Source organism: Dasypus novemcinctus, chromosome 24 (genome assembly GCF_030445035.2).
Source record: "Dasypus novemcinctus isolate mDasNov1 chromosome 24, mDasNov1.1.hap2, whole genome shotgun sequence".
Lineage (NCBI taxonomy): Eukaryota > Metazoa > Chordata > Mammalia > Cingulata > Dasypodidae > Dasypus > Dasypus novemcinctus.
In genome coordinates, this window is record NC_080696.1 from 32,622,096 (window position 1) to 32,694,184 (window position 72,089).

General features: G+C 40.9%; 1 long non-coding RNA gene and 1 pseudogene across 1 annotated transcript; both read right to left on the reverse strand.

The window, feature by feature from the left end:
* Window positions 1-23,315: 23,315 nt before the first annotated feature.
* LOC111765492 (U4 spliceosomal RNA) lies at window positions 23,316-23,465 on the reverse strand (annotated as a pseudogene).
* Window positions 23,466-32,385: 8,920 nt separating this feature from the next.
* LOC101422747 (uncharacterized) lies at window positions 32,386-35,720 on the reverse strand. The gene is made up of 2 exons (XR_009183310.1): window positions 35,566-35,720; window positions 32,386-32,630 (listed from the first exon to the last, which is right to left on the reverse strand). It is a non-coding gene; the product is annotated as an uncharacterized lncRNA (long non-coding RNA).
* Window positions 35,721-72,089: the final 36,369 nt, after the last annotated feature.

The window sequence follows — 72,089 nt, forward strand, 5'->3', positions numbered from 1 at the left end:
TATCTTCAGCTTTCTAACAGAAGTATACACATAGACATGCCTTCCTGAACCTTAAATTTGTCCTTCTTCCCACTTCAGAGACTTAGCACTTGTTAATTGTTCTCCCTGTAAAGTTCTTCGTTCAGATCTTCCTATCGCTGGCTCCTCCTCATCATTTGGTCTCATCTCAGATGTCACCTCCCTAGAGAAAATTTTCCTAGTTATCCTAGATAACAGTACTGACAACCCTAGGGACTTTATCATAATAAGTTATTTTGTGACCTTCACATATTTATCTTTTCTTTTCAAAATTATTTTACATGTTTAATCTTTGTCTCTCCCATTTGTATATCAGAAACTTAGCTGTCGCCTCAGTACCTATAATATTAATTAGTGTATTAATTAGGATATTAACTCAGCTATTTTTAACAGCTCTTCCCCCAAGCAATGATAATTTCAAAAGACAGACATTGATTCTGTCATGTAAAATCTGGATAAGCCACTAATCACCAGGGAACAAGCTTCCTTCTGTCTTGGTGTTCTGCCATCCTCAACAAACAGTTTCATAGGATGATCCAAGACAGCTGCTCCAGCTCTTACCATCAAGTCCCCATTCCAGCCATCAGGAAATGTGGAAAGGAGGAAACGAAGTACACACCCTTTCTTAACAGCACCATTCAGAAGCTTTACATACCACTTCCACTCCATTCCATTGGCCAAAGTTCATTCAGATGGTCACACTTAGCTATATGGTGAGCTGGAAATATTTTCTTTATCCTAGACAGCCGTAGCCAATTAAAATTCAGGCATCGTCTTACTAAGAAGAGGAGGACAAGTACTATGGAAGAGCTAGCAATCTCTGGCATACTTGGCAATTGCAGGTGCTTAATAAATATTTGTAGGCCGAATAAATAACTTAAACATTGAGTAAGGTTAGAGAAGTGATCTAATGAGAAGGCAAGCCAAGTCTTTTAAGAGCACAGGGAGGGAAAGATTCTTGTGGACTGTGCGCCTTCCACCAAGCTTCTGAAGAAACTGGATAAGGGTTGGACTTTGGATAGAACTTGAAAAAGACAATATGAAGGAAGAGAAAGTAGAGAATTCACATTTATTAAACACTTTCTACATACTAGGCTTGGAGAAAATGTTGAGGGTTCATAGATTTGAATTTGAGTCTTGGCCCTACCACCAGCTACTATTTGACCTTAAGTAGGTTAAACTTTCTCAGCCTCCTATGATAAAATATGAATCATAACTTTATCTAATTTAATTTAATAAATGGTCTGACACATAGTAGGTGTTGAATATTATTAACTATTATTGTTATTTGTCATTGTCATTATTATTGTCAAAATTATATTTACCATTAATATTTTTCTCAGAAAAATACTAGGAAGTAAAAATCATAAAACCCAATTCACATATGAGAAAATTATGACTCAGTCAGAGGAAGTGAACTGTGCAAGGACTTTCTAAGTGGAGAGAAGAGTGACGAATAGAAAGTAAATTTCTACGGAAGAAGATCAGTAAATATCTGTGACTATAATTGTTTGAGGCAGAAAGGGAAGCATAGAGGGAACTGAGGCAGACACCAAATCAAATGGGCTCTTGAATGCCATGGTCAGGACTTTGGAATTCATCCAATGTGGAATAGCAATGGGGAATAGGAAGATCTTTTAGAAAGGACTGTGGTGTCCTGGTTCAATTTTTTATATAGAAGATCACTTCTGCAATCCATATTGAAGATGAATTGCCAGGACAGAGTCAAAGGAGGCTGTTTTAAAGCCGTAGGAGAAAGTCCAAGGCCTGCATTGTAGTTGAGATAGTATCAGCATAAAGGGCATGAGAGAACAAAAACATCATGAAGCCTGGAATCCTCAAAGAAGAACCCTCCCCTCCAAGTTGTGGAACAGCCATAGCCCCAGCTAACAAACCCTGATGACTCTCTGCTAGGTTCAGTAGCAAGTACTTCACATGAATTGTCTCATTTCATCCTCACAACAAGATAGAGTTTTTTTCCCATTGTACTGCCAAGAAGACTAATGTTCAGAAGGATAAACATTTTGCCATATGGCAAAATGGGGAGTCCAGAATTTGAGCTCAGGTCTGCCTGGCTCCCAAATATGGAGCACCTAACCACCACCTTGTCTCCTATTGTTTCTTCAGGCTCAGGATAGCAGAGGTCTCAGCTAAATGAGAAGGCCAGTTGGAAGGAAGCCCCTAGTGATCATTGCTTAGAGGAATTTGAAGAGTCTCTGCAGAAAGAAGGCAAGGGTGATTTCAGAGAAATACTTGTTTATGATGTAAATGTTTTCATAACAGCTTTATTAAAGTATAATTTACATACCATAAATCCACTCATTGTTTACAATGCAATGATTTTTGGTCAATTTGCAGAGTTGTACAACCATCATCATATCCAATTTTAGGATATTTCCATCACCTCTAAAAGACCCTCTTGTCTATTTACAGTCACTGTGCATTCCCACACCCAATCCTAATGGAACTAATATTTATAATACCATCAATTATGCATTGGTCATCTTCTGTGGCTAATCCTCACAGGGATACATATGACAAAGGAGGAAATTGTGGCTCACAGAGATGAAGTGATTGACCTCAGGGTCACAAAGTGAGTAGGTACCAGAGTCAAAATTCAGTCCAAGGACTGTCTCCAAAGGGGCCCAGGCTACAGAGACGGTAACTGGGAAAATGTGTTTTTAAGATATGGGAGATGTAAGGATTTTAAAGCTGAGAGGAAATGCATAATATAATCAGAGATATTGAAAACACAAAAGAGAAAACTGCAAGAAAAGAAGAAGGGGATGGAGTCAAAGAATTAAAAGGAAACACTGGATTTCAGCAGAGGGTGATCCTCTCTTTGGAAAGAAAGAAGATGTATGGAATGATTGTATCGCATTGTCCTTAAAACCCCAAACTTTTATGCCAACCAGACTTGAATTTGAATCCTGCCTCTGCTGCCTGCTGCCTGTGTTTTGTTTCTTTTGTTTTGGCTTGGTTTGGTTTGGTGAATCTTGGGGATGTCTCCCACCATAAAACTAAAAAAGTTCAGATACTTGTTTTCCTGCCTCCCTTGCAGCTCAGATGTCAGCGCGTGGCCTAGGCTCTACCAGTCTGATACCCCTGTCTCTTTCTTTGAATCTGGTGCTTGTAATTCCAGGAACAGGGACCTACAGTGACATTCAGTGCCCAGGGACAATAGGGGAACAGGGCAAGTGGTGATGAATTTCAGGACCCAGTATCCGTGATGGAGGAGGATCAAGCAATGGAGTTCGTTTTAGTTCAATGTATTTGTTTTAAGGTAAGGGAGAAGGGCTCAAGGAGGTGGCTGACAGGGCCAGTGGGGAGCAGAGGCTGCCATCATGGCAGAGGGCACAGGGGAAGAGGACAGAAAATAGGGAATGAAGTGAGCTCTGGCTGGACAGCCAACTGGGCCCCTTGATACTGCATGATATCTCCTGGGACCCACCAAGATCAGAACAGACTGTAGACTCAGCCTTTGTAATGTACCTACGCAGGTACAGCCTGATCAGGCAAGTTCTCTAAGACGGGGCCTTCCCACCCTCTCAAATCTGTGCAGTTGCATTTTCAAGTTCTTGAAGGGCCACCCACTCCCTGCAGCCTGAATCCCACGTTGGGGGAACTACCAGTTCTCAGGTTCCCTCACAGCCCCCACGCAGGCCAGGTCTGCTTAGTTTACCTCATTGATGCCTCCCACTAACATATGAGGTTAATATCATCAGAAGGTAAAAGAAATGAGAACCATAAAATCATAACATTTTATGTCTATTCATTCATGCCCAGCCATGGAGGCCTTTGTGCTTCTTTCAGGGCCATGGCAAGAGTGACTACTTCCATAATGTTTGCCTTCCACAGACATCCTCATTCCAGGTCCTGCCACCTTGGGGTGCTTCATAAAACACCCTTCAAACCAAACCCTTTTCTGCTCTCCCAGTTGTGGGAAGATTCAACACACCCAAATACCGGGCCATCCCTCTCTCTGACCTGGAAGGAGAATCCTCATCCTATTCCTCCTGAGAAAATCCCATCTAAATTGCTCTCCATGTGCCTAGACCTCCCTCCCTAAGTTCAGGGGCTGTAGGAGGTTGTCTTCAGACCAACTCCAGAAACACATTTTCCATTCCTCCCCATAGAAAAAGGAGGCCAGGATTCAGAACACAAAGTTCTGGTTTCCTTTCCAATAACAGGGCAGAAAAACATATTTTTACTCTTTTTGCTGATGCCTGCTCAAATAAAATAGAAACATTCCCTCAAAGTCATAGTGGTCATTTGCTACATCTTAGGACACTCAGCCTCAGAGTCCTTTTCTATCTGGGAGCAAGTCTCCATTCTTGGATCTTGGTGAAAAGGAGGGTTGATCCTCTATTACAGAAAGAACTAAAGGTAAATATTCCCTTGCACCACTTTGGCAGTTAGCAAACAAGTTCATAACCCAGCTCAGCCAATTGGATGCTCCCACAAAGGACTTTGATCTTAAAGGAATAAATCCAAACCACAGGAATGGTGGAGAAAATGCTCATTTGATGGCAGAAACAATGGCAAGATTCCAGTGTGATGCTGGTGTCCAGACCCAGGGTGGCAGCGCTGATGGTGAGGTCCTGCCATGTTATTTCTGCTGCCCAGTCTCCCTGGGTTCTTCCAACCCCAACTGTCCAGACTTCCAGTCAATTCTGTGTGCTACAGGTTATCCTTCCATGTGTAAGGTGGTCTCTGAACTCTAATGATTACATCCAAAAAATAAATGTGTGGTTCATCATCAAATATGTTGAGGGAATCTTGCTATATTCATTAAGGAACCCTTGTGAGATCGGTACCAGAATGTGGGACAATCTAACCTGAGAGAGAGATAAAAGGATCAAAAGCAAAACTCAAAGGAGACCTGGAGTAAGAGAAAAGAGTTAGGAAGAGACTAAAGAAGGATTGAGCTGAGACCACAATCCTGAAAAAAGTGAGGAAAAGTGAGGTTTGCACAAAGACATTTGCAGAGGAAGGTTCAAGGCACCTTTCATGGCTTACTTGGTCTGAAAAGTGAAGAGAACAGCATCCAAAGTCTTTAGTCTCAGACAGTGGTAGAACATAAGGAAGTAATGCTCTTGGCATTTGAATATTCATATAGGTAGCAAAAATATATTTAGCTCTTATTGCATACCAAGAACCAAAGATAAAATAGGATCAAAACAGACAAGGACCCTGCTCTCATAAAACCCAAAATCTCTTAAGCAGACAGACAAGAAACAAATAAATGAACAAAATAATTACTGATCTTTTATTAGTCCTAAGAAAGAAATTAGTAGAGTGATATGAAAGACCTACTTAGATTAGATAATCAAGGATTACATTTAAATTAAGTCCTGGAGGATAGAACAAAAACAACCAAGCAAAGATCAAGGAAAGAACCTGCTTAGGCAGAGGAAACACCATGTAGCAAGACCCCAGGCAGGAAAGAGCTTGTTGAGTTCAAGGAACAGAAAAGAAGCCAGGGTGACCTTAGTATAATGTAAAAAGAGAAACCTGGAAAAAGAAGCAAGATCAAGTCATGCAGAGTCTTACCAGCCATGGTAAGGAGTCTAGATTTTATTCTTAGTATAACAAGAAGCCATTGTAAGGTGTTAGACCAGAGACAGGATATAATTTTCCTTTTAGCTGCTATGTAGAAAATTAATTAGAAAATGTAAACAAGAAACCAGTTAGGAGACTATTCTAGAAGCTCAGATGAGAGATGACAGTGACTTAAACTAGATGCAAAGAAGTCGATGGTTTTGAGAGGTTTTGTGAAGGTAGAGCTGCAGGACTTGCTGATAGATTGAATGGACAAGTGAAGCAAAGTGAGCGAACCAGGATGACTTCCAGGTTTGCAGCAACTGGATGTATGGGGTTACCATTTACTGAGCAGTGAAAGAATAGGGTAGTAACAAGGCTTAATTGAGTGAGGCAGATAACTAGGTGCACCTGGAAGACTGAAATAGATAGTCAGGAATGATTTAATAAAACTGTGGTATCCAATGATGTTGAGATCCGAGGTTTTAAGGGGGTGTCAGACTGTAGAAATTGGTTCCAGGATTCCAGATGTGTTTGAGGATCCAGCTTTGAAAGGTACATACTTGGGTTTCACACAGCACTTAATCTCAGTTTTGCATAGTATATAGAATACTTCATTGTCTTTACAATTTTTTCTGCATCTGCCGGACTTTGCCCAACATTTCTGGACTGAAAGTAAAAGATTAAGAGGGAGTAAGGTCAGTTTTGAAATAAGCAAAGCTCTGGGAAAGGAAGAGGCCAAAGCCCAGTGAAAAAGAGAGTGGTGAGGGAAATAAGATCTATGGGGGAAGCATCTCCCAGGTTTAGGGGGGATTATAGACCACCATCCTTTCTCTTTCCCCTTGTTTTCCCAGTCATAACCCCAAAGTCCTCCCCACTCTGGACTTTGGGAAGATCCCCTTCCCTGGCCAGGTCCCTTGAAGGGGGCATGAAAGGACCCCTACACTCCAGCGTTTCATCTCCCCCATATTATAAGGTACCCATATTTCTGTATCCATTAGCTACTTTTTCCCTTTTGGTATCCCCTCCTACCCCATTTGATATCAATGAAAGGAGATTAGAATCTGAAATATACCCATTGGGACATCTACAAGTCTTCTAGGATATCAGTAAAACTACCCCCAAAAAAGTCACATTTCTTCTCCACAACACCCTGGGATCTTTCACTGGTCTGAACTATCCAAGCTAATTAGGAATAACTACTCTTAGGGACCGACAACTTAAGGTACTCAGATCTTAATTTGAGGCTACATGAGACAGTGGAGTCAGAAATTCGGGAAACAGTTAGAGGCAACAATAGATTAAAATTCAAATCCCCCAAGGAATGTTTTTGGCAAACTTCCCATTTTCCTTCCAGTCCAAGCTGTCAGACAACCCAGAGTTCCCTGAACATTCATCAGGTTCCTAACTCGCTTCCTATTGGGAGAGTTCCTGATTACCTGAAGTGACCTGGGCCAGGAGCAGGGAAGCAGTCAAAACTAGCAGAAGTAGCTTCATGAATAATGTGCTCAGAGACAGGAGACTTCTGGACTGGCAAGACAGGCAAAGGTCTCCAACCTGGGCCATCCAGACTCTGGTATTTATTGCATCAAGGGTTGTGGTAGAGCCATGATCAGTGAACTAGAAAGGGAACAGTTGTTTGAGGGCAGGCAGGCAAGTATTCTACCACAATGACTTAATGGCTGACAGATACACCACCCTCTCCTGCACTTACAGAGGAGGCTGGGGAAGGGGAAATGAAGATTAATGAGAGAAGACAAAGCTTGCTTTTAAAGAATGTTTTAATACAACTGGACAACCAAGAGGGTGAAAATGTATTATTATTAATCCATTTCTGGTTAATGAAAAAAATAGAGAGACACCAAGTAAGACAGAAAAGGAGTGATTCTTCTTTTTCCCTTGGGTCTTTCCAGCAATAAGGAACTAAGCCACTCTTAGGATAGCCTGCATGTTGATGGGTCTTTGTAAAGAAACGAAGAGAGAAGTGATTCTTTGTCAGGATACTTGGATAACTCCATGACCATCACCCCTGGAAACTAGAAAGTCAGCATTCATGAGGTGGGAAAAGCAAGAAAGCTACAGCCCTTACTTTTTTTTATTTAAGATTTATTTTTTATTTATTCCCCCTGCCCCCAGTTGTCTGCTCTCTGTGTCCATTCACTGTGTGTTCTTCTGTGACTGCTTCCATGTTGGGGGCAGTAAAAATGAGCACACACCGAATTTAGCAGAGCCAGCAGCACGGCCGCCGGAGCGGAGCCAACTTTCCTATTTGAGTAAGCTATAATTAGTTCACCACAACATGGCGGGTCCCACATCATGGCAGAACTCAAATCTGCCCTGTTACTTCCTCATTCTTCTTCCCCCTCAGTTCTTTGTTCTCTGTCTTCCCGCCACTGCCCAGGCTGATAAGATAGTGCGCAGGCGCAAGGCACGAAACTAAGGTCTGCCTCCCACCCCGGCGACAGCAACAACCAATCCTTAGCCTCTACTACCTCACTCCCTGCTCCTCCCCCACCCGAGGGTATATATACTTTGCCCCCTTTAATAAAGTTGCAGCTTGATCAGAACCCTGTCTTGCTGGCGTTCTTTGTGTCTCTTGTCCCACCATTCTTTCTCGGCAGGTTTCGAGCCCTCGTTGCCGTCCCGCGGGCCGGGGCACTTCCATCTTTATCAGCAGCACCGGGAATCTGCGTTTCTTTTTGACACATCATCTTGCTGTGTCAGCTCTCCATGTGTGCGGCGCCATTCTTGGGCAGGCTGCACTTTCTTTCGCACTGGGCTGCTCTCCTTAGGGGGCGCACTCCTTGCGCGTGGGACTCCCCTATGCGGGGGACACCCCTGCATGGCAGGGCACTCCTTGCATGCATCAGCACTGTGCATGGGCCAGCTCCACATGGATAGTAACAAGGAGAATACCTCCCAGATGACAAAAGAAAAGCCATTTCTTACTGTTATGGTATCTCTCATAAGGTATGGTAGATTGCATTGTTGACCCCTATTCTTCACCTCTTCCTGAATCCACCCATTTGCCCATGCCTTATCCTAGGAGGAATGTTCTCTCTCCCCTGTCCCTTCAATTCTGTCTCGGCCATGTGTCTTGCTTTGGCAAATTATAATGGACAGAAGTGACAGTTTGCCAGATCTGAGCTTAGACCTTGAGAGATGATGCATGTTTTCACTTGACCTTTTTTTTATCTCTGCCATCACAAGAAGAACTTGCCCCAGCTAGCCCACTGGTCTCAATAAGATGAGAGATAAATGGAGCTGAGCCACCCCAGATGACCCATAGGCTCCAGCCACTATAATTTCAAGCTAAGAAATCCAACCCCATCTACATCAGCCAAACCCTAGCTTACCTGCTGACATGAGAGCAATAATAAAGTATTGCTGTTTTAAGCCACTGAGTTTTGAGATGGAATTTTAACAGCTAATGAATACATAGGGCCAGCAGATAGGTCAGAAAAGGGCCAAGTGCTTTTTAGCACAATAATGACAAGGTCTATCATTTCAAAATGGGAAGAAACAAAGGCATACTAACAGGAGGAATATCTCATTTTGGATATGGAATAAGACTGTTGTCTCCAAGAAAAATTAATGCTCTTCTCCAAGTGTCCTCAACTTTCTCTGTAAAGACCCAGATAGTAAGTATTTTAGGGTTTGCAAGCGATACAGTCTCTATCACAAGTACTCAGCTCTGCCACTGTAGCACAACAGTAGCCATAGATGATATGCAACAAATGGGTATGACTGTGTCCCAATAAAATTTCATTTGTAGACACTGAAAATCTCAATTTCATATAGGTTTCACATATCACTAAATACTATTTAATTTTTTAATTTTTCCAACTATTTAAAATTTTTAAATAAACCTTAAAAAATAAAATAAAATTGTAAAAGCAATTCTTAGCTTATGAGCCATCAAACCAGGTAGTTGCAGGGAAATGGATGTGGCTCAAGTGATAGAGCTTCTGCCTACCACATGGGACGACCTGGTTTCAATCCCTGGGGCCTCCTGGTGAAAAAGAAGAGAAAGCATGCCTGCATAGCAAGCCAGTGCCCGCACAAGTGCCCACACAGTGAGCCAGTGCCCATGCTAATGAGTCACACAGCAAGATGCAACAAAAGAGAGACAAGGGGAGAGTCAAGGTGAAGTGCAGCAGAAACCAGGAACTAAGGTGGCACAATTGACAGGGAACCTCTCCACATCAGGAGTCTCCAGGATTGAATCCTGATGAATCCTAGAGGAGAGAAAATGAGAAAAGAAGACAACACAGACAGCAAAAAAAACAGCAGGGCAGGAGGAGGGGAAAGGGGGAAAATAAATAACTAAATCTTTTTTTTAAAAAAAACAGGTAGTTGCGGTAGATGGGACAAATATTAGAAATTTGAATAATGCCAAATATAGAGGAATACTCATGTACTGCTGGTGGGAGTATAGATCAGAGGCAGATTGACTGTGAAGGCCATAAAGTTTTGGGGCCCTCACTTGCTTGGGCCCCTGGGTGCTGGGAATTCTAGAATGTTCTTGGTAAAGAGGGGAACCCACATTGTAATCAGGAAGCATTAGCAAGTAAGCACTTCAGCTAAATTATCTAAAGAGATCTCAGAAGAAGGGTAACTGGTTTCCAGGTCCCTAGTAATCTACTGTGATTTCTTATCTCATTCTAAGTAACTACTCACTTTTGTTTATATTTTCTGATTTGTCATTTTTTTGCTTTTCTTAAAGAGGATTCCAAAATTATAAGTGTCAGATTCCGTAAAACCTGGATCTTCCTCTGGGATGGAGGTAGGCATCTAGTAGCACTTAGTCCAATCAAGTATAACATTTTCCTCTGACACACAAATTCCACTCTTGGGTACATATCACAAAGAAATCCCCAAGTATGCCATGGGGCAATATTTACAGGATGCCTATTAAAGCACTGTTAATGATGACATGGAGTTGAAGATAACCTGGAATCCATCACTGGGAGACCTGAAAGGTAAAATGTAGTGGATACATACCATGGAGTATTACGTAGTAATCACAAGCAAGAGAATTAGGTGTTCACAAAGGAACATAGATGGGTATTAAAAACTAGTTGGGAAGCAGACATGGCTCAATCAGTTGGGCTCCCATCTACCATATGGGAGGCCCTGGGTTCGTGTCCTGGGGCCTCCTTGTGAAGGCAGGCTCGCCCGCAGAAGCTGCAGCATGCCACCCAGCCTGCAAGCACTATGGAGAGCTGACTCAACAAGATAATGCAACAAAAAAAGGGAGACAAGCAAAAACACAGAAGAGCATGCAACAAATGGACACAGAGAGCATACAACAAGCAAGCCACAAGGGGGGAGGAGAAATTAAATAATTTTTAAAAATTTTTAATTAAAACACTAGTGATGCAGGACAGACTTCTGGGGAAGATGACAAAGTAGGGGGCTCCAGAGCTCAATCCTTCAACTTGAAACAACTATTAAACGGGCAGGAACTGTTGGAAACAACTATTTTGACACTCCAGAGGCCCGAGAACACTGTGCAGCATCCAGGGAAAAGCAGAAGGAAGAGGCTGATAAATCACCATAAAAAACTAACTGTAGGGAAGCGGATTTGCCTCAATGGATAGAGCATCCACCTACCACATGGGAGGTCCAAGGTTCAAACCCAGGGCCTCCTGATTCGTGTGATGAAGCTGGCCCATGAGCAGTGCTGATGTGCGCAAGGAGTGCTGTGCCATACAGGGGTATCCCCTGCATAGGGGAGCACCATGCACAAGGAGCCCGCCCTGTAGAGAGCCTCCCCATGCGAAAAAAGTGCAGCCTGCCCAGGAGTGGCGCTGCACACACGGAGAATTGAAGCAGCAAGATGACGCAACAAAAAGAAGCACAGATTCCCGGTGTCACTGACAAGAATACAAGCGGACACAGAGGAACACACAGCAAATGGACACAGAGAGCAGACAACTGGGGGGGGAGGAGAGAAATAAATAAAAAATAAAACTTAAAAAAAAAAAACTAACTGTAAATTGCTGTCTCCCCACAGTGACTACTGGTGCCCATCCCTCATTCTAGCAGCAGCCCACTGCAGAGTCCAATCCCTGGCTAGCAGCTGGTATCAGAAAGGGAAACAGAAGTACTCTTCCTCAAGAATGGGGATGTGGGGCGGCAGACTTGGCCCAGTGGTTAGGGCATCCGTCTACCACATGGGAGGTCCAGGGAACCCCGGACCTCCTTGACCCATGTGGAGCTGGCCCATGCACAGTGCTGATGCACGCAAGGAGTGCCCTGCCACACAGGGGTGTCCCCTGCGTAGGGGAGCCCCACACGCAAGAAGTGCACCCTGTAAGGAGAGCCACCCAGCGTGAAAGAAAGTGCAGCCTGCCCAGGAATGGTGCCGCACACATTGAGAGCTGACACAAGATGATGCAACAAAAAGAAACACAGATTCCCATGCTGCTGACAACAACAGAAGCAGACAAAGAAGAAACAGCAAATAGACACAGAGAACAGGCAACTGGGGTGGGGGGGGAGGGGAAATAAATAAATAAATAAATAAATAAATCTTTAAAAAAAAAAAAAAGAATGGGGATGTGTATAGCCAATCACAGATCACAGCTTTTGATTAGTTAATTCAGATAATGGGTCCCGGCTTTGAGGGCAGCTATTATTTCAACCGACCCCAGACAAAGGAGGTAGTAGTCATTGTTTCGATGTTTCCCAGAGAGAGGACAGAGATGGTAGAGATTTAAAGACACATGGCTTCCTCAGGACTGTGGGAAAAAGTTAGCTGAAGGACTACATTTGCTGTGCAGGCCAGGAACACTTAGCTTGGGGAGCCAATCAGAGAAGTTTTTGGTGCCTTCCTGACACCCTCTACAGAGTACTTTGAAGCTGGTCTGTGCCCCCTTTGTGGGTCCTTGGCCCTGTTTTTGGCTGGGAAAGAGTGAATTGGGAAAGTCCTCCCTGGGGTGACCCTCCTCCCAGAATTTGCCCTCCAGGCAAAAGCAGAAGGAGACAATGAAAGAAGTGTAAAAAACTATAGAGGTGGACAGTCTGGGACAAAGGCCTACTGGCTTCATACACCTGGGAGAAGGAGGGTTGTCCCCTAGGAAACAGAGGGGACAACCAAATTCCTGTAAACAGGGGAACTCCAAGACAACTAACAAGCAAAAGCTCAGGGCAACACAGAGGCCCAGAAAGACATGGAAAAACCTGCACAGTGCATTCACCTTAGGCAGACCTTCCTGATAGGAGAGCTGAAGATCAAGAAAATCTCTCTTATCACCAGCTGTTTACAAAACTAAGAAACAGACATCCCAAGGAGTAAATCCCAAAGTTAACATTTTAAAATACTAAAATGTGCAGTGTGCATGCAAACAAGGATAGTCCCATCCATCTGCCCAATGGAATCTATGCCCTCTCTCAATTAGAGGTGAAATGGGCATCACCATTCCTGAATCCTCAGGACCGGGGAATGAACAATGTACTAAAGTAGACTTACAGTTATTCTACAGTAGACTTGTTGTTTTTCTATCAATGGAAGAAGTTATATCATTGATGTGGAGGCACTGAACACCAGAGGTTCTGAGGGGAGTGAGAGGGGAAAAACAGGTGTAATATGGGGGCATTTTGGGGACATTGGAATTGCCCTGAAGGGTGCTGCAATGACAGATATAGGCCATTATATATTTCCATTATTTACAAAAATGTTTGGGAAAGAGTTTAAACTATAATGTAAACTATAGTCCACACTTAGTGGCAATCCTCCAATATGTGTTCATCAATTCTAAAAAATGTACCACACTAATGAAGATGTTGTTAATGTGAGAAAGTGTGGCAGGGTAGAGAGTGTGAATATGGGAATTCCCTACATTTTTTACGTAACATTTGTATAATCTAAGTACCTTTTTAAAAATAAAATTTTTTCTAAATTTTTAAAAATAAAGTGTTCAATGTTCAATTGTACAAGGCAAACAAAGGTACAGGAACTGGCAGCCCATACAAAGAAAGAGGATAAGAACGCAGAAACTGTCAACAAAAAAGATGAGAATTCGGCCATACCGAACAAAGCCTTTTTAAAATGATCTTAAAAATGCTTGGATTGGAGTGGACTTACTGGTATTCTACTATAGAACTGTTGTGACTCTAGCAATGGAAGAAATTGTATCATTGATATGGAGATGATGGCCACAGGAGTTGCTGAGGGTAGGAAGAAGGAGGAAGAGGTGTGATATGCGGCATTTTCGGGACTTGGAGTTGTCCTGAATGATATTGCAGGGACAGATGCAGGACATTGTATATCCTGCCGTAACCCACTGGATGGACGGGGGGAGAGTGTGAACTACAATGTGGTGTGGCAGTGCTCCAGGGTGTATTCACCAAATGCAATTAATGTGCCTTATTGATGAAAGTGGATGTTGGTATAGAAGGAGTGGGGGAAGTGGGAAGTGGAGTATAAGGGAACCTCTTATGTTTTTTAATGTAACATTTTGTGTGATCTATTTATATTTTTTTAAAAGACAATAAAAATAAAAAGTTTAAGCAGTATAAGTCAAAGACAAATATAGGTACACCCCAGAAAATTTTCAAAACACTAAGGAAAAGAGAAAAATCCAAATGCTTCAAGAGATAAGAAATAGTTTACCAATAAAGGAACTGGCTTTTTATTAATGCTTAAGAGGATGAAGGAAAGTACAGAGAAAGAACTACATGATATAAGGAAAACAATGAATGAACAATATAAGTCAAAGTAAAGAGTTAGAAATTTTAAAAAGGAACCAAACAGAACTACTGGAGTTGAAGACCACAATAACTGAAATGCCCAGGAGGGTTTAAAGAGCAGATTGGAGCTGGTAGAAGAAAAGAATTAACTTGAAGACAAGACACTTTAAATGAGTCAGGCTGGTTGGCAGAAAGAAAAAATAAATATTAAAAGTGAAAGTAGGGAAGCAGACTTGGCTGCCCAAGAATGGTGCCGCACACATGGAGAGCTGACACAAGATGACCCAACAGAAAGAAACACAGATTCTCATGCCGCTGACAACAGAAGCGGACAAAGAACACGCAGCAAAATAGGCACAAAGAACCGACAACTGGGGTGGGGAGTAGGGGGAAGAGGAGAGAAATAAATAAATCTTTAAAAAAAAAAATCAAGTCTGAAATTTTAGAAATATTGAGTCTCAAGTCTAAAACCCAGAGCACTCACTCATAATTCCAGTTCAAGGACAGATCCCGTCTTTGTCTCTGGAATATATACAACGTAACTCTAAGTTCTGGTGAAAGACGATAAAGAAGAACCCAGGTTTTTATCAGAGCATGTTTCCAAGTTTATCCTTCTTCCTTTCTATGCCTCCCCGGATCTCTTCATTGGCTTCTTATCTACACTGTTGCCTAATCTTTTCAAAAGCTGTTCCTTCCCTCCATACTTCATTTCATTTTTCTTCTTTCCCAGGAACCAATTGCTATACTCACCACGTCAGATCATGTTTTCATCCCTCCTAGAATGTCCTGTTCTTACCTCTCCCCCATCCAAAACTTTCTAAGCCATTTTAAGTTTCCTGTGGCTAAAGTACTAAGGTGCAGAGGAGGGGCAATGAAAGAAATGTTTAAGACAGTTCCTGTCCTTAAAATACTTAGACAGCATCATAGGACCACGGAAAACAAAAACATTTTTAAATGAAATCCATGTCCTTTTAAAAAAACACTCTATAAATGTTTCCTGAATAAATCAAATCTTGATTAAGCATGTACTCTGCTGAGCACCAGGAATACAGAGCAGTATACAATAATGTCACCTAGTTGCTAACTCTATTAGGTTAAACTAGGTTAAGTTAAAGTAACAAAAAAAATCTTGTTGGTTTATAAAAGCAAAGGTTTATTTCTCACTCATGCTACATATCCATAGCAAGTTGGCTGGGAACACCACTCCATGTCTTCACATTCTGCACTCTGTATTAGGCTGGGCTACAGCCGGCCCCTGGGGTAAGAAAGGATGGCGATATAACCTTCAGGTAAGTCAGCTGCATTCACCCAACAGCAATTCTCCTGAGAAAGGTACAGCTGTGAGGCCTAGCAGTGAGATACACAGCAGCTGGGGATGGCCCACAAAGGGGTCTGGTCAAGGCATTAACAGCATCTACTGATGCTGAACAAGTGGGCTCATTGCCAGATGTGCACAGACACCAATTCTGAGATACTGGGGTTTCAAAGAGAGAAAGAACTTTATTACAAGGCAACCAAGTAAGGAGACTAGAGCAAACTCAGGTCTGTCTCCCTGAGTCTAAAGAGTTTAGAGTTTTTATGGGATTTAAACAAAGAAAAGTGAAGATAGTGGCATTGGCAGATATTAATTGGTTATATATCAGTTATGGTTAATAGGGAGTGTGCAAGTGTGGGCCTGAGAAGCCCTTGAAAACTGACAAAATCCAGCTGGAATAAGTACAAAGTAGCTGTAAAAGGAAGCTTTAAATCAGGGCAAGCATTTGGTTACAGGTTACAAAAAATGTTGTAAATCACTTAGTTAACAAAGATAACAAGTAAAGAAATAGAAATAAGCTAAACAAAAGGGCCATAAGCATTTGGTTACAGCAGTGTTGTAAATCCTTCAGTTAACATAAGATAACAAGTAAAAGGATGGAAATAGGCTAATCAAATTGACTATAAGTAAGGGGAAAGGAAGGGACCTGGCTACAAAAATGTTATAAATCCCCTAGTAAATATAAATTAAAATAATTAGTAAATTCATTGTAGTCAGCAGTTATAATATCTGCACAAACCAGTTTTTCCTGCTCACAGTTTCACCACTATCTTTGATAATGTTGCTAATGATAATAATAGTATGTATTGGGGGGAAATTGTGTTAGTTACAGAAAGCAATGCAGGTAAAATACTTGGCACAGTGTCTGATACATAGAATGCACCCAACAAATTTTAGTGTTGTTGCTGATGATAAGATAAGCATTATCTTCATTATCCTCTTTAGTGTCATCTGGATCTTGAGCTTCACCTCCAAATCTTCATTTCACCATAGTTTCATTGTCCTCTTTGGGCCCAAAATTCAAATATGTTCCATAATAAGACAGACCATTCTCAACCCACCACTTAGTAAAGGCCTAACTCATCCAAAGCTCATTCCAACTTGAATTCCTGCAATAAACTATAAAGGTACCATCCTGTAAAACTGGCAACACCTCTAGCCTGGGATTGGTCATGGGCTCTGCTGTCAACCTTAAGAGAGTGGAGCTCTACCCCAATAACTAAATCCCTCTACTTCATCAGATAAACCTCACTTTTGAAACTATGTATGCTCTTATTAAACTTATTTTTCCTAGTCCTCTCCCTTAACTGTTCACCTCTCTCACCATGACTAACACAATGCTGAATCAATCCTCAACGCTCAGTATAAGCAATAATAGATCTTAACAATCAAACAAGTATTGAATGTCCCTTGCTCACTTATGCTTGTGTTAAGCACTGAGTTAAAGGTAGGAGTGGAGATGGGGTCTGGGCAAGATATCTGAAAATGATAGAGAGGTTTTGAAAATTTTAAATGATTTTATGCCCTTCAGAAGTGCCTTTAAGTTTTTCTCCATTCTTATGAAAATCAGAATGGGAACTCTCAAATGACATAGGGATTCAGCACATATTCACTTACCTCTCTCTCCTCCTTGAGGCAAAGTATGTTTCCTGTCCATGGATTTTTTTTAAATTTTTTTATTCATTTTGTGAAAATATTACATTCAAAAAATATGAGGTCCTATTCAACCCCACCACCCCCACCCCACCACTCACCCCCCAGCAACACTTTCCCATCATCATGACTTATCCAGTGTATTTGGTAAGTGTATCTCTGGGCATCGCTGCACCTCATGGTCAATGGTCCACATCATAGCCCATACTCTCCCACGTTCCATCCAGTGGGCCCTGGGAGGATCTACAATGTCCGGTAATTGTCCCTGAAGCACCACCCAGGACAACTCCAAGTCCCAAAAACGCCTCCACATCTCATCTCTTCCTCCCATTCCCCGCACCCAGCAGCCACCATGGCCACTTTTCCCACACCAATGCCATATTTTCTCTGTGGACCTTGGATTGGTTGTGTCCATTGCACATCTATGTCAAGAGGAGGCTTAGATTCCACATGGATACTGGATGCAATCCTCCTGCTTTCAGTTGTAGGCACTCTAGGCTCCATGGTATGGTGGTTGACATTCTTCAACTCCATGTTAGCTGAGTGGGATAAGTCCAATAAATCAGAGTGTAGGAGTTGAAGTCTGTTGAGGCTCAGGGCCTGGCTAGCATACTATCAGTCTAGCGATTCAAATCCCCTAGATATATCTTAAACCCCAGCACCAACTACAATTCCAATAAAGTAGCATGAAAGCCTTGTGAAAAGAGATCCCATCTGTGTCCAGCTCCATCATGCAGAAACACCAGCTCCAAAGAAGGGCCAACTGACATGGTTATGAACTCCATCTGCCATGACCATAGAACCTGTGGGTCTCTTTAGCCTTTAAAAGGACCAACATCTGGGGTTGTATCTACTTTATCTGTCTCTGAGACTCTGCTCAGGTGTGCATAAGGGTAATCCTTCTGACATCCTCCAGACTCTTTTTTAGAGACTCATAGCCATATAAACTCATTTGTCCTTTCCATTTCCCCCTTGATTTAGGTCAAACAGCATTTTTAACTCCTGTTATTATATGTAGACAGGGATATTCTGCTGGTCTGCATTGAACCTTTAATTCAAGGTCATTTTCTAGTTGTATCATCAGTTGGTACTTGGTAGTGATCCCTCGGTGCCAGGGAGGCTCATCCCCGGGTGTCATGTCCCACGCTGGGGGGAAGGCATTGCATTTACATGCTGAGTTTGGCTTCAAGACTGGCCACATTTGAGTAACATGAAGGCTGTCAGGAGGAAACTCCTAGGCACAGTGCTGCTCTAGGCCTTGTTATTATTTGAGGCATATAGGCTCACAAGCATAGTCATTAGTATCAGGGGCTCACTGTTGGACCCTCATTCCGTCCATGGATTTTTAATTTCACCATGTGACATATTTTTGGCCAATGGAACACATGTAGAAGTGAAGTGTGTCCTTTTTTGAGCCAAGACCTTGAGCATTATGTCTTCCCATTTGCACTCTTGCACTCCTGTGATCCACCATGAGAAAAACCTACCCTGGATACCTGGATCCTACCCACAAGCTGCACCCAGATGACCTGCAAGTTTCAACAGAGCCATCCCAGCCAATCTTACAAAAACTAAAAGCTTATTATTGTAATTCACTGAGTTTTGGAATGTTTTTTATTGCAGTAAAAGTTGACTAGCTCTCTAAATGATGTGTTTCAGTTCTCCAATTAGAGATCTGTCCTTAAAGAAAAGACCTTGTAATTATATAAAGGATTAGTGAACATCTATACATGTATATCTTTTAGGTTAAAATGTATTATTATTATTACATGATTTAATCAACATTATTATCTAACCAAACAGGTTCAAGTCCTGATCATGCTATATAAAACTTCTAACACAGTAACTGGTGGGGTCTCTCCACATCCCACCCTGCCATTTCCATTACCTCATGATCCCAGTCAATCAGCTAGACATTCTAGAAAGGGACATTTCAGCAGAAAAAGAATTCATTAAGTTTAAAGATCCGGGGCCCTGACAGGACTCAAGCATAAAGAATTTCTGATCATTCAAAACTCCAATGTCTTCCACTATATTCCATGGTGAAGGGCAGTGGTAGAACCAGAAAGGAAGCAAAAAGACATCCTAACCCTGTCCTTCAGGACTGGTAATAGGAGGTACATGAAAGAACCCCAGGATTTCAGGAGATATATGGACAAAGAAAGGCTTGTCTCTCCTTTCCTAGAAAGTGCTGACTGTGGCCAGATCTAGGTCCCCTCATTCCATCGTGGAACCGGAACAGGAGAGTGGAGTAATGGCTGCATAAGGTGCATCTAAGACAGACCTGAAACTGCCACTCAGCATAACACAGGGGCAGAAGTACTTTTCTCATAGCCAGGAATATTCACAGAGTTAACTAAGAAGGGACTAAATTTGGCAGAGCCTGTAGTTTATACATTGACCAAAACAAAAACATAAGTGAGAATAAAGGATAAAGGACAGTTAGAAAGATCAGTGTCCCATACACATTAACATAGCAAACTGTAAGCCTTGAAGAGCTTAGAAACAATTCCCAGGGGCAGGAGACCCTTATTTCATGGAGATCAAGACTTACATGGCCCGTTGGGAATGAAAATTCGTAAGAGATACTGATAGTGCTATAAAAATTTTTTACAAACAAGGCTAAACTTCCTGCACACCTGGATGAACACTTAGGGATACAACTTCTCACGGGGATGGGAAAATGGAAAGGGTATGGAGGGGGAAGGCAGAGAGGACTCCATAGCTGGTAATGAACCAAAGACTCAGACTCACAATGAAGTCCCGAGGCACAAATCCAGAGCTGGATGAGCAAGTGGATCTGAAGGAGTCTTAGTGCTGAATCCCAGTCTCTGGGATTTAAGTTGGTGAGAACTTTCCTTTCTCTGCTGATTATAGACTCAAGGCCTGGGTATGGCAAAGCCTTCAACTGAGGGTAGCAGAAGGATACAAGGCCAGGAAATATCTGACATAACCTCCTTCTGAGTGAACATAAACAAGAACAGGATAATACTTTTTAAAAGAAAGGTCAGGAATAAGAAAAAAAACTTGCTAATTAAAAATATGAAGATGAAATAGATGAAATTTCTAAAAATTAGAATTTAAAGATAAAGACATTAAAAAACAGTAGAAAAATAAAAGAAAATTAGAGAATCAGTCAGTGCTCCCAATATTTGAAAATAAGAATTATAGAAATAGAGAACAAGAAAAACAAAGGGCAAAAAATCATAAAAGCAAAAGTGCCCTAAAACTGAAAGACATGAGTTTCCAGATTGACAGGACCCACAGAGTAGTTCAAAATTGGTTAAAATAACCTTACATGAAATTGAAGAACATCATCATGACATTTCAGACCCTAGAGACAAAAAGAAAACCTTAAAAGCTTTTGGAGAAAATTAACAGGACATACACAAAGAGACAGCAGTCAGAATAGCTTCATGTTTCTCCACATCAATAATGGAAGTAGAAATACAATGCTTTTGAAACACTGAGGGACAATCATTTCCAATATGGAATCAAATAACCAATCAAACTACTAACCAAGCGTGAGGTGAGTACATTTTCAGGAAGCTACCAAGAAGTGCTCCACCAAAATTAAGAAGTAAACCAAGAAAGAAAACCAATATTCCAGAAAATAGGACATACATCTCAAGAGAAAAATCAAAGAGAATCCCCAGGATGATGTAAATGGAGATTCAGGAGAACCAAAGGTCACCAGGTGTGGAAGCAACCTATTTAGAGTTACCTGGTTCAATGCCCAGGGGAAGAGGTCTTCAAAAAGATGCAACTAGGGGAGCGGATATGGCTCAAGCACTTGAGAATCCACCTCCCACATGGGAGGTCCCAGATTCTGTCCCTGGCACCTCCTTAAAACAAAAACAAACAACAAGCAAACAAATGAAAAAACCAACTCAAGGGAGCTGATGCAGCTCAATGATTTGAGCACCAGCCTCCTACATACAAAGTCCTAGGTTCAATCCCCAGTTCCAGTATCTCAAAAAATAAAAAAGAAGATTCAACTGAAAAGATGGCAAATGATTCTGAACATATTCAGAGGAGAGGAAAGACAGCTAAATCCTTATCTTCCACAACAGGAGTTAAGGGATAATGCATAACTCTGAAAAGTTAAGAAGGAGCAATAAAAGCATATTAATTATAGAGATGGAAGTAAAATCCAAAGAAACAATCAAAACACAGAAGAGTGGCTTACTTTGGAGAACAAGAAATGAAAAAAGGGGCGGAGATAAGTCTTGTATTTTGTTATAGTCTCTTAGTCAATTTATGGCTTCGATAAAAAATTTAAATTAAATATAAAAACTGAAAATAATAGAGAGAGAGGGAAACAATGAAGTAAGAATTAGGTCTGGGGTGAAGCACAGTTTCCTGCTTAAGGCTTCAGCTCCTATAACAATACAGAAGACAAGACCACATTGCAACATCACCCCCTCCCCAGCTTTTCATTTCAGAGATTCAAATAAATACACTAATCATTTCCATTCTATTAGAATGGGCCAGGAGGCAAGGAGCTATTTGCAAGCCTATTTTCTACCCTCTCCTTTGAGTTATGCAGACCAGTATTTAATCTCAGCAGTTGTGGCTCATGTTAGTTATGCAGATGGCATCAGATAAATCATTTCACTAGTTTAAGCCTCAATTTCTCCACCCATAAAATGAAATTGACAACAAAATTCACCTTTCAGATTGGTTGAAAAGAGTAGATGAGATAGGGAAATGGACTTTGGCCCAGTGTTTAGGGCGTCCGTCTACCATATGGGAGGTCCGCGGTTCAAACCCCAGGCCTCCTTGACCCGTGTGGAGCTGGCCCATGCGCAGTGCTGATGCGCGCAAGGAGTGCCGTGCCACGCAAGGGTGTCCCCCGCGTGGGGGAGCCCCACGCGCAAGGAGTGCGCCCGTGAGGAAAAGCCGCCCAGCGTGAAAAGAAAGAGCAGCCTGCCCAGGAATGGCGCCGCCCACACTTCCCGTGCCGCTGACAACAACAGAAGCGGACAAAGAAACAAGACACAGCAAATAGACACTAAGAACAGACAACCAGGGGAGGGGGGGAAATTAAATAAATAAATAAATCTTTTAAAAAAAAAAAAAGAGTAGATGAGATAAAGTAAACAGGTCCATTTCCTCTCCAGTATACATTTCCTTACCCACACCCTTTGTGCTTGAGTTTGATTAACTAGAATAAGAGACAAGCCCAGGGGACAGCCAAAGGTATTTTAATAAACCTCATGAATCCCCTGAAGACACTCACGGCAAATTATCTTCATTTTTGTGGCCTCAGTTTTCAAAGCATTAAATTGATATCACGAATATATATTTTTCTTTGACTGGTACTTGGGGTCCACACAGCACATTTTCCCACTAATGCAGAAAACATAGATCTTTTCTTTCTTGGCACATTTATTCTGGCAGTTGCCTTGAAGATTCCAGCATTTTTCACTGCTATCTGCTACAAAGGAAAAAAAATGAGCTGATATAAGACCTGAGGAAAAATAGGTCCTGGATTTTTAAAAACTAACAGAGAGTGAGGCAGAGAAAGGGACCCATTGAAGAAGGAGGAACTGTTTCTTTCTTTAGGATAGTGATATCGTCTCACAACCTCCCGGAACATCTTACTCCACTCTCAGCCCCTCATGGATGTTCCCTCAAATAATCTCAGGGGGCATCGCGGTTAAAAGCATGGATTGGTGGAACCCATAGGCCTAGATTTGAAACCTGTCTGCACCACAAGCCAACCGGAAGACCAAAACAATCTACTTCTCTTCTCAGTGTGTCAATTTCCTCTTTTTAAAAAGAGAAGAGATAGCACCTACCTCAGGGAATTGTTGTGGGGATTAAATTAAGTAAGGTATGCAAACTAGCATTAAATAAATTCAAATATGAGGTGATAGGACCTAGGAAAGAGCTAAACAATTTTTATAATCACTTCTAAGTAAAGAGGACACTAGAAAGCACAAACAAATATTCAACAGACAACAGCATAAGAAAAAAGGATTGAAAAAGAGTAATAAAAGGACTTCTTTAATCAGAAAGGAAGGAATGAAAATAAATCATTAGAAAGTTACAAATATTGATAATAGGAAAAGGACATCCATAGGAGCCACTAAAGCAGAAAACTAAAATAAAAGAACATAATAAAAACAAACTTTGTTCAATTAATATTCCTGAGGTATTGAGAAAAGTTTTCAATTAGCAATAATTGTGCCTCAGATAAACCTCATTGGCTATAATACTGCCACTGCACAAAGCTTAATATTCCTGAAATACAGAAGGATTTGAAAACACATACTGATAAAGTATGTGGCATGCCTGAAAATATTGACCCAAAACAAGACACAGTCTAGTAAAATTACTGGACATTAAAAAGAAAAAAAAATGCTTTGGCCTTGTAGATAAAAAATTTTAAAAAATAACAGATGACATAAGAGAAAGAAAATTAGGCTAAGATTTTTGACAACAATGCTTTATGACAGAAAAAAACAGTGTAACATATTCAACATACTCAAAGGAAAAAAGTAAACAATATTATATACAGCAAAACTGACTTCCAAATACAAAGGGCAAAAACATATTGTTATCAACATACTAAAACTCAGCAACTGTGGTACCTATGAACCCTTCCTAAGGAATCTATGAGGGAAAAACTTCAGACATGCAATGACATGGAACTAGTAATAAACATTAAATATAGGAAAACCAAGATAAGTGAGGTTAAAAAGAAAGAAAGTGTAGTATGTAATGGTTGTGTGATTTGACAATATAAATACTGTACACTGGGAAACGGACTTGGCCCAATGGATAGGGCATCCACCTACCACATGGGAGGTCCACAGTTCAAACCCCAGGCCTCCTTGACCCCTGTAGAGCTGGCCCATGTGCAGTGCTGATGGACGCAAGGAGTGCCGTGCCACGCAGGGGTGTCCCCCACGTAGGGGAACCCCACGCGCAAGGAGTGTGCCACGTAAGGAGAGCCACCCAGCACGAAAGAAAGTGCAACCTGCCCAAGAATGGCACCGCACACATGGAGAGCTGACCCAACAAGATGACGCAACAAAAAGAAACACAGATTCCCAGTGCCGCTGATAAGGATGGAAGTGGTCACAGGAGAACACACAACGAATGGACACAGAGAGCAGACAACTGGCGGAGGGGGGGTGAGGGGAGAGAAATAAATAAAAGATAAAAAAATAGATACTGTACACTATAAAAATGGGGGTGGAATTATGAGAACATATGCAGAAATTTTAACTATTTTTAGTAATCATGTTATGAGGATAATATTAGTGTTATACTGAGTCTATTGAATATGAAACATGGAAAAAACCAAATGAGTAATTGTAATCCCTTGTGAACTTGAGAACCAGAATTCTCAGTGTAGAAGCAAAACATATTAATGTGATATAGAAGAAGTGAAACAGAAACCCTGAGTTCTGGATCTGAATTAGAAGCATTAGTATGTATGCAGATAAGTAAGTGGGTAGATTTCATTTTATTATACCTCTGGTCACTGAAAATGCCTAGAAACATGGATCAAACAGCAGAAATTAGTATTCCTAGCCTACATACTATAGTCTTAATACATCATTTCTTGCTTAGATTAAAGAAACTAGGGCTTCTTAGAGATATGGCTGATTCCAGTTTTAGGCAGGAAATGTTCAAATGAGCCTGGACAATTAAGTAATGACATATGAGCTTTCATCCAAATCTAGCTGCCATCATGGGAAGGAAAAATGTGGTGAAAGGAGAAATGCTATAAGACCAAACATTTACCCAAAGCAGAAAGAATTAATCTGACTGATTCAAACCAGAAAAAACAAATATAATTAACTGCTGTGCATACAGCTCTGTGCCCTTTTCAACCCCTAATTTTCCTATCAGCAGAATGGAAGTTCCTGGGAAATTTCAGATGAGTTACAGAAAAGAAAAAAGCTTCATTTGTTGCACACCAAAATTTCAACTTGTCCAATGTAGACCCTACAACCTAATAAGCTATTTCAAATTGAGAAAAAAGTAAATCGAAACTCAGAGAAGTCAAGTTTTTTGCTGGGGAGGTCACTGAACTAGTAAATGGTGTGGCAGATCCTAACCCAGGAATTGGGGCTCTCCCCTTTTCCCAGGTGAGTGGTGTTTCACTTGGTAGCCAGGTTCCCATGCCCTGAGCCAGATCCACTCTTCACACCCTACCCCTTTGCTGAAGAGCTTTGGTTTACCTGCAATGACCTGAGGTAAGAACACCAAAGCAGCCAAAGTTAGCAAATAAAGCTTCATCACTTCAGGAAATCCAAGGAGTAGTCTCGGGCTGGCGAGGTGACAAATAGGATAGAGCTCTGGACACTTTGGCTCCCTCTAATCAACTGGGGCACACACTTAACCACTTACTTGTTCCCCCAGCTGCCCACAGGTACAGCGTGCTCTGGAAGAGCCTGCCTCCCCTCACACTCATCAAGCACCATCCAGCACCCCCGAGCCCACAGTGTGGAGCGTCACGCTCCTGAGCTAACATGTCTCCTTTGTCCATCTTTGCATTTTAGGGACCAGCAGGGAGAAGTCATACAATAGATAAAAGGTTTTTTTAATTAATTAGTAGTTCTAATCAATATAGCAAAAAGTTAAGAGTATAGTCTCTGGAGCCAAATCCAGAGCTCTAGGTCAACTCTTCTGTTTTTATTGTGATTACAGATATATAATGTAATATTTGCCATTTTAACCATTTCTAAGGGAACAATTTTAAGACTACTGTGAATAACGCTTCTAAGAACATGATGTACTGGTGTCTGAGTCACTGCTATCTAGGAGTTCAATTGGTGGATCATATGTTAATTCTATGTTTAAATTTTGAGAAACCACCAACTTGTTTTTTCATAGCAGCTGCTCCATTTTACGTTCCCTCCAGCAATACATGAGAGTTCCAATTTCTCCACATCCTCCTTACTACTTGTCATTTTCCATTCTTTTAGTAATAGCCATCCTAGTGGTTATGAAGTGATATAAACTGTGGTTTTTATTTGCATTTCCCTAATGACTAATGATGTCAAGCATCTTTTTTTTTTTATGTGCGTATGGTCATATTTTTGTATCTTCCTTGGAGAAATGTCCATTCAAGACTTTTGCCTATTTTTTAAATTTGATTTTTGTCTTTTTGTTCTTAAGTTGTAGGTGTTCATTATATATTTTGGGTATCAAACCCTTATCATGGGAAGCGGACTTGGCCAAATGGATAGGGCGTCTGCCTACCACATGGAAGGTCCACTGTTCAAACCCTGGGCCTCATTGACCCGTGTGATGCTGGCCCATGTGCAGTGCTGATGCGCACAAGGAGTGCTGTGCACGCAGGAGTGTCCCCCGCTTGGGGGAGCCCCATATGCAAGGAGTGCACCCCATAAGGAGAGCCACCCATCGCGAAAGAAAGTACAGCCTGACCAAGAATGGCGCCGCACCCACAAAAAGCTGACGCAGCAAGGTGACGCAACAAAAAGAAACACAGATTTCCGGTGCCGATGATAAGGATAGAAGCAGTCACAGAAGAACACACAACGAATGGACACAGAAAGTAGACAACACAACGGGGCGGGGGGGGGGAAGGGGAGAGAAATAAATGAAAAAATAAATCTTTTAAAAAAAAACCCTTATCAGATTTATAGTTTCCAAATCGTTCTCCCTTGCTGTAAATTGTCATTTCCCTTTCTTGTTAATGTCCTTTGATGCACAAGAGTTCTTAATTATGATGAAGTCCAATTTATGTATTTTTTTCTTTTTTTGTTCATGCTTTGATGTTATAGCTAAGAATCCATCTTCTTCAGGATTTTCCCCTATGTTTTCTTCTAAGAGTTTTATGGTTTTAGCTTTTATATTTAGATCATTGACCCATTTTGAGTTAATTTTTGTATATGGTGTAAGGTAGGGGTACAGTTTCATGATTTCGCATGTGTATATCCAGTGTTCCCCGAACCATTTATTGAAGAGTCTGTTCTTTCTCTTCTTCCCCTATTGAATGGACTTGGCACGCTTGTCAAAAATCTATTGGTTGGAGATGTGAAGGGAAATTTTAAATAAATATATATACATCAGCCCTTGTTATAACCAACTTAAAACCTTCCACGATTCCACATCAAACAGAAAAATCCAAAATCTTTACTCTGACCTACAAAGCCCTACCTTATCTGATCTAGAAATCCACCACTATCATGGTTTCAATTTAAGTTAATAAGCAAACTCCTTTTTTCAAATGCAGTTTTCCACTTTGAGGGCCAAGGAGTGGAGCAGAGCAGACCTTCCTTCAGACTTTAAGGATAATGTGTCCATGGGGTTATTTTCTATCTACAGAAGTCTCCACTGTCAAAATGCTCAGTCCCTTGAAGGCTTTTGGCACTGAGGGTGAGAGAGAACAGAGCCAAACATACTCAGCTTCTAGGTTTGGCTGAGCCACACACTTTCTGTGTGATCTTGGGAGAGTCACTGCTCCTCTGCTCCTCTCTGTGCCTCACTTTCATCAGTATTAGAGCACAAAGGCTGTAGGAATCAGCCCAATCCTTGCATACTATGATTCTCCAGATGCTGAAAGGGCACAAATAATGGAAGGCTGCAGCTTTTGGGTTCTCACCACCAACACAGACCAACCAATCATGTTTACACCTGAGGATTCTCAGGGCTACCCTCAGCAGGTCCTAAGTCTCTTGACATACATGGGTCATTGGCCTCTTCCCTTGATACCAATATCCAGTATGCTATATGGCCCTGGCAAACAGCAATCCCTCATTGGGCCTGCTTCCAGGATAGTCAGAGCACTGAGATTTTTTTTCTGGGTATTAAAGTTTTAATATCCTCCCAGAACCCTGGAATGCATCTTACCACACCAGGGTGTTTGGGGAATAGCATCCATGGGATACTGATAATGAAGTAAGGCCTGTTTCACATGTGCATCTATGAGCACACATCAGATGTCACCGTCTAGCCATGGTGTGCCACAGGACCAAACCTCATCAGGAATCAAAAATTAAAATAAAATAAAATAAACTGAGATAGCATTCTTCACCTATCTAACTGGAAAGAACCTATTTTTAATGATTATCACAGTATTTTGTAGAATCAAGAAAATACCATTCCCAAACTTTGCTTACAAAGATGTAAAATGGTACAAATTTTTGAAAGGAATTTGGCTTCATCAAAAGCCTTAACATATACATACCCAGCAGTCCAGAAATTCTGTTTCTACACATGTATGGTGGCCACCTGCTTTCTTGCCAGCCCAGCATTCATTCTGCCCTTTTCTAGTGGCAATCCTTTGATTTCCTTTAGGGAACTATCCCTTCCTCGCTCTTAGCTCATGGGGTTCAGGGGAGGCTAGTCCCAGCTTCCTGACTTCAGGAGTGGTCATGCACACCAGTGGATGTAAGTGAGACCCTTCAGAGCCTAGGTTCCCCCATTCCACCATGGAACCAGAACAGGAGAGCAGGGTAATGGCTGCATGATGTGTGTCTATGAGAGGCCTGAAACCGCCACTCAACATAACACAGGGGCAGATGTACTTTTCTCATGACCAGGAGTCACAGGAGTTAGGCAAGGGGGGCTAGATTTGGCAGAGAGCTATAGTTTATTAAAAAAAAAAAAAAAAAAAAAAAAAAAGAGGTCTCATACAGGGCCAAAATCAAAGCTCAGGTGGGCCTAATAGAATGTTTCAGGGTTCATGTTTCAGTTGTTCTCTCATACACATTAACATGGCAAATTTTAAACCTTGAGGAGTTTAGACACAATTCCCAGAGGTAGGAGACCCTGATTTTATGAATATCAAGTCTCCATGGCCTGGACAAATGAAAGTTCATAAAAGATTCTGATTTTGTTATAGAAAAACAAGGTTAAACTTCCTGCACACCTGGATAGCAATTAGGGGCACGACTCTCCTGGGGATGGGAAAGGGGTGGGTACTGGGCAGGGAGAGCGTATGGACGGGAAGGCAGAGAGGACTCAATAGCTGATAATAAACCACAGACTCAGACTCACAGTGAATACCTGAGGCACAAATCCAGAGCCGGATGAGCAAGTGGGTCTTGAGGAGTCTTGGTGCTGGATCCCAGTCTCTGGGGCTAAAGCTGGTGAGAACTTTTATTTTTCTGGCTAACAATGGACTCAGGACTTGGGGTAGGGCTAAGCCTTCAGCTGAGGGTAGCAGAGGGATGTGAGGCTAGGCAATGCCTGACAGTAGCCTCTTTCTGAGGGAATATAAGTCATTTAAAAATGCATACCTGATGGACCTGTGAAGTGTCAGAAGTGCAGAACTGTAAAAAGGAAAGAGAATGCTAGGTATGAGTAGCATTTTGCAGTAAGGGTGACAACAGAGAGATTAAATATGGTAGCTTGTATCCATACTAGTTCATTCCTGAAACAATAGTAAATGGATTTTATTTGATGCATTAAGTGACAAGGACCAAAGGAAGCAGTCAAATAAACAATAGCAATACATTCTGCAAACTGAATAACAGAAGAATAAGTGTTTCTCCAGAGATCTCAGAAAAATCCAAAGCCAGCAGCTGAGAAATGAATGGATCTGTATCACCAAATTCCCAAAAGGCACAGGCTTGATGATGATGAGCTATTGCTGAGACAAGGGTAAATCAGGCCTTAAATGCAAGGATTAGTTGAAAATCTGTACACCCCAGATTTCTACTCCCATGTAACATTGGCTCTCCCTCTCCTACCCCAGCAGAAAACTGGAGATTTACTGTCTGAGAAGGCTAATAAAAAAGAGCCTCTGGGAGGGAGGACAGAGGGCATGAGACCAGTTGAGGGCAAGGGTATCTTATTGAACATAGGGGAATTAAGTGAAGTTTTATTATTTAATGTTAAGATTCAGTCTTCTTTCCCATCTCAGCTTTGAAGACTCTACATACTCTGAATAAGATTGTGGAGGATTCTTCCTTGGGTTCTGATGAGTCAAAGAGGAAAAACCTAAAGACACAGGCACTCTGTGTTGTCAGATGAAATAATACAGGCAGTGGTAACCCACTCCAATATATATGCATACAGCCAAGGACCACTAAGCAGATGAGGAAAACTTTTAACATAAAAGAAAGCAAAAAGAGCAAAGGGAAATAAGTAACTAAGAAGAAACGGATTTGCAGGAGGTAATATCATCCAAATCTTCAAAATAAGTAAAGAGTTACTGTACATGAAACAAGAACAGGATTAAATTAAATGTATAAAAATCACTAGTCTTAAACTCAGAAATTAGAAAAGAGCCTTGGAAATTAAAAATATGAAGATGAAATTGATAAAATTTCTAGAAATTAGAATAAAACAATAAAAAGTTAGAACTGTACCAAAAATAAAAAATTCAAGAATCAGTCAGAGAGTCCAACATTTGAAAAATAAGAATTCCTGAAATAGAGAACAGGGGAAAACAAAGGGCAGAAAACCATCAAATAAGTAAGTCAAGTTAAAGTGTCCTAGATTTGAAGTATGTAAGTGTCCAGATTGACAGGGCATATTGAATGCTGTCCAAAACTGATTAAAATAATCCCACGTGAAACTGAAGCACATCAACATGACATTTCAGGCAGCGGACTTGGCCCAGTGGTTAGGGCGTCCGTCTACCACATGGGAGGTCCGGGGTTCAAACCCCGGGCCTCCTTGACCCGTGTGGAGCTGGCCCATGCGCAGCGCTGATGCGCACAAGGAGTGCCGTGCCACACAGGGGTGTCCCCGTGTAGGGGAGCCCCACGCACAAGGAGTGCGTCCCGTAAGGAGAGCCGCCCAGCGCGAAAGAAAGTGCAGCCTGACCAAGAATGGTGCCACACACACAGAGAGCTGACACAACAAGATGATGCCACAAAAAGAAACACAGATTCCCGTGCCGCTGACAACAACAGAAGCGGACAAAGAAGAAGATGCAGCAAATAGACACAGAGAATAGACACCTGGGGTGGGAGGGGGGAGAGAAATAAATAAATAAATAAATAAATAAATCTTTAAAAAAAAACCAAACAAAAAACATGACATTTCGGAACCCTAGAGACAAAGAGAAAAATCTCAAAAGCTTTCAGGGAAGATTAACCTGACACATACAAAGAGACAAGATAAGAATGGCTTCAGATTTCTCCACACCAGCACTGGAAACAGAAATACAATGGTGTAATATTTTTGAAACACTGAGGCAAAATCATTTCCAATATGAAATCATATAACCAACCAAACTACTAACCAAGTGTTTTCAAGAAGCTGCCAGGAAGGGTGCTGCCAAAACAACCATATTTCAGAAAACAGGGCATTCATCTAAAGAGAAAAATCAAAGAGAATCCCCAGGATGTGAATGGAGATTCAGGGAAGCCGAAGTCATCAGGGCAGAGTTACCTGGCCCCTTGCCCAGGGAGAGAGGTCTTCAAGATGATACAGTTGAAAAGATGCCTAATGATTCTGAACATATTCAAAGGAGAGGGAAGACAGTTAAATCCTTATCTTCCACAACAGTAGTTAAGGGATAATGTGTAAAACTGAAAAGTTAAGAAGAAGCAATAAATGCATATTAATTATTGAAATAACCAAAACAGAGAAAAGTGGCAGCAAGAAATGAAACAAGGGAGGGAGATTACTCTTGTCTTTTGTTACAGTCTCTTTGCCAAATTTGATTCTTAACTATGTGGATGTATGGCTTTGATAAAAATTTAAACTAAATATAAAAAATGAAAATAATGGATATATAGAGAGAAACAATGAGGTAAGAATTAGGCCTGGGGTGAAGCAGTTTCCTGCTTAAGGCTTCAGCTCCTATAACAATACAAAAAACAGAACCCCACTGAAACATCCCCTCCCCAGCATTTCATTTCTACAATTCAAATAAATACACTAACCATTTCCACTCTATTAGAATGGGCCAGGAGGCAAGGAGCTATTTGCAAGCCTGTATTTTCTACCTCTCCTTTGAGTCAGGCAGACCAGTATTTACTCTCTGCACCTCCTCGAGTTAGTTATTCAGATGGCATCAGATAAATCACTTCACTAGTCAAAGCCTCAATTTCTCCACCCATAAAATGAAAGTGATAACAAAACCCACCCTTCAGATTGGTTGAAAAGAGTAGATGAGATAAAGTAAACAGGACCATTTCCTCTCTGCGCACACTTCCTTATCTACACCCCTTCTGCTGGAGTTTGATTTGGTAGAATAAGAGGCAAGCACAAAGGACAGCCACAAGTATTTTAATAAAGCTCAGGAATCCACTGGGGTCAGACTCAGGGCAGGGTTAGCTTCATTTTTTGTGACCTGAGACATCAAAGTGCTAAAATCATGTCTGTAACATAGATGGCAGGAACTTGGGCTTCACACAGCATAGTTGCCCACTCCCGCACAAAATATAAAGCTTTTCATCCTTGATACATTTATCACGGCAGATGCCATGATGCTTCCAGCATCTTTCTGCGCTGCTTGCTACAAAGAAAAAAAGAAGACAGTCAGTGTCAGTCCTGGGGGAACTAGGTCCTAGATTTTTTTAAAAGACTAACAGAGAGCCAGGCAGAGAAAGGGGCCCATAGAAGAGGAACCACCTCTTTCTTTAGGATGGTGGTATCGTCTCAACCTTCCTGAACATCCTACTCCACTCCCAGCCCCTCACTGATGATCCCTCACATAACTGCAGCGGGCATCACGGTTAAAAGCATGGACTGGTGGAACTCGTAGGCCTGGACTTGAAGCCTGCCTGCACCACAAGCCAACTGGAAGACCTAAACAGCCTACTTCTCTTCTCAGCGTGTCAATTTCCTCTTTTAAAAAAAAAAGAAAGGGAAGCAGACTTGGCCCCATGGACAGGGTGTCTGCCTACCACATGGGAGGTCTGTGGTTCAAACCCTGGGCCTCCTTGACCCGTGTGGTGAGCTGGCCCATGCGCAGAAGTAAATAAATAAATCTATTTTTTTTTATTTATAAATAAATAAATAAATAAAAAAGAAGAGATAACACTTACCTCAGAGAGTTGTTGTGGGGATTAAATTAAATGATTTATAAAAATCACTAGCATTAAATTCAGACAAATGAAAGGAGGTAGGAAAGAGAAATTAAAAATCATGTCATAAGTAAAGACTAAACTACAAGGAACTCAAGAGCAAATTAAAACAACAGAAAATAAAAAAGAGAAATGCAAGACGAAATAGGGGATATATTAATAAAAGAGAGAGGAAGAGAATGATCAATAGAAAATTACAAATGTTGTTCATAGGAAAAGGAATTCCTGTACACTACTGGTAGGAACTAAAGCAGAAAACTAAAACAAGAGAACACAACAAACACTAGAAAACTTTGTTCAATTAATATTACTGAACTAGAAAAGGATTTGAAAACACACACTGATAGAGTATGTGGCATGCCTGAGAATATTGACCCAAAACAAGATATATTCTAATGAAATTGCTGGACATTAAAGAAAAGGAAAAAATTCTTTGGGCATTTACACGCACAAAAAAAGAAGTAAATGACATAAGGAAATAAAATTAGACTATGATTAGACTTTGGCAACAATGTTTATACCAGAAAAAAGAGTGTAACATATTTAAGATTCTTAAGGAAATAAAAGTAAGCAATGTGATACACAACAAAATTGACTTCCATGTACCCAAGAATAAAAGAGACTGTTAACAAATTACTGAAACTCAGGGAATACTGTTTCCATGAGCCCTCCCTAAGGAGTCTACAAGGAAATGCTTTAGACAACCATGCAAGTTAGAAATGTACTGACATAGGGCCAGTAATAAAAATTAAATGTAAAATTACTTGTAGAACTAAGATTAAATAGGGTTCAAGAGAAGAGAGTAATTATGTAATGGCTTTATGTTCTGATGACATAGAGTACAGTATTTTTTTAAAAGGGAGAACAGTGAGAATATATGCAGAAATACTAGAAATTACTAGTATTAGTGATAATGTTATGGAGACAGTATTCATATTATTATTCTGAGACTATTGTGTATGTTATGTGGATTAAGTAAAATGACTAATTATAGGATATTCTAATTCTATAACCCCCTGGGAAATAAAAAATATGGATGTGATATAGAAGAGGTCAAAGAGAAACCCTGATTTCTGGATTTGAATTGGAAGTACCAGTATGAAGTCATAGGTATTTTATTTTTAAATATGTGCATAGATAGAATAATGTGGATGTTTTTTATGTATTCCCTGAAAAAGCCTAGAAACATTAACCAACCAGTAGCTATTAGTGTCCCTAACATCCATATTGTAGTCATAATATACCATTTCCAACTAAGACAAAAGAAACTAGGGATATGGCTGATTCCAAGCATTTCATTCACAGCCTGATTCTGCAGAATGGTTAGAGAGAGGTCTGGGGGAGGAGGGGTGGGAGCTTCCATCAGAGGAGAAAGAGGTGGTGGTGGAGATAGTACCTTGGGCTGGCCAAGTTTTTCAAGGGCCCTTCTCTAATTAAAACCTTTCTATGGGGAAGTGGATGTGGCTCAAGCGATTGGGCTCCCATCTACCATATGGAAGGTCCAGGGTTCAATTCCTGGGGTCTCCTGGTGAAGGCAAGCGAGCCCACACAGAGTGCTGGCCCACGCAGAGAGCTGGCACGGCAAGATGATGCAACAAAAAGAGACACAGAGGAGAGGCAATAAGAGACACTGCAGACCAGGGAGCTGAGCACCCTCAGGAGACCAGGGAGATTGAGCACCTCTCTCCCATTCTAAAAGGTCCCAGGATTGGTTCCCAGTGCTACCCAAAAAAAAGACAAGCAGACATGGAAGAACATACAGCAAATGGACACAGAAAGCAGATGCTGAGCACAAAAACACCAAGGGTCGGGGAGGGAAGGATAAATAAATAAATCTTTTTTTAAAAAAAAAACCTTTCTATGTCCCTAGCCCAGGGACTGACACAGGTGGCCAAAAATTAATTACGAGACTCTGTCTCCCTCAAGGCAGTTGTAAATAGTGCAAAATCCAAGTGATTTTGCAGACCGGTTTGGGAAAGGGCCGCTATTGTCTCCCCTCTTTCCTGCTTTCCTTCCATCTCCCAGTCTTCCTCATACACAGGCCTCCTGCCCATGCCCCCTGGAGCTGACCAAAGAGAGGAAGGCTGCTGTGGCTAAGGGAAAAGTCTGGAGATTATACCTGGTGCCAAAGATCCAGCACCTGCCCCTGGTGAAGGTGGCTCTCTGGGTGCCAGGTCCTCTTCCATGTGGGCTTAGAAAATAAAACTACATTTTTTGCACGCCAAAATTTCAAGGTGCTCACTGTTGAGAGGGCTTGTCCCTCTTCCCCAGATGAGTGGTGCTTCCCATGGTCATCACCCATCCCGAGGGGTCCTAGGGTCCAATTTCCATACCCCACTCCTCCCCTGAAGAGGTCTAGTTTACCTGGAATGACATGGGATGAGAACACCAGCACAGCCAAAGTTACCAGAATAATCTTCATGACTCAGGAAGCCCAAGGAGTAGTTGCAGACCTGGTGAGAAACAAATGGGGAAGAGCTCTGGATTCTGGCTCTCTCTAATCAATTGGGTCACACGCTTATCACTTGCATGTGCCCTCAGCTCCCCACAGGCACGGCCTGCCCTGGAACAGCCTGCCTTATCTCATATTGCTAGGTCACCATCCAATGCTCCTGAGCTGATACATCTCCCTTGGTTCCCTTCGTGTGTTAGGGAGCAGCAGGGAAAAGTCATGTAACAGACAGAGAAATGTTTTTTAAAATATTTGTCAGTCCTTAATATAACCCAACTTAAAATCCTTCAATGTGGGAAACGGACTTGGCCCAGTGGTTAGGGCGTCCGTCTACCATATGGGAGGTCCGCGGTTCAAACCCCGGGCCTCCTTGACCCGTGTGGAGCTGGCCCATGTGCAGTGCCGATGCGCGCAAGGAGTGCCGTGCCACGCAAGGGTGTCCCCCGCATGGGGGAGCCCCACGCGCAAGGAGTGCGCCCGTGAGGAAAGCCGCCCAGCGTGAAAAGAAAGAGCAGCCTGTCCAGGAATGGAGCCGCCCACACTTGCCGTGCCGCTGATGACAACAGAAGCGGACAAAGAAACAAGACGCAGCAAATAGACACCAAGAACAGACAACCAAGGGAGGGGGGGAAATTAAATAAATAAATAAATCTTTTTTAAAAAAAAAAAAAATCCTTCAATGTTGCACCTGGAAAAAAATCCCCAATCTTTATTCTGACCTATAAAGCCCAACCATATCTAGTCTGGAAATCCACCACTATCACTGTTTCAACCTAAGTTCATAAGCAAACAACTTTTTTCAAATGCAGTTTGCTAATTTGAGGCCAAGGAGTGGAGCAGGCAGACCTTCCTTCAGACCTTAGGGAGAAGGTGTCTATGGATTATTTTCTCTTTAGAGAAGGTCCATTGTCAAAATGCTCAGTCTCTTGAAAGGCTTTTGACACTGAGGGTGAGAAAGAGAAGAGCCAGATATACTCAGCTTCTAGGCTTGACTGAGCCACGTACTCCCTGTGTGATCTTGGGAGAGTCTCTGGGCCTCTCTTTCATCCATGTAGGGGATGGAGCAGAAGGCTGTAGGAATCAGCCCAATCCATGACGCTATGGTTCTCTGGATGCTGAAAGGGCACAAATAACAGAAGGTTGCAGCCTCTGGGTTCTCACCACCAACATAGGCCAAGCCAAAGAGGCTCACACCTGAGGATTTTCAGAGCTGCCCTCAGCAGGCTCCACGTCTCTTGACATACATGGGTCAGTGGCCTCTTCCTTTGATACCAATACCCAATATACCATATGGCCCTGGCAAACCTCAATCCCTCTTTGGGCCCGCTTCTAGTGCAGGCAGAGTCCTGAGGTTTTCTGCTGGCTATTAAAGGCTTAAGATCCTTCCCAGGGCCCCAAATGGGTCTCACCACATGAGGTTCTTCTGGGAATGGAGTCCATGGGGTGCTGATAATGAAGCGTGGAAGATCTGTTCACCTGTGCACCTCTGAGCACATCAGATGTCACAGTCTAGTCATGGTAGACCACAGGACCAAACCTCATCAGGAATAAAAAATACATTAAAAATAAAAATTTCATTCTTCACCTTTCAAATTGGCAAAAACCTATTTTTTTTAAGATTTATTTATTTATTTATTTCTCTCCCCTTCCTCCCACCCTCCCCCAACCCAGTTGTCTGTTCTCTGTGTATATTTGCTGCATCTTCTTTGTCCGCTTCTGTTGTTGTCAGCGGCACGGGAATCTATGCTTCTTTTTGTTGCATCATCTTGTTGTGTCAGCTCTCGGTGTGTGCGGCACCATTCCTGGGCAGACTGCACTTTCTTTCATGCTGGGCGTCTCTCCTTACAGGGCGCACTCCTTGAGAGTGGGGCTCCTCTACGCGGGGGACACCCCTGCGTGGCACGGCACTCCTTGTGCGCATCAGCCACTGTGCATGGGCCAGCTCCACACGGGTCAAGGAGGCCTGGGGTTTGAACCGCGGACCTCCCATGTGGTAGACGGATGCCCTAACCACTGGGCCAAGTTCGCCGCCCGCAAAAACCTATTTTTAATGATAATTCCAGTATCTTGTAGGATCAAGAAAATACCTTCCCATACATTGCTTGTAGGGATGTAAAATGGTGTAAACTCTTTGAAAGGAATTTGGCAGCATCAAAACATTTAATATAGCACAGGAGTTCTGTTGCTAGCAATGTGTAGTGGCCACCTACTTTTCTTGCATGCCCTGCATTCATTCTGCTCTCTTTTAGTTACAGTCCCTTGATTTTCCTTTGGGTGAACTATCCCTCCTCACTATTAGCTCATGGGGTTCAGGTGAAGCTGGCCCCATCTCCCTGGCTTCAGGAGAAAGCACCACAGCCAATATACAGTTAATCAGAGTCTCAGTGATAGGTTCAGACGTAGGAAGTGGGAAAACAGATCAAATGCTGAAATCTTTGCTGGAGATAGTGAGAAAGAGAGACCTTCTATACACTGGGGTTTCATTTTTTAATTCCTAGCCGATGAGCACTCTGCCCAATATGCAATAGGAAGCTTGGTGTCAAGGTTAGAACAGTGGTGCATATGCTTCTAACCCTATTCATGTTCTAGATCAGCAAACAGTAAGTTTTTATCTGTCTATAATAAATTAAAAATATGTCCAACACATATTTCTTCCTATCAAGAGATGAAGTCTATTTCCCCACCCCTAGTATCTGGTCTTGTATGTTGGGACTTACTCCTTCACCCCACTTCACCCCTGCCCCCGCTCTTGGGAGCCCTATAACTTCTACCATCTGGACAAACCAAGGTTAGCCTGCTGCTGAGAGGAATGTGACCCAGTCATTCCCAGCTGACAACAAGCCAAGCACCATCCTAGACCATCCAGCCCCAGCCAAGCCAACCCAGACTGGAAACACTGCCCAACCAAACCACAGATTTATGAGAAATAATGAATTTTTAATGCTGAAAACACTAGTTTTTTGAATGATTTTTACACAGAAAAAGCTAACTGATACACAATTCTATCCTTCTTATATTAAAAGAATAATGTGTTGGCCATTAAATTAATTGCATTTCAGCTCCAAACCCACCCTCCTCTACTCTGCCCTGTGATGTTGGGGCTGGGACTCTGCAAACCCTATTTCTCATTTTCCTATTGGTTCCTTATTAGGCTCTGCCAATAGGGGGCAATAGAGGGAGACAGCAAGGCTCGAGGAAGGAGAAAGGATTTGCTCCTTCCTGTTTACTTCCTATTCCTGCCAGTGACACCTTAGCAAGGCCTTGAGTTCCAGTCTATAGATTTTTATTCTTGCACCCCAAAACCGGCCTCATCTGTTCCTTTGGACAGAGATCAGCACCAGCTGTCTAGTACCCCCTCCTTACAGGTCAGGGTGCCAGCTCCACAGAGCATCTCCTCTGAGCTCTGATGTACCAGCAGCCGCTGAGAAGTGTTCCGAGGTCTGGATCCCAACTATGTGGGGCCCTTGTCCAGGCTTCTAGGTTCTAATACCTCCCACCTTTTGTTTCTCCAGCCCTAGGGATGGAAACTCCTTCCAATAGTGACCATCTCAGTGTTACTGTAACACCTCTTTTCCCTTTGTCAATTTCTCAAATACCTATTTAACCAATTCCTTACTTTCAGTTCTCTCTGTTAAAATATCTGGCACAGGTTCTGTTTGCCTGCATGAACTCTGTTAGAAAAAATAATGGGATTAGGCTTACAGCAGTGTTTATTGCAGCACTGCTTACACAGCAGAAAATTAAAAACAACCCAAATGCTCACATACGTGACAATTAGGATGCTGCCATGCAATATTAGATGGGCTAAAAGAGAGTCCATGGCATTTCCTCAGGAAAGTGGGCCCAATGCATCCTCACTAAGTGCAGTTGCTGTTGTTAATATTAAATGCTTTCTTAGGTAGAGCAAGTCCCTGACCTGCTCAGACTCAAACCATCCATTACATAGTATTCTCTGTAAAAAAATAAAGACTCAAACCATCCTGATGGGACACCCTCCCCCTAACAGGACTTCCTGTAAGGGAGGGAGGACCTAAAAAACTGGAGGTGGGAGGAAGCACAAGACCTAGAGAGTTCATCACCCATTGCATTGGTTTCCTAGAACTTCTGTAACTAAGTAGCATAAACTGGGTGGCTTAAAACAACATAAATTTATTCTCTCAATTCTGGAGGCTAAAATTCCAAACCGAAGGTGTTGGCAGGGCCATGCTCTCTCCAAGTCTTCTCAGGAAGGATCTTTCCTTGTCTCTTTCAGCTTCTGGTAACCCCAGACATTCCCTGGCTTGTGCATGACTCCAATCTCTGCCTCCATCTTCACATGGCCATCTTCACTCTGTGTCTGTGTGCCAGCGTCCAAAGTTCCCTCTTCTTTTTTTTTTTCACTTTATTTTTTTCCCTCCCCCTCCCCCTGCCCTGCTGTTTTTGCTGTCTGTGGCCATTCACTGTGACATCTTCTGAATCTATTTCTCTTTTTGTATTCTCTTCTCGTTTTTCTCCTCTAGGATTCACCGGGATTCGATCCTGAGGACCTCTGACATGGAGAGAGGTTCCCTGTCATTTGCACCACGTCTGTCCTGGTTTCTGTTGCACCTCACCTTGACTCTCCTCTTCCTCTCTCTTTTGTTGCGTCATCATCTTGCTGTGTGACTCTTTTGTGGGCACTGGCTCACCACACAGGCACTCGACTCACTGCATGGCCACACTTTTTTTTTTACCAGGAGGCCGTAGGAATCAAACCCAGGTCCTCCCATATGACAGGCAGAAACCCAATCACTTGAGCTACATCCGCTTCCCAGTTCCCTCTTCTTATAAGGACACCAGTCATATTGGGTTTAGGGCCCATCTTAATCCAGAATGACCCCATCTTAAATAAGACACTATTTCCAAATAAGTTCACATCCCAAGGTTCTGGGTGGACATGAATTTTGCAGGAGGACACTATTCAACCTAATACACCCATTTTAAGGAACGATATGGTATGTCCATCTCCTCAGGATTCCTCCAAAGAGCCCACAAATAGACCCCAAATTCCAACAGCTGATTGAGATTCAACTTTTCACCCATCCTTGGGGCACTTTGAGGTCCTGGGACAATCTCACAGGTAAGAACGGCGCGAAGAGCAGCTTGAACAACCTGCTCTCCTCAACTCCTCACTTTCCTAGAGAAAACTTCCATGCAAGTCCCCTCTGGCCCAACGGGGGGGAAAAGAGATCTTCCTACCCTAGCCTTCTTGCCTGGCTTGGTCACAGATTCAGCAGCCCCCAGCATCTCTGAAAGGAAATTCTCTTTGCTGAGGTTGCCAGAATTGTTCAAGGTAACTATTCACCTAGTTTATCTATCAAATATCTGGTCCTTGTCCTTTCACTTTTGCCTGGAATGTATTATCTGTAACAAATATTAGGGTCATTTATTGTACCCTGAACAGGAAGCCTAGCCCCATATTTGCAGAGTTCTCAGAGGCTGACATTCCCACATTAGTGGTAAAGACCTGCCTGCCTGTCTGTGAGTTCTTTGGTTTTATTTTCATCCACAAAGGCTGCCATGCCTTCCTCCAGTTCATGTGTGGCCATGGACAGATGCTGCCTTTGATAAACCCACCCCTACCCCAACCAGATAAAGGTGCTCCAACCCTGAATATCTTTCTGGACAAATTGTAGACAGTCCCCCATCACCACTATCAATGACAGCCCACAATCTCTTCCTACAGTTGGGTTCAAAGACTCTTGAGACTGTCTAGACCACAAGATTCAGCCTGAGAGCGTTCTGTGCTGTCCAGAAAATGTTTGGATCTCACTTTGTACCATCACTCAACATTAACTCTTAATGTAGCTTATTTCGATATTTATTCAGATTTTAAATATGCAGTATAAATGTCCTCTTTCCAATGACTTATTTGGTTGAGATTGGAGATCACAGTAGGTGGGACGGAATACCTGATACATTTTTTGTTTATAAACTCAGTGTCCAAGACAAAGAAGTGAATACATTAAGAGTTTGCTTGCCTAAATGGCCTGTGCGGATGTTTTTCCTCAAAAAGGGGTAACAAACAAGTATACAGACTTTTCCAATTGAATAGAAACAGGAAGGCAGAAAATCTTGTGCAGTGATTAGCATGAATACCTAAAGATATACTAATGTCATTGGAATAAAAAACCTGATGCAATGGTAAACAAACATCTTTTCATATGTTTAAGGGTCTTTTTATCTTTTTGTGAATTGTCTGCCATTTTTCTATAAGATTTCTTCGGTAATTTCTTCCCCCTTCCTTTTATTTTTCTTTTCTCTATTTCTGGAATTCTTTTTTTTTTTTTTAAGGAGGTGCTGGGAATTGAAAACAGGAACTCATATACAGGAAGCAGGCACTCAACCATTTGAGCTACATCTGCTCCCTTCTGGAACAAATGTTACACTCCCCAGACTGAGTCTCTAATTTTTAAAATATTTTTTTCCTGTTTTCCATTTCTTTGGGGGTTTTTTCCCTCTAATTTCTGAGAAACTTTGTCTTCCAGGCTTTCTCTTTCTTTTCCATTTCTGCTATCATATTTTTGATTTCTAAGAGTTCAGTCTTATCCCCTGATATTTCCTTTTAATAGCATCCTATTTAGCCTATTTTTATGTGCCAATTCAAGGCTTATTAGAAACTCCATGAGTGCTTTTGTTCTGTCTGTTTTGGTCCCCATTTTTCATAATAGAGTCTTGCTTCAGATGTCTAGTAATATTTATTTGTTAGTACTTAAGATTGAGTGGCTACCATGTTGATTAGATGCTCCAAGCACATGAGTGAGACTTTTCAATTGTGAGGTTGACACAAAGGTGATTTGATTGTGCTATTTAGTGGAGAAATGCCAATGCCCATATCTTTAGATCTTTTCTCCTTCTCTACTAATCTGTCAGGAATTCCAAGGACTGAATAGGGATGAAGGCTGCTTTCTGAAGGGTTTCTCAGCAACCAGTATGTGCAGTTCAGTTCGGTTTTACCCTTGCCAGAGAAAGTCTTCCAGTCTCTTGTCAGGATTGGGGTATGGTAGATATATGTTAGTGGCTGTCTGTATGAAAGGGAGAATGGGTAGGATATCTAAGGATCTGAATTTTAAACGTTCTTTCAACAAAACCTCCTTATTTTAGCTCTTCCCAATTTATCCCTATTTCTGGGTATACATGGTACCACCAGACTCTGAGTTCTTGTTTATTCTGTGGTTTAAATTAGGTTGGTTCTTGATTTTCTCCACAGCTAACTTTAATTCAATTTTCCTTAGTTTGCTAATCATTTACAACTCATCCACTTGCTTCTAGCTTCCAAACTCTTGTTTTCTCTATCTCACTCTTCTCTTATTTATTAGTTTCTGCCAAAAAAAAAAATCTTTCCTGGATTTTAAGTGGGAATTTGGGGAGTGAATAACTAAAGGTGTATATTTGTTCAAGCCACCATTTTTACCCAAAAATCCAATGGCATGCTTTATTATTTTTATTACAGAAGTTGTGAACTTACAAAACAATCATGCACATTTGTTGAATTCCCATAAAACACCCATTCACTAACACACCACACCCAATGGTCTACTTTTAAAAATTGTATTTTCTTTTTCTTTCTGGTGCTTAAAGATGCACCAGAAAGTGGTTAATATGGTAGATTGTATTAACTGATTTTCTAATGTTAAGTAAAACTGCATTCCTAGGACAAACCCAACTTAATCATGAAGTATTAGAATTTTTATGTATTTCTGGATTTTATATACTAGTGTTATGCCTAAGATTTATATACATCTGTGTTCCTGAGTGAGACTGATCTTCCTAATACTGTCCTTTTCAAGCTTTTGGCTTCGCAAAATGAGCTGGAAAGAGCTGTCTCTTTATCTTCTCTGGGACAGTTTGTGTGAACTGAAGTTTTTTGTGTTTTTTGTTTTGTTTTGTTTTTTTGTCTAATAATCATTTGGTAGAATTTGCTAGTAAGGTATATTGGACTAGGACTTCTGCTTCTAGCCAAGATGGATTAACAAAGACCATATTGACTCTCCCACCTGATACAATTAAATAACCAGACAAAATATGAAACAACAGCTTTTAATATTTTAGACACTGGGCAACAAAAGACAAAGATTCTTGAAATATGGTAAATAAACAAGGTAGACCCTAATGTTGCCCCCATCTTACTGTCTTGAGAGTTTCCAGGTCATGGCACAGGTGGGGCCCAGAGTTATCCCAAGATGGAGAAGAAAAGAGTTGGGAGTCCAGGGAGGTTATGGCAGCTAGAGTTTATAGAGTAGTATACTGTAGAGACAAGAGCTGCAAGAGAGATCGCTCCAGGGATATGCCAAGCATCCTCAGCTCCTCTGTTTAATACTGATCAGGGCATGTAAGTTAGAAAACTACCCAGGGCTGGGCCATTTAAAAAGGAAACAGTCTGTGGAGCTCACACAGGGCTGAAAATAGTCCCAGTTCCCAATAACAAGATCAAAAACCTTCATAAATCATAGGGCATCAGATAGAGTACTCAGAAGGGTTCTACCTCAGTGGTAAAGGAAAATTAACCTAGACTAAAACCTTCTTCTATCCCACCTTCAGAAGCTTAAAAGAAAGACAAAAGTAATCAAATTTAACAGTATCCCAGAAAAAATAAAAGCTAGGAAAATTTTAAGAATACTAAAACACCTCTCACCCAGAAAATGTACTTCACAATGCTTGGCATCCAATCAAAATTTATCAGATATCTAGAGGCAGGAAAATATGATTCATAAAGGGGAGAGAAATTGTTCAATAGAAACAGATCCATAAATTACACAGATGATAGAATGTGTAAATAAGGACATTAAAATGGTTATTATAACTGTATTCTATGTGTACAAGAAGGTATAGGAAATATTGAAGATGTCGAGTAGAGGTATTTAAAATGCCAAATCAAACTTCTGGAAATGAAAACTGTATATGAGAGGGAAAAAACACTAAATCAGATTACCAGCAGATTAGACATTTCAGGAGAAAAGATTTGTAAGCTTGAAAAAATATAGATTATCTATAATGAGCCACAAAGATAAAAAAAAAAGACAAAAAAAAATGAACAGAGCATCCATGAGCTATAGAACAATTTCAATAGGCCTAATATACAATGTAATTGGAGTCACTGAAGGAGAAGGGAGAGAAGGAGGAACAAAAAAATTGTTTGAAGACAAAATGACTAAAATTTTTCCAAATTTGATGACAACTATTAGCCTATAGATCTAAGAAGTTCAACAAATTGATAAAACAAAAAAAAATCATAATCAAATTGCTTAACCCCCATGATAAAGATAAGACTATAAAAGAAGATAGAAAACACATTACAGAGAAAAACAGATAAAAATCACAACAGACTTCTCATCAGAAATGCCTCAAACCAGAAAAAAATATAGCAATAAATATAAAACATTGAAAGAAAAACTGTTAACCTAGAATTCTATACTCAACAAAAAAATGTTCAATTTGTCAATTTACACACACACACACAAAAAAAGAAACAACTTGCTGGGATTTGGTTGATAAACTGTTTCTAAAATTTCTAAAATTCATGTGTAAATTCAAAGGGCCTAAAATGGTCGAATAATCTCAAAAAAGAACAAAGTTGGAGGGCTTATACTATTTGATGTTAAGATTAATTATTTGGGAAGCAGACTTGGCCCAATGGATAAGGCATCCACCTACCACATGGGAGGTCCGCAGTTCAAACCAGGGGCCTCCTTGACCCGTGTGGAGCTGGCCCATGCGCAGTGCTGATGCGCACAAGGAGTGCCCTGCCACGCAGGGGTGTCCCCCTCGTAGGGGAGCCCCATGGGCAAGGAGCATGCCCTGTAAGGAAAGCTGCCAGCACGAAAGAAAGTGCAGCCTGCCCAAGAATGGCACCACACACACAGAGAGCTGACACAGCAAGATGATGCATCAAAAAGAAACGCAGATTCCCGGTGCCACTGATAAGGATGAGAGCAGTCACAGAAGAACACACAGCAAACGGATACAGAGAGCAGACAACTGGGGGGGGTGGGGGAGGGAAAGGGAGAGAAACAAAAAAACTAAAAATAAATAAATAAAAGATTTATTATAAAGCTACAATTATAAAGACAATATTACATTAGTGAAAAGATAGACAAATTGACCGATGGAACAGAGCCCAGAAACAGACCCACAAATATATGGTCAATTTATTTTTTAACAAAGATACAAAGGCAACTCAGTGGAGAAAGAACACTGTTTTATAAATTAAAGAAGACCAAAAAGAAATGGAGGGAAGTGAACTTGACCCAGTGGTTAGGGTGTCCATCTACCACACGGGAGGTCTGCGGTTCAAACCCTGGGGCTCCTTGACCTGTGTGGAGCTGGCCCACGTGCAGTGCTGATGAGCACAAGGAGTTCTGTACCACACAGGGGTGTCCCCGCATAGGGGAGCCCCACGTGCAAGGAGTGCATCCTGTAAGGAGAGCCACCCAGCACAAAAGAAAGTTCAGCCAGCCCAAGAATGGCACCGCACACACAGAGAGCTGACACAACAAGATGACGCAACAAAAAGAAACACAGATCCCCGTGCTGCTGACAACAACAGGAGCAGACAAAGAAGAACATGCAACAAATGGACACAGAGAACAGACAACTGGGGCGGGGGTGGGGGCAGGGGTGGGGGGGAATAAAAAATAAAATAAATAAATCTTTAAAAAAAAAAGAAATGGAAAGGCATCTGTGTTCATGGGTTGAAAGACAATACTGTTAAGATGGCAGTAATCCCCAAAGAGATCTACAAATTCAATGTAATTCCTATCAAACCCCTATGGCCTTTTATGCAGACCTTGAAAACTAATTCTAAAATTCGTACAGAATTGCAAGGGACCCCCATAGACAAAACGATCTTGAAAGAGAAAAACAAATATGGAGAACTCACACTTTACAGTTTCAAAACTTACTACAAAAGCTATAGTAAGCAAAGCAATATGGTATTACCTTAATGCCAAAGAATTAAAAGTCCAGAAATAAACCCTCACATTTATGTCAATTGACTTTCCGTAAGAATTCAATGCCAGAACAACTCAATGGGGCAAAAATATTCTTTTCAACAAATGGTGCTGGGGTAACTGGATAACCATATGCAAAAAAAAAAAGACCCCTTCTTCATAGCACTGAATTGTTGCATCCTTTAATTTTCTGTGTCTTTTCAACATCTAGAGAAACATATAATATGGTTGAATTGATCCCTACTGCCCACCTGCTCCAAACTCTTGTTTGAAATCACCCAAAGACAAGAGATTCTCCCAAGGTCATACAGAAAGTTAGTGGAAGAACCAGGCCTAGGAACTGCATATTTGCAGCTCTGCCTCTCCCACCTTCAGTATCAGAATTCTCCATGTATCCAGGCATTTTAGGCAGCAGAGCCTCTTCCCTTAGGTAGAAAAGAATCCAACAGACATATTATCCCTAAGAGAGAATGTATGTCCTCCGTGCCGCATTCCCTAACGCCCTGATTAAAGCACTGTATTTGGTGGTGTTTGTAGGTTCTCAGACAGTCCTAGGTAGGGTAGAATTATATTTCCCAACTCCCTTCCCTCTATGGAACTGGGTTAAGATTTGCCACAAACTTTTTGCAGTTGTTTTCTTTTGTTTTGGTTTTTGCATTAAATATAGGAGGTGGAAATGAAGCAGCAGCCACTGTGCTCTAAAGGTTGTCGTTGGTTAGAGGTGATGAGGGACAGATGCAGAAGCACCTGCAGATTCAGTCTGTCCTCACCATTCCAAGTTCCACGTCAATGCTCCTCACCATCTGCCAACACTGCTGATTAAAGTGACCTCAGAGCCCAGGCCCCCACTAAACCCTCCTCTGTGAACTTAAACAGGCAAGAGCCATGAAGAGCCTGCAACCTTCCTCAGGCTTCTACACCTGCTTTCTTGGCGGTCCCACTGTTACCCGGGCTTGCTTAGCTTCCTTGGTTTGTTCAACCATGCCAGGGCTGGTTAGTCACTTTCCTCTGATCCTTTTCAGACTTTTATTTTCTCAGCTCCTCCCACAATTGAATAGAGTCTAATTTTTACAATAAATTCCTTATTTCATCATACTGATAGTGGTTCTGCTTCCCTGACTGAACCCTAACACAAGTTAGAAAAATGAGCCTTCTTTAAAGAAATTAACAAAGAGATCACGATGGTGGATTTCAATAACTTTAGGCCCTGAGTCCCTTTCTAACCACTGTCTCTTTTTCTCTTCACTGTTAAGGTTTTTGAGAGTTATTTATGCTCACTGGCCTCATTTTCTCTTACCTTCAGTCTTCAACTCCTTTCATTATGTTTTCTGCCCCTACAGAAATGGTTTTTGCAATTCTTTTATATTTTTTCTTTTTTATATATTTTTTATACCCTTGCCTTCTGTATCAAGTAGGATCCAGTCAATAAATGGAAGCTACCTTAGATGTAGGGAATTGTTTACAGATTGTTGGAAGACTGAAAGAGCAAAAGGAGATCCCAGAGGAAACAGATATTAGCAGGATGCAGCTACCATCCTAAGGCTGAGGGAACCAAAGGTGGGTTTTAAAAGCTAAGGGGGGAATTGGATGTGTCTCAAGCGATTGGACTCCCATCTACCATATGGGAGGACCAGGGTTCGATTCCCAGGGCCTCCTGGTGAAGGCAAGCTGGCCAGCATGGCGAACAGACCAAAAGAGAAACTGGCCCATGCAGAGTACTGACCTGCTCGGCGTGCTGACCCCTGCAGGAGTGCTGGCACAGCAAGACAACACAACAAAAAGAGACACAGAGGAGAGACAGTAAGAGATGCAGCAGACCAGGGAGCTGAGGTGGTACAATAGATTGAGCACTCCTCTTCCACTCCAGAAGGTTTCAGGATCTGTTCCTGCTGCCACCTAAAGAAAAGACAAGAACATCAAAGAACACAAAGCGAATGGACACAGAAAGCAGACAGCAAGCACAAAACAACGAGGGGGGTGGGGAGAAAATAAATAAATATCTTAAAAAAAAAAAACCTAAAGGTTCAGAGGAGGGACCCTGCCTAACTGGTTTCTTATATATCTCTGAGGTACCCAGAAATGGGTAAGGTCCACTACATAGCTAATAATCTGGAAGTGTTCAGAGCTTCAACTCTTACTGCCATTCTTCTCCCAGGGCTCCAGTCCCATATTTCTCTTTGTCAATGCCAGCGTGGGCTTTTGTACAGACTTTCCTCTGACTGGAGCTCTAGGTGGGCCCATCAGTTCGATGTATTGGTCTCTATTCCTCAAAACACTGCTCAGTGTCACCTTCTCTGAAATCTTTCCCAGACCTTCTGGATTCCTTGTGTGTGGACGCCCCCTTATGGTCGATTGAGTTCAGACGATTCAGATCTGGGTGGAAGGATGTGAACAAAATCTTGGAAACTTTTAAACTGGGTCATGACATGGCCTGACTTGCGTTTTTTAAAGACTCCCCCGGATCTTGCCTGACCTCCCCCGCTGGCCTCAATGGCAAAGGGAGGCGTGTCAGCCTAGGAGTGTGCAGGGGTGCGAGGACTATAGCCGTGGGCGGCTGAGGGCAGGGGTAATGACGTGTGCTCCCGTTCATCAGAAGAAGCAAGAGACCAGAGCTCTCCCCCATTAGCTTTGCCATCCCCTCAGACTTGCACTTCACCTGGGAATATTTTCAGCCATGAAGTTCCTTCTGCTGACTTTGGCTGCATTGCTCTTCTTGTCCCAGCTAACACCAGGTAACTTGGGCTTCTTCAGGGGAGGGATAGGGTGGGGAGACTGAGGTCTGGTAGATGAATCGCAAGGCTGGGGAGGGTGGGCTACCAGGCTGCACAAGGCCATCATTCGGAGCCACACAGAGGAGGACCTGGCACCCTGAGAGCTGCCTTCACCAGCAGCAGGTGCCATATTTGCAACAAGTACCAGCTACAACGTCCGGAGCCTCTCGTTCAGCCACCCTACGCCTTCTGTCCCTGCTTAGCTCCAGGGAGCATTGCAGGTGGCCTCGGTGTGAGGACAAGGACAAGGCATGGGTAAGAGAAGCAGGAAAGAGGGGAGGGCAATAGTAGCCCTTTGACAAAATAGCCCCCAGAATGATCTAGGCTTTGTGAAGATTGCAGCCACCTTAACGGGAGAGCAAAGCTCCTATTTACTGTTGTTATCTCAGTGCCAGACCCTGTGCTGGGAACTAGACTGCTTGGCTCAGGGGCAGCTCACTGCAGCATTTACAACCCAAGATGACATGAGCTGTGATGGGGGAAGCCAGGGGGCTGGCTGCATGCAGAAGAGATGGCCCCTCCCCAGGGTCAGGAGAGTCCTCCTGGAGGGATGCCGGAGTCCTGAGAAATGAGTAGAAATTAGAAGGCGTAGGAGAAGAGGTGGAACTAGGAAGGGTGTCCCAGGCACAGAGACCAGTGTATACAAAGGCCCAGATGCGGGAAAGTCCGCAGCCCCTTCAGTGAACAGGCAATAATGGAAGGGTGGGTTAGGGGAGCAGCAAGAGGTGAATGGAGGAAACTTTCAAGGTCCAGGTGAGGGAGCCATGGAACGGTTTAAGCAGAGACGGGCCTTGGTCAGACTTGCCCATTACGGACTCCAGCACCAAACATCTGCCCCTCCAGCTCATCTGGCAGAAGCTTCTGCCAACCCCAAGACTTTGTCTAACCTGTCCACAGGGTCGGGATGTGCATGGATTTCCTCTAACAAGCTGACCTCAGCCTGAAACACTTCACATGGAGCAGAGGGAAAGCTCCAGAACCGAGCTAGAACCTGCCCCTGAAAGTGGCTCAGATGCCCAGGGTTTTCATTTTCTCATTTCTCCAACCACTGTAACAATATCATATATATACATACATACATACATATAAAATCATACAGTAATAGTTTAGAAGGACAACATTGAACATACTGAAATGTTGGTGTGAAAAAATATGGCTTCTTTGTTTTCTATAACTCATCTGAACTTTTCCAGGAACTGCCACCCTAACAGTAGAAATGTTGGTGGAGGGGTGCAAAAGGGCTACACCTAACTCAGCCTTTAAATATTCATCTTTTCTGATTTAAAACAGTTGCCAAATCAATTTTGAATAAATATTCAGTCTTTCAGCATTCCTCCTTTCTTCCACCTCTTTTCCTTTCACAGATGGCATCTGGGTTTAAGAGAAAGTAACTTGATATGTCATTAGTTTATTACTTTGTTCACTCAATAAATATGGTTGAATGGATTTCATGTGCCAGGCACTGTGATAGGTGCTGGAGGTAGACCATGAACAAACCAGAACAAAACAAAATAAATAAAATCCCTGTCCTCTTGGAGTTTCCATTCTACTGAAAGAGGCAGAGAATAAAAATCTACAAATTCGTGAAATATATGGTGTCAGATGATGAGTGAAATTAGCAGAATAGGCAGGAAAGATAATAAGAAAACACCAGGAGGGTGTGGTTTGCAATTTTAAAAAGGGTGTTCATGGAATGGGTCCCTGTGGCCAGGAGCGAGCCATGTGGATATGTGGAGCACATACAAGCTGGAGGGAACATGGAGCACAAAGGCCCTGGGGCAGGAGCATGAAGAGATAGAGTAGGGCGCTGTGCTGGACCCTCACTTAGTTCTGGGATCCCTCAGGCACCTGGTCAGTGATGTCCTGCTGGAGCCTGCTACTGGATTCCATGGCTTCATGAAATCTCCTGGCCCACTGACTCAGCCCTTCGTCTAAGTCTCAGTCAGGTTTTCCAACCGGCCCCTGGTTTAGGCTTTTCACATCCTTCCCCACTGCCCTCTGCAGAGGTGTCCACTCTTGACAGGCCTTTCAGGCTCTCAGCCCTTCCCTCATCTTCCTATCTCCTCTAGGGACTCGTGCGAACGTCTGGATCCCCTGCCACAGGAAAGGGAGACACTCATCCACTTCATTCAGACACTTCTAATTCCCCTCCATGAAAAAGATAAGAATTTCTCTAAAGAGGTAGCAGTTTCCCCGGGCGGTGCTCTGAGAGACAAGGTGTAAGTGTCCACTGCACTCGATGTTCCCAGACCAAGCTACGTGTTTATAGCAAGAGACCCTCATGCCTGGCTCTTGCCCCTTCCTTTCTTCCATTACTGATCTCTCTTTCCCAAGTGTTCAAGTTGACCAGCAGTTGGGAAGCAGAGGAAGGGTGGGGGGGGAGGGAGGTGGTCTTTGAATCTAACTTGCTAGTTGGTCCACCATCAGGCTGGATGGGAAAGGTGAGATGTGGTTCTAGCAGGCCCTCAAGCCTGCTGTTTCCAGTTTCTCCTAGGAAGTCACCAGAAGGATGTTTCCTTCTACTTCCTCTGGTGTGGTGGTGGTAGCAGTAATAAAGGTTGGTGGAAGCTTCTTTAGCCAGAACCTCTGGCTTCTCCTATGGTGTGTGGCTCCTGTGGTGGTATTGTCTGAACCCACCAGACTCATCTAATATATACGGGAGCTCTTTGGAATTTGGAAATCTCTGAACTTTCTTGATAAATTTTTATTCTTAAGGTGATTGCCTTGTTATGAACTAAAACAACCCTTATCTTACTTAAGTTGAGCAATGACTGTTATTCTACCTGCATGGAAGACTAAATGGAAAGACCATTTCTCCAAAGCCCAAGAACTCTGTCCAATGCTGCTTTAAAAAAAAAAAAGATTTATTTTTTATTTATTTCTCTCCCCTCCCCAGTTCTCTGCTCTCTGTGTCCATTTGTTGTGTGTTCTTCTATGTCTGCTTACATTCTTGTCAGCAGCACCGGCAATCTGTGTCTCTTTTTGTTGCATCATCTTGCTGGGTCAGCTCTCCATGTGTGCAGCACCACCCTGGGCAGCTCTCCTTACGGGGTGCACTGCTTCCCCATGGGGCTCCCCTACACAGAGGACACCCCTGCGTGGCACAGCACTCCTTGCATGCATCAGCACTGCGCTGGGCCAGTTCATCACACCAGTCAGGAGGACCTGGGTTTGAACCCTGGACCTCCCATGTGGTACAAACCCACTTCCCCAATGCTGCTTTTTTGATAGCCAAAAGGTCTAATAATGAAAGGAGAATGAAAAGTCCATCTCTATAATACTCAAAACACTGTCACACTTACCATTAGGTTAACTGTAGGAATTTGGAAGCATGTCTGTAAAGCCCAAAAACCCAGCAGAAATTAGATTTATGTGGGACATGTCTCCCCTTCTTCCAGTACATACCTCATAGCACCCTGAGTTCTTCCTTTATAACTTTTCACAATTCTAGTTCATCAAATATCTACAGAGCTGTTTCCTTAATAGCTATTTCTCCCCCAGTACTCGGGGATTTCTATGAGGGCAGGTGTCTATCTCTAACTTGTTATTATAATAGTTGTGTCTCCAGTATATAGCCCTCTCTGACTATATACATTAGGATTTCCTTAGAAAGTAAATTGCTCAGTAAAGACTGCACCATTTTTAAATATGTAAGTTAATGCCAAGGACTGAAACAAAGTTTATGATAGTGTCTTTCCCTTAACTCTCACCAAAAGCTCACCTTGAATTAAAAATTGAAAACTCATTGTTTAATAATGGGTTTTTCCTTACCTTTTTTGTAAAACAAAACACAGAATCATGGATACAAAAAAACACACACATAACAAACGTGCACCTTAATAAATTGTTATAAGGCCCACATGCTTGTAACCACCATCCAGGTCAATAAACAGAATATTGACTGCCACCCCAAAAACCCCTTCACCTGCCCCACCTAGTCACAACTGTCTCCCTCCCCAAAACTCAGCACTATCCTGACTTTTATAGCAGTCAATTCCTTGCATTTCTTCATAGTTTCATTGCTAAAGGTGAATCCCTAGACACCCTATTTTTGTCTAGACATTTTTAAATCTGTTTTCTCAAGGTTGTTTTATTCTTTGGGTTCATCTTTATCCCTTCTCCTTATAATTTGTCTGTTGAAAAACATGGGTCATTTGAGCTGTTCTTAAGATCAAAGCAGTACAGATTTTGTTGCTTGCATACTCAAGATGAAGGTCAACCTTCTAGCCTCTATATTTTCTGCAAATTGGCATTGGGATCCAGAGGTTTGATCAGGCTCAAGTTCTACCCTTTTTGGCAAAACTTTTGATGGTGATGTGTTCTTTCATCAGGAGGCACATAATATTTTGTCTCTCTTTTAGTATCAAAAGTAGTCTTTGGCGGTCAAAGCCGCAAAGCCAAGTTAATTCTTTGGAGAGGGCAAAATGGTGGCATTCTAATACATTGAATTTTTCAGTAGCTAGCTGGAATACTTATATAAAAAGATATTCTTCATCATCTACTATTTGTTTATTTAGCATTACAGTTCAAATAGGAAAGTCAGAATAAATGCCTTGCAAATTTTCTTTATTTAGAAATCTGCAAGATAATGATTTCTTTTCCTATCATCTTCCAAAGGTGACAAACTAGTTTTTAATAACAATATAATCTCATGGATTTAAATATGTTTAATAGTTTCTATTCCTTACAATTCTTTACTTTTACTGAAATTCAAACGTCCTATCCTTGGCTAGCAGAAGCCCCTTTATTAATATTGCTCCTCAGCCTTATTTTACATATCCCTGGTAGTATTTGCTAGCTTCCTTGTAACAAAGCCTTTCTTATAAAGACCATAAGTCATACTCCTGTAGCTTAACAGACTTAGATGTATTAACTTGCTGCAGCAAAGGAAACTGAACACTAAAGGAACCAAGGGACCTCTCATCAAACGAGGGAAGAAAGAGGGTTACTGTAAGATTATGGGTGTAATGGTTAATTTCATGTGTCGACTTGAACCATGGAGAACCCTGGAGAACCCTGACAATACAATAGAGAATGGTGGAATTTAGGAAAAAGGTAAATGAACCAGAGTTTCATAAGCAGGGCAGTATTAAAGGGGCTGACATCAGGCCTGGGTTGAGAAGCAGACTCAGGCTCCCATCTCCCCAGAAACTACAAAATTAATAGAGATGCGGAATTTTGTAGCCAAAACCCCTTATCTGAAACTCTGCACCCAGCTCTGAAGTCAAGGCTATTTTTCTGTCCTGAAAGACTCAGTCCCTCCAAAAAAGAGTGTGATGTTTTATTCTTGCTGATACAGTTTCAAATACAAATTTTATGACAGTCCTGATTTGAGAAAACAGGGTTTCTCAGCACTTTGTCCTTTTGTTAATTAACAAAAGCATATTCACTGGTTCACACTCTCTATCTGGTAAGACAAGATATTCTGTGCTGTCCTCTGCAATTCCTGGCTCAGATCGTGAATTAGCCATTTCTTCAAGAAGCCCTGATTTCTTTTGGTGGGAAAATGGTCATTCAAAACTACAATCTAGATGCTAGAGATATTCAACACTGCCAGGTCAGTCATTGTTTCTAGACCTTTTCAGTAGACCGAGTTGGGGGGTAAATCAACATGCAAGAACACGTGGAATAAATATAAAATATCTCATGAGGTCATACTGATACTTCCTATTCACAGGAAAGACTAAAGGATTTTTGCTTAAAATAAGCCATACTACTTCTGTATTTTCTTTCTTCCACATCAAAAATCCCACAGTGGATTATAATAGAATTAGAATACACCTTTATCCTACCTTACAAGTACAACAGTCTCAGAATAACAATACCAATGATAACACCTGTATGATTACTGAAAATAGTTTTAAGTTTTTGCAGTCTCCTCTCATATTTATTAGTTGTACCATATATAAGTTGTCAGAAAATATAGCCATTGCATACTAAATTCTCTCCCTTATAACCTTCATTTGTTCTCAGTTCTACAAGAAATTATATCTTTAATGCTCACCACCAGTCTTATGTTGATGTCTTTCTGATCATTTCATTTGTGTAAAACTCTTTTGGTAAATTCCTCAGGAATATTCTTTGTGTTTTTGCATATTGATAACAGTTTATATTTGCCCTTTATACTTTGTAGAGTCACTTTTGCTGAATATAAGCTTCTAGGCTCAGTTTTTCTTTCACTGGGTATCTTAAATAATTTTTCTACTCCGTTTTCTTTTGGCATAAAGCATGGCCATCAAAAACTCTGATCCAATCTAATCTAGTTTCTTTTTCTTATAAGAAAAAAAAAGACTTGCACTTTTTTGCCTAAATGCCTAAAGCTTTTTTCTTTTCCTAGGCTATTTAATTTATTAATACATGTATTGGTTTGGTTGCTCTGGGTCAATATTCTCAGGTATACTGTGCACTCCTTCACCATTTTCAAATCATCTCTTATTTAAAGAATGTTTTCTTGAATTATGGTTTGTGTATTTCTTCTGATCTCTTGCTCTGGCCTCTCATTGCCAAGGCCTCATATTGTCACTATGTTGGATTTCCTTTGCCCACCTTCAGTATTTGTCACCAGCCATTGAAATCTTTGGCTTTTGTCATTTTTTTTAATCTGTTTTCTTGAGCTATAATTTACATAAACTAAAATGCACACACTTTAAGTATCCAATTCAATGAGTTTCAGCAGATATATACAGTCATGTAACAACCACTACAATCATTATGCATTTCCATTATGCCCCAAAAGCTCTCTCAAGCCCCTTTGCAATCAACAAGTCTTTTATGAAAAGCTGTCTCCTTTGCACAATTATCTACTTTAGGAGAGTTTTGAGAAACCCTCAGTTTAAGGTCTTCAGTTAAAGCAGAAGTCCATTAAGCCAGAGGGTGGCATTTCTTTTCTGGGACATTGGTCCAAGGGTATATGCCTTGAAGCTTGACTAAAATGCTTATGGTTAGAAGGACCTGGTGGAGTCCTTCCAACTAGGTTCCAAAGCAGTTTTCTGTTGGTATCTTTTCCAGTAGAATAAGTCTCCTGGTTGTAAGTTGTGTAGAGGATCAGAAGGTGACTCCTTCAGAAAAGGAGGGGATAAGTCTGAGTATGTTGCATTAGCCCTTTCCAGTACTGGAACATATCTGCTTGTAACAAAATGAAATCTAAAATATGGGCATGATGCCCAATCTCAATGTTCATAAAATGACCATCTACATTTGCCAGAAGGAGAGATCCATTTAGGCCAATGGGATTTTCTTAGGCCAAGTCTTCAGAGAGTTTAGCAAGTTTTAATTTTAAAATATCATTAGCTTTTTCTATTTTTTCTAAGGCTTGAGTATGATAAGAACAGTGCAATTTCTAGTAAAAAAAATTTTAATAGTACCTCTCTTACTAGAAATGTAAGTAGGGTTCCCCAAGTAGGAAAGTCAAATTCAATCCTTTTTAGGCAATAAGAGCTGTTACCTTTCTAAACAGGAAACTTCTAGTCATCCACAAAAAAGGGAGAAAATAGTAAGTACATATTCAAATCCTTGTAATGTTGGGTGTTGTATAAAGTTCATGTTTAATCTTTCAACAGGTCCCTGAGGCTATGGTTCCTTTCCATGTCCCTCCTTTACTATTTTTCCAGGGTTATAAAACTGGCAGATGGAACATACACTAGTGATATCCTCTGCTATCCAATTAAAATTTCTCTACCCATGTTGTTCTAGAATAGTTTTAGAGTTTTTACTGTGATGGGCCAAATTTTTCACCAACCTCCATTTCAGTCAGTCCTGTAATTCCAAATAGCCAGCTTAGAAGTCTCCATAATCCATACGACTAGAGTAAACACCTAGATTTCTCTCGATATATTTTTTATATTTTTATTGAAGTATATCATTCATACATGAACATACATAAACAATAATTGTATACTAAAAGTTGTAAACTTACAAAATAAACATGCATAACATCATACAGAGGTCCCATACATCACCCTTCCACCACACCTTGTATTGTTGTTATACATTTGTTACAAACTATGCAAGAGCATCGTCAAAATCAATATATTTTTTTAAGAATCTGATGCTTGTGATTAAATTTGTTCAAGGTTCCACGAAGTTTTTAAAAGATCATTTTCAACCAAAAAAAGCAAACTCATAGTTCTCATACAGATATAAAAGTAAACAAGTGTAAAAGATTTTATTAAACTCATAATGCAGGAACAAGGAAGATTTTAGAACTGGTTCAAAGCACAAATATATGTGAAATAAAGGACTGTTGAAATAAATTTACAGATACACAGATTATTGGTTTTTTCCTTGGAGGAGATAAGTCAAATGAACCTCCACTAAACAGATATATTTTCATGCATTTTCATTATTTCATAAAGGAAATAATTTGTTTACATTGCTGTCTTTTACCTGCAGTTTACCAAGTTGGAAAATAGCTCCCTCATAATCAGAATTGGACCATCAAGCTCTATCTAGACAAGGGTGTCTCAGTCCCGCACTACTGACAGTCCTGTGCATTGTAGGATGTTTAGAAGCATCCTTGGCCTCTATCTACTAATTGCTGGCAGTAATGCCCACCAGCAGGAACAACCAAAAATGTCTCCAGACATAGCCAAACATTCCTGGGGAGCAAAATCACCCCAGATGAGGACCACTACTCTAGACGATGCGTAGTTTTACACTGAAGCATAAATTTTCCCCTACAATCTTCCCCAAATGATTGAAAATAATCTCAGAGGAAGCTCACTCTCAATCACAAAATAAAGCTAATCTACACCTAGAGTGAACAGAAAGAAATAACAAAGATTAAAGCAGAAATTAATGAAAGGGAGATTCAAAAAAACAATATATAGAATCAGCAAAATGAAGAGTTGGTTCTAAGAAAAGATCAACAATATTGACAAATCTTTAGCAAGAACAACTAAGAAAAAAAGAGAAGACTCAAATTTCTAAAATCAGGAATGAAAAAGGGGACATTACAATCCACCTTACAGAAATGAGAAATATAAGGGAATACAATGAACAATTATATGCCAATAAATTAGATAACTTAGATGAAATGGATATATTCCTAGAAAAACACAAACAACTGAAACTGGCTCAAGAAGAAACAGAATATCTGAATAGGCTAATAATAAGTAAAGAGATTTAATTAGCAATTTTTTAACTTTCCTAAAAGAAATGCCCGGGCTCAGATAGCTTCACTGGTGAATTCTCCCAAATATTTAAGGGAAAATTAATACCAATCCCTCACAGTTTTCCCAAAAATAGAAGAGAGACCAGTTCCCAACTCATTCTATGGGGGCAGTATTAACCTGATACCAAAACCAGACAAAGACACACAAGAAAACTATAAGATCAATGTATTTTATGAATATAGATGCAAAAATCCTCAACAAAATACAACCAAACCTAACCCAGCAATATATACAAAGGTTTATATACCAGGACCAAGTGAGATTTATCCCAGGAATGCAAGGTTGGTTTATTAGTATCAATTAAGTCTTTGTACAAAGTCAGTACCAATATCTATTAGGTTTTTTCACCAGGAAGATGGGAATGTTTCAGAGACTGGTACAAGGAGTGCTTAAACCCTTAGCTAGGAAATTTGCTACAATAGGTTGTAGTCCTCTAATGCTTCAGGTTTTTAGTGGATACTGGGGAACATTGTGGGGTCATAAGGGTTCTATATTCTTTATTTCTCCCACCACTGTAGATGAAGTGGCCTAGAGAACATAGGGTACTAAAGTGAGTAAGTGGGAAGCGGACTTGGCCCAGGGGATAGGGCATCCGTCTACCACATGGGAGGTCCGCGTTTCAAACCCCGGACCTCCTTGACCCATGTGGAGCTGGCCCATACGCAGTGCTGATGCGTGCAAGGAGCGCCCTGCCACACGGGGGTGTCCCCCATGTAGGGGAACCCCACGCACAAGGAGTGCACCCGTAAGGAGAGCTGCCCAGCGCGAAAGGAAGTGCAGCCTGCCCAGGAATGGCACCACACAAACGGAGAGCTGACCCAGCAAGATGACGGAAAAAAAAAAGAAACACAGATTCCCGTGCCACTGACAACAACAGAAGCAGACAAAAAAAGAACACACAGCAAATGGACACAGAGAAGAGACAACTGGGGCGGGAGGGGGGGGAGGGGAGAGAAATAAATAAAATAAATGTTAAAAAAAAAACTAATAAGAGAAACACAAAAAAATAAATATATAAATAAAGTGAGTAAGTTATAAAATTCAGGTAATTTTAAGAGGGAAGTGAGTTGGGGACACAGAACTGCAGGGTAGTAAAGAGAGAAGATGATGATAACCTGGGTCATCAAAATCGGATGATAATAAATGTCCATAATAGTGACTCCCCATCTAGCCAAACATTCCACCTTAATAGGTTAGTGGGGTGGAAGGACTGAGGAGAAAGATATATTGAAAAGTTAAGAGTCCTTGTGGTTTGGCTCAAGTAGCAATTTTTGTCTTTGCTGCAAAATGTGTGGTTGAAAGAATTGGGAATTGTTCCAGATTTTTGTGCCTTTTGCTCTGTGCCACTGGTGCAAATCCCATCCCCAAAACTGTCAGAACAGTTTTTCAAGAGCTGTTTTTACAAGCCTTATAGTTTTCAGGTTGGTCAAAATTCAGGGACAGCAAAGGTAGCAATAAAAAGGGGAAAGAAAAAATGAGAAAAGAGGCTAAGTTTTAGCAGGCAAGGGGAACTGAGAACCCTCTATCATTCATTTCTGTTTTAACCCTTTTACAGAATTTTCAAACCCAGGACCCACCTCTTCTTAGTACTGACACCTGCTCCCTTCTGCTTTCCTCTTCATTAACAGGCAGCACCCTAAAATGCTGGAATCTTCAAGGTAAATGCCGCCAGAAATGCTTCAGGAGGGAAAGAATCTTTGTTTACTGCACAAATGGTAAAATGTGCTGCGTGAAACCCAAGCACCAACCAAAAGACGCTCCGTGGATGAAACCGCAGATGAGAATACCCTTAGTCTGATCGGGTGGATTCCTTTGCTCTATTAAATCACCTCTGGCTGATCCTTGTGTTCGCCTGTTATTCTACCCTAGCATTTCTCTGAAGATCCCCTTTCAGGTGGTCTGTGAGATCAAAACTGTTTTCATAATAACAGTAAGACAGGACTTGTCTTTTTCAATCTCATTCTCTCAAAAGCATACAATGGAATTTTCTGGAATTCACATGACATGACAACATTATTGTTCTGACAACTATCAAAAGGTGTACTTATATACTCGTGATTCTTGAATTATCTAAAGTAGAAGATTCAGTGTACAAATATGTTGATTTTCAGAAATTAACTCAGTTTGTTCTCAGTAAGTCCACTGTGCTTTGACTAGCTATCTTTGGTAATTATATTAATTTCCACAACTTCTTTATCATCTAATTAATCGTTACTTTGAAATATCAAAACTTTTCCTTGCACCTGTGCAAAACACAAGAACTATGTCTGGTTTTGCAATATTTTAACTTTAATCTTTAAAATTACAATTTTTAATTTTTAATTATAATGTATCTTGATTTAAAATGTTAATATGGTAAATATCAATTTTAAACAACCTACATCACAGGTCAGCAAACTATGGTCCGAGGACCAATACCAGCCTGCCACTTGTTTTTGTAAATATAGTTTATCTGAAACACACCTGTGCCCATTTATTTATGTATTGCCTGTGGCCTCTTTGAGCTCTGAGGACAGAGTTGAGTAGTTGCAACAGAGACTGTATGACCTGCAAAGTCTAAAATATTTACTATCTGGTCCCAGAAAAGTTTTGCTCACCTCTGCCCTAAACAAAAAAATAAACAAAAGCTTTTTGGGGTCTCCAATAATTTTTAAGAGTGTAAAAGGATCCTTAGACCAAAATATTTGAGAACTGTTGGTCTACCCAATCATACTCAAGGAGAAGAAGCCTGGGCTAGGGAGATTTTGCAAGAGAAGAAACTGGACCTACTTTATGCCAGGAACTCTATATGCTTTATCTCATCTATCCCTCACAACCAACCTGAGAAATAGATATCCTTTCATAGATGGGGAAACTGAGACTTGGACAAGTGATGTGATACCCCAAGGCCAGAGAAGGCACTGGGATTCAAGCACTGATCTATATGACATTGAGGAAAGGGTAGAGAATATAAACTTGCAAATAGTCAAAATTAATAAAAACTGTGAATAAAAAATTATTGTATTTAGTTGAACCTCTCAAATGAAAAGTTGCAACAACAGTGTTGCAATGGGGTACCACTTTCTGAAATTTGGAAATTGTTACAGAAACTGAAGAGTTAAGCAGAGAACTACGTTTATTGCTAGGTCTAATTCTTACACCATTGTATATATCTCTCCCCTACATACATAAATATATAAATATATGATATATAGATAGCAATGAAAGAATATTTTTATCTACAGTACATAATCCATTTTTGTCATTTGTACCAATAAAGTTCTTTACAACATTTTTGATAGAGGCTTTAACCAGAATCATAACTTGCATTTCATGGTTATGCTCTTAATTCTCCTCTAATCTGAAACAGTTGCTTAACCTTTCTTTATCTTCCATGACATTTATAGTTTTGAAGAATGCAGGCCAGTTATGTTTGTGGAATGTTCAATTTGGGTTTCCTGAGCCACCAGGAAGCAGATATTTGGCTCAACTGAGAAAGCTTCCGCCTACCACACGGGAGGCCCAGGGTTCAAACCCAGGGCCTCCTGACCCGTGTCGTGAGCTGGCCCAGGCGTGCTGCTGATGTGCACAAGGAGTGCCGTGCCACGCAGGGGTGTCCCCCACGTAAGGGAGCCACACACACAAGGAGAGCGCCCCTCAAAGAAAGCCACCCAGTGCAAAAAAAAGCACAGCCTGCCCAGGAGTAGCACTGCACACACGGAGAGCTGACGCAGCAAGATGATGCAACAAAAAGAGACACAGATTCCTGGTGCCACTGACAAGAATCCAAGGGGACACAGAAGAACATACAGCGAATGGGCACAGAGAGCAGACAACCATGGGGGACGAGGAGGGAAGGGGAGAGAAATAAATTTTAAAAGTAAATCTTAAAAAAAAAAAAAATCCTGAGTCAGAATACTACCTATGTGATGCTGTGTCCTTTTCAGAGTAATATATCCAGGAGAGTCTTTTGGAGGAATCTGACCTGCCCAAGTTAGACCAGCATCACCCTACAGTCAAGATCACAATTGACAAGTCCCACTCACAAGTGCTTCACCAAAGAAGATATATGGGTGGCAGTTCAGCACACAAAAAGGCACTCTTTTTTTTTTTCTTTCTTTTTTTTTATTGACTTTGTAATAATATTACATTAAAAAAATATATATATATATGAGGTCCCATTCAACCCCACCACCCCCACCCCACCTCTCCCCCCCCCCCCCCCCAGCAACACTCCCTCCCATCATCATGACACATCCATTGCATTTGGTAAGTACATCTTTGGGCACCTCTGCACCTCATGGTCAATGGTCCACATCATGGCCCATACTCTCCCCCATTCCATCCAGTGGACCCAAAAAGGCAGTCTTGACCTGACCTGGGACTTACCCCTGGATTATGCTGAGTTTTACTATAATTACGGGTCTAAAACCATGTTTTCTAATGTAGACACAAGCCACATGTAGCTAACTAAATTTAAATTCATTAAAACTAAATGAAATTTTAAATTAAATTTATCAGTTACACTGCCATATTTCAAATTCTTAATATGGCTAGTGGCTATTGTATTAGTGCAGGTAGAGAACATTTCCATCAGTGTAGAAAGTTCTATTTGACAGTATTCATCTTAGAGAAAATAAGACAATAATAATGAGTCATCAAACAAGAAAAGACTAGTGTCCTCAGATAAGGCAGGGAAGCTGCTTCCTTGAGCAGGGGAAGCTCAGGGTACAGATATTTAGGGGTACAAGGTTCTCAGCTTCATCCATGGCACCCAAAGTTCACCATGCCTAGTTGCCGGATGCTATTTTTCCCAGCTGAAGTCCTTTTACATAAAGACAGTGAATTCGACCTCATTAACATAAGTAAAATTGGGACCTGATTTTCAGCCAGATCTCTGCAGCTATCAGAGAAACTTAGAGCTGGAGCTGCATAGAAGCACTCTGATTCTCTGCTCTGAACATGACTTAGGCTGGGAGTTTAGAGCCCTACGCTTGTCATTTTTCTTCTATAAGCACTTCAATGCAGACAGAAATCACCAGACCATCTGAAATAGCCATCACTACTTTCAGTCATATGCAATAGCCACTTAGTCTCCCAAAACCTTGCCTTCATTGCATACTTCAGCCCATGGAAATACTGATGATGATCCAAATAATTGTGGTGTCACTGCACACCACACAGTACTAGTATCTTATCTTTCACTGGCTCAGAGATCAAAGAGGTAACCCTCCCAGAATCCCATTTTAGCGTCCTTGGTTCTTAGAACTACTTCTTGGACCTAGTACTGTATCGGTCATGGTCCAACAACAACAAAAAAAACAGAAACCAGGCTAGGTATTTAAACAGAGATTTTATACAAGGAATTGTTTACGAGGATGTTGAAAGGCTAACAGGGACAAAAAGAGAAACCCAAGGTAATTCAGAAATTAGCATCTATAGTAGCAGCTATCATCCTTAGGGCTAAGGAACCTGGGAGCTTAAACAAGAGCCTCTGCATGGAGATGCTCCAGCTCTGAGGGGAGTGTTACCCCGCTGTTGTATGAACACTGGGGAAGCAATATCTATTCATTCATTCATTTATTGATACTACAAGTTTATTGAGCACCTACTATGCACAGTTTGGTACCTAAGGAGAGGGACATGTTATGGCTGGGGCTGGTGCCTCTGAGATGGCATCACAGACCTGGTGATGGACCCATAGCTACCTAAGCTGCTGGAGGGATGCTGATGGGATCTGAACCAGAGACAGTTTCTCCCCTCCTCTCACTTTCCAATCTTCTACCAGTACCTGCCATTAACAGAAAGTAATTAGAAGCCATCTGGAAAGGGACTTGGGCAGAGTATAGAAGGGTGGGTTTGTGACTGAGCTGACATACAATGTAACTTCTGGAATATAAATACAAATCTGAAATACCATCACGAAATTATTTATCATTATTAATTATAAAAAATTCCACCAGAACAGGTGTAGCTCACTGGATGAGTGCCTACTTCAATGTATGAAGCCCCGGGTTCAATCCTCAGTACTTCCTAAAAATAAATAAATTCCAGAAGTCTTATTTTAAAGTTTTAGATTAGAATGGTGGGGTACTCCTACAATCACTGTACTGCATATGTGCTTTGCTACATAGAAGCTCCGTTTCAACTAGTACATTCAATGATAGCACTAACTTTTTCATACATGGCAGAATATAATTCAGGAAAATGTATTTCAGAAATTTGTTCTTTAAAATGAATTTTGTGTTTAGGATCCACAGGTTGAGAAAATGTCAAAAATATTGTCTTCACTGCAAATGACACTCACATCCAATGAGGGTCTAGCATCCATGATACATAGAGATCCTACAACTCAACAATAAAAAGAGAAATGACCCAATTTTAAAATGGGCAAAAGACTTTTTTTTTTTAAAGCAGAAAACAACAGGGGCTGGAGAGGATGTGTAGAAAAAGGACCATTCCCTCACTGCTGGTGGGAATGTAGAATGGTGCGGCCTTTGTGAAAGACAGTTTGGCAGTTCCTCACGAAGCTAAATATAGAACTGCCATAGGATCCGGCAATCCCTCTACTGAGAATACATTCATAAGAATTTAAAACAGTGATGCTAACAGACATTTGCACACTCATGTTCATAGCAGTATTATTCACAATTGCCAAAAGATGGAAACAACCCAAGTGACCATCAACCAATACATAGATAAACAAAATGGACTACTATGCTGCTGTAAGAAGAAATTAAATTGGGACACATATGATAACATGGATGAAACTTGAGGGCATTATGCTAAGTGAAATAAGCCAGGACAAATATTGTATGGTCTCACTAACATGAACTAAATATGAAGCATAAATACATGGAGTTAAAACCTAAACTATATGTTACAAGGATATAGGATGAGGACTGAGATGGGGTACTGATGCTTAAAGCATGTAGAATGTTCAATCAGCTTGACTCTAAAAGTGTGGAAATAGAGTTGATGGTAATACATTATAGTGAGTATAACTAAATGGCAGGTTTATAAATGGGATTGTAGCTGAAACAGAGAGTATGTAAATGTCAACTGAAAGAAAGCTAGAGAATAATCTAGGGACTGAATAACACAGTGAACCCAGAGGTAGATAAGGATTGTGGTTAATAGTACAAATACAAGAGTGTTCTTTTATGAACTAGAACAAATGTATGTCAATATTATGTGGTGGAAAGCATATAGTAATGCATGGGGGAAATACAATTAATGTAAAATGACTAGATATGTTGTAAAGTAACATTACAACAGCAATATTGTGATATTCTTGTATCAATATCAAAGAAGTTACTTGTATTAGTCAGCCAAAGGGGTACTGATGCAAAATACCAGAAATTGGTTGGTTTTTATAAAGGGTATTTATTTGGGATAGGAGCTTACAGACACCAGGCCATAAAGCCTAAGAGTGACTTCCCTCATCAAAGTCTATTTTCACGTATTGGAGCAAGATGGCTGCCAACATCTGCCAGCGTTCAAGCTACCTGGGTTCCTCCCTTCCAGGGTCTTGCTTCTCTTTGGGTTCAGGGTTCCTCTCTTCCCAGGACTTGCTTCTTCCTGGGCTAAGGGTTCCTCTCTTCCTGGGGCTTGCTTCTCTTTCCTCTGTGAGCTTACTTCCTGGGGCTCCAGCTTAAGGCTTCAGCATCAAACTCCAACATCAAAAACCCTCCAACTCTGTCCTTTGCCATGCCTTTTATCTGCGAGTCCCCACCCCACCAAGGGGCAGGGACTCAACACCCTACTGGCACAAGAGGTTTACTTTATTACTTAACCAAGTAATTACTGAATCTAATATAATCTCATATGCCAGAGGAAAAGACCAGTTTACAAACATAATCCAATATTTCTTTTTTGGAATTCATCAATATCAAATTGCTACAGTACTATATCAGTGCTAAGGGGGGGTGTGAGATTTTCTTCTTTTGGACTAAGGTAAACATTCAAACATTTACTGGGGTGATAATTGCATGAATCTGGGATAAAAGTGAGAGTCATTGAGTGTACACTTTGGATGGATTCTACAAGGCATGGGACTGTATAACACAGCGAACCATGTGGTGGAAGATGGACTGTGGTTAACAGTACAATTATGAGAGTGTTCTCTCATAAACTACAACAAATGTAAAATACTAATACATAGTGTTAATAAATAGGGATGTATGGGAAAAAATATGCCACATGTAAGCTAGGGACCATAGTTAGTGGTAATAGTCTCATCATGTTCCTTCATAATCTGTAAGAAATGTTCCACAACAATGTAAGGAGTTTGTGGAGGGGTGACGCATGGGAATTTTGCACATTATACATGATTGTTTTATACGCTCACAACTTCTCTAGTAAATAAATAAATAAATACATGGTTTTTTAAAAGAGCAACGTTCTCTCTGCCTAGAGGAGCCCACACCAAATCTCAGTGCATACTTCCATCCTTCTCTCCCATTTCTCAGCAAGCTCTGTTCTTTTCCGCCATTTCCCAGTAAATCCTTCTTACTGGCATAATTTTTTCAAAAAAGGAAAAAGACCTAAATAGACATTTTTCTAAAGAAAAAATATAAATGGTGAAAAAAAAACATGAAAACAAATTTCAGCAAAACTACCTACTAGGGAATTGCAAATCAAAGCTACAATGAGATATTTCAAACCTGCTAGAAAGACCACTATTAAAAAACAGAAAACTACAAGTGTTGGAGAAGATTTGGAGAGACAGGAACACTTATTCACTGTTACTGTGAATGTAGAATGGTATAGCCACCGTAGAGGACTGTTCAGTGGTTCCTAAGGATGTTAGATATAGATCTACCATGTGACCCAGCAATACCACTGCTGGATGTTATATCCATAAGAACTGAGAGCAGTGACACAAGCCAATATCTGCACACCAATGTTCACAACAGTACTGTTCACATTTGCCAAAAGATGGAAACAACCCAGGTGTCCATCAACGGACAAATGGATTTTAAAAACTGTGTATATACACATGGTGGAATATTATTCAGCTGTAAATAGAAATGAAGTCATGAAGCATATGACAACATGGATGACCCTGGAGGACATTATGTTGAGTGAAGCAAGCCAGACACAAAAGAATAAATAATATATGATTTTGCTATTATGATCTAGATATAATGAGCAAACTCATGGAGTTAATAGCTGGAATATGTCACCAAAGAATAGAATGTGCTTAGAGAACGGAAAGCGGAGGTTTAATCTATGCAGAACTGGTAAAATTTGTTTGTAAGTGTTTGGAGATGTAGGAATGGTGAAAGCACATCATAGGATTTATAAATAATAGCACTAACATGTGGGCATGACAGTGGTTTGTTTTTTGTTATTGTTTTTTCTCTTTTTTTTTGGAGTAAAGAAAGTGCTCTTATATTGACTAAAGTGATGAATGCACAACTCTGTGATTATACCAATGCCATTGATTGTACACTTTAGATAAATTGTATGGTTAATGAACAAAAATAATATTAGTGTGGATTGGGGGGAAAATACACCATATGTAAGATATGGACTATAATTAGTAGAAATACTTTGATGATGATCTTTCATAATTTGTTACAAATGTTTCACAACAATGCAAGGTGTCAGTGGTGGAGTGATGTATGGGAGCCCTGTATGATGACATGCATGCTTGTCTTATAAATTCACAACTTTTACCATACACTTATTACTTATGTATGTTCATTTACGAATTATATACTTCAATAAATTTTTAATGAAAAAATGAGTGATCGTTTATACAAAAACATCAATAAACTTTAATTTTTTAGCCTCCATAAAGTGTTATTTTGAATATTAACAAATAAGTCTTCAAATACAATACCTAGGGTTCCTCACTGTTCCCCTAGCCCTTTCCTCTATTCATCATCCTCTTTCTATTCAGCAGCATGTGTAAACTGAAGACGATTTATAATTGATGTCATTGTACATGATTTTGGAGCTTTGCATCCTTATAAAATTTTGACTTAACAAAGTTCATATTTAGCTTTTAATTCATCCTTACAAAATGTGAGAAATTCTCAAATAGAAATTTTTTCCTGAAAGACTTATGTTCTAAGTGGAATTAATAATTAAAATATGAATACAGCTGTAAAAGGTTTTATTTAATGTAATGAATGCTAATATTTTAACAAAGATTTGACCTCTAATATAGTCTCTATTATTTTCCCTAATGTTAATATTCAAAATATTAAAACTACTTACTGGATATAACATTCTCAAAGTTTACAATTAACATGTTATCTCAATATTTAAATTAACTTCATATTTTCTCATAAGTTGAATGATTGAAAGTTCTTTCTTTTTCTTCATAACATTGATAGCTTTCACAATCATTTTTAACAGCTAAACATTTCACTCTTCCAGTAATGAATATACATTATATTTCAACTAACTAATGAGTTTAAACACATAATATGCCTGAGGTTTTTCACTCCAAGTTACATCTAGAATGTTTACCTAAAAGGTGAGTATGCATATATTAACAATGAATCTAAATGATAGGCCTTGTTCATGTTTCTGACGATGTTATACTGATCAGTTATGTTAGCAAACAATGCAGTTATTTACTAAATCATTGAACGCACACAAGTTCAGAGTGTCAGAATTTACACTGAAGTAAGCATTTGGCCGTTCCACCTTCCAAAGAGTGAAACTGAGGCCAAGTACTGAGACTGTAACAAAGAATCTGATGGATCCAGTTCCTCATTTTGTAGCAATCTATATGTAGACCCTGACACCCTACGAGATTATCTTGGTTTGGGAAGTGCCCAAGCTCTTGTCCAATCAGCTGTTTCTGGACCTTGAGGGCAGGGCTCTCCTGGTCTACCTAGAAGTGACTCTTCAGCCAGGGATATGAGCAGGGCCAGAAGAGTCTACGTGCATGGGGCATGTTCAGGTCCTGCATATGCACCTGTCCATGTGCCCTGGCAATAAACTTCTACAGGGAGGAGAATATGTCTGCTCCTCTCCCCGTGTAATGCTGAATCCCTGGGATTAAAGAGAAATGAACACCACCAAAATGTGGGCCCTCTTGGTGGAATTCTGGGGAAAGTCAAGCACAGGCCCTCTCTCCACCCTCTCACTAGGTTCCACTAATTTGTTGTTGAGCGTTAGACATTCAATACCCCTACTAAATCCAGTGCTCCCTTTTTACAACAAATATTTTAATGCCCCCTTTTTGTTCTAAAATAAATTTCACAAATATTGTGAATAGACACATATTTTCAAGAAATATACTCACATAATTTCAAGAAAAAAATCAAATTAAGACCTAACTATAATATAAAGGAGGGAAATGGAAACTGTTTTTAATAATATATATTACAATGTGTAAATACACTAAAAACACAATGAAATAGTCAGATCCTGTATCTATACATAGCATGAACGCACCAGCTACAAATGCAGACTCAAGTGGGTGTGTTATGGCAGCAAATCAACACTATCCATTGTGTTGCTGTCTGTGTCCTGATTTTCCAGTATGGTGAAAAGCTTGGGTAAAATTCTAACCAAAACAAAGTACAATCATTCCTTGATTTAGACGGTGTCATTCCTGGAAAAATCGGGATACATTAAAACCACGCAAAACAATAAAAAAGAAAAACTTGCAAAACGGCCTTAGATCAGTGCTTCTCGCCTACAAGAATGTCTGGGAGGACATCTGAATTTTGTTCGAGAAACGAATCAAAACTTTATTTTCCAGAACTGTCACACACCCTGCAGGCTGTCCGGTATCCTCGGTCTCCAATCCGCTAAATTCCGGTAGGGGGCCCGGTTAATTTTGACAATCAAAAATACCCTCAACAAATTCCCAAAATAACCGGTAGAGGGCAGTATCTCCCCTTCAAGAACCTCTGGTCTAGCCATGAACAGTCCTGAGAAAGTAATGCTTTCTCTCTTGCTGTATTGTCTATTCTTTGTGAGAAAAAAGGAGCTGCCTCACAAGCACAGATCATTTACCCAAATTCAACTAGCAGTGCTCTGGGGAAAAAAAGAGATAGAAATAATAAGGTTGTTTCGGGTTTCTTTCTCAACTTATTCTTACTTTTTAAGTCAACCTAATTTTGCCTTTCTGAAACTTGGTGTAAATGGAATCATTCATTAGGTATTCCTTTGTGTTTGGTTTATTTCACTTAAAATAACATTCTTTTAATCTAATTCATGTTGTTTGTATCAGTGATTAGTTGTTGCCGTTTATTGTGTAGAGTTGTATTGTATGGATATAATGCAATTTATGTTCACTTGTTGGACATTTGGGTTGTTTCCAGTTTGAAATAGTATAAATAAAACTGCTATAAACATTGATAGAGAATTCTTTTGTTTTTAAGATTTATTTATTTGTTTGTTTGTTTGTTTGTTTGTTTTCTGCCTCCCCCTCCTCCCACCCTGCTGAGGTTTTTTGCTGTCTGTATTATATTCTCTTCTCATTTTCTCTCCTCTAGGATTCACCAGGATTCTGTCCTGGAGACCCTGATGTGGAGAGAGGTTCCCTGTCAATTGCACCACCTCAGTTCCTGGTTTTTGTTGCACTTCACCTTGACTCTCCCCTTGTTTCTCTTTGGTTGCGTCTTCATCTTGCTGCATGATTCACTTGCGCAGGCACTGGCTCACTGCATGGGTACTTGTGCTCATCACATGGGCACTAGCACTCACCAGCTCACCACACAGGCACTCGCGTGGGCTCTGGCTCACTGCACCGGCACGCTTTCTCTTCTTCTTTTTCACCAGGAGACCCCAGGATCAAAACCAGGTCCTCCCATATCGTAGGTGGAAGCTCTATCACTTGAGCCATATCTGCTTCCCAATAGAGAATTCTTTATGTAGGCATATGCTTCCATTTGTTTGGTATTGGTGGTTCCTACGATATTTGTCTCTTTCTTATCGAATATTTCATAAGTAACTGCAATTCTTTCCTATATGGTTGTACCATGCTACAACCCCATCAGTAATGTATTTGCATTCTAGCTGCGCTATACCCTCACAAACACTTACTGTGGTCACTCTTTTTCATTTTAGCCATTCTTGTGGGTATACAGTGATATCTTATTGTGATTTTAATTTGCATTTCCCTGATGACTAATAATCATCTACCTTTCATGGACATATTGTCCATTTGTGTATCTTCTTTTGTAAAGCATCTATTTAAATATTTGCCTCTCTATTACTGGATGGTTTGTCTTTTCTTTACTGATTTTAGGAGTTCTTTATATACTCCAGATACAAGTCCTTTGTCAGATATACATATTGTGATATGAGCAATAACAGTTCAAATAAACGAGTGGAGTCCAGTGCCTAAGTGAATGGGACATGAGAATTGTCTTGGTTCCTATGCAGGAAAAGCATCTGGTGATGAAGGCATCGCACTTTGTTGTGTGATTCCAGTGTGGAAAGATATTTATTTTTCATTAAAATGCCCCTGGACAGGGAAGCGGACTTGGCCCAGTGGTTAGGGCGTCCGCCTACCACATGGGAGGTCCGTGGTTCAAACCCCAGTCCTCCTTGACCCGTGTGGAGCTGG